Source organism: Cibotium barometz, chromosome 21 (genome assembly GCF_041138505.1).
Source record: "Cibotium barometz isolate CiBa-2024 chromosome 21, ASM4113850v1, whole genome shotgun sequence".
Lineage (NCBI taxonomy): Eukaryota > Viridiplantae > Streptophyta > Polypodiopsida > Cyatheales > Cibotiaceae > Cibotium > Cibotium barometz.
In genome coordinates this window covers 42,894,523-42,966,611 of record NC_141066.1, presented here as the reverse complement: position 1 = coordinate 42,966,611, position 72,089 = coordinate 42,894,523, and the positions used below count along the sequence as shown (strand labels likewise).

General features: G+C 43.8%; 2 protein-coding genes across 27 annotated transcripts; both read left to right on the top strand.

The window, feature by feature from the left end:
* The first annotated feature begins 15,509 nt into the window (after positions 1 to 15,509).
* On the top strand, positions 15,510 to 27,173 carry LOC147627199 (uncharacterized). Of its 10 annotated transcripts, none has more exons than XM_086815864.1 (7): positions 16,626 to 16,747; positions 16,888 to 17,367; positions 19,706 to 20,710; positions 20,846 to 22,063; positions 22,169 to 22,720; positions 22,837 to 26,746; positions 26,845 to 27,173. In XM_086815864.1, exons 4-6 carry the CDS (start codon positions 20,932 to 20,934, stop codon positions 26,541 to 26,543), a joined length of 5,391 nt encoding a protein of 1,796 aa, XP_086671990.1. In that variant the 5' UTR covers positions 16,626 to 16,747; positions 16,888 to 17,367; positions 19,706 to 20,710; positions 20,846 to 20,931; the 3' UTR covers positions 26,544 to 26,746; positions 26,845 to 27,173. The 10 variants fall into 10 exon arrangements, with proteins under 10 accessions (XP_086671984.1, XP_086671982.1, XP_086671980.1 ...); XM_086815860.1 differs by having other exon boundaries at positions 20,834 to 22,063; XM_086815855.1 differs by having other exon boundaries at positions 16,888 to 19,432; positions 20,834 to 22,063.
* Positions 27,174 to 30,464: 3,291 nt separating this feature from the next.
* On the top strand, positions 30,465 to 68,492 carry LOC147627198 (putative pentatricopeptide repeat-containing protein At1g69350, mitochondrial). 17 transcript variants are annotated; one of them, XM_086815842.1, is made up of 6 exons: positions 30,809 to 30,939; positions 31,175 to 31,360; positions 31,522 to 31,680; positions 31,793 to 34,242; positions 34,352 to 34,407; positions 63,899 to 65,890. In XM_086815842.1, the coding sequence occupies exon 4, from the start codon at positions 31,817 to 31,819 to the stop codon at positions 33,815 to 33,817; it is 2,001 nt and encodes a 666-aa protein (XP_086671968.1). In that variant the 5' UTR covers positions 30,809 to 30,939; positions 31,175 to 31,360; positions 31,522 to 31,680; positions 31,793 to 31,816; the 3' UTR covers positions 33,818 to 34,242; positions 34,352 to 34,407; positions 63,899 to 65,890. The 17 variants fall into 17 exon arrangements, with proteins under 17 accessions (XP_086671954.1, XP_086671968.1, XP_086671970.1 ...); XM_086815844.1 differs by lacking the exon at positions 63,899 to 65,890 and having other exon boundaries at positions 31,793 to 31,880; positions 32,109 to 34,242; positions 34,352 to 34,628; XM_086815832.1 differs by having other exon boundaries at positions 30,816 to 30,939; positions 31,522 to 34,242; positions 63,899 to 65,891.
* The last annotated feature ends 3,597 nt before the right edge of the window (positions 68,493 to 72,089 follow it).

Below are 72,089 nucleotides of genomic sequence, written 5' to 3'. Positions count from 1 at the left end.
GTGTATAACCCATGCATGATGACCAGCCAATGCTATCAAGCTCCTGACAGTAGTCATCCTAGAAGTGGGGGCAAAGGTTTCATCATAGTCAATGCCTTTCTGTTGTGCATGCCCTTTGGCCACAAGACGAGCCTTATATCTCTCCACTGAGCCATCTGCATGCCTCTTGATCTTATAGACCCACTTCACACCAATTGCTTTCTTGCCCACTGGTAAGTCTGTCAGAAACCATGTGCCATTCTTCATGATTACATCAAATTCTGATTTCATGGCTGCCATCCAATGCGGATCCTCTTCTGCCTCTTCTGCCTCTTCAAATGAGACAGGCTCTTCTTCATGACATGTGCTCTCCAATGCATACTCACTATAAAGACCTTGAGCTCTGCGTGCACCCAATCTCGTCCTGCTTGACAAAGGCATATCAAGAGGGCTGTCCTTTTAGTGTCTCGGTGAGCCACCTAGGTACCCTTCTGGAAGATTCAGGCACATCAACCTGTGGCACATCATGAGAAGTGCTAGTTGGCTATAAACCAACTACAATTTCCTGCTGATTTATGGGATGAGTTGTGGTTGTCAAAGGCTCCAACACAGGGCCCAACTGTGGGGCTGTGTTTCCTTCCTTCTAAGGCAAGAATAACTCAAAAATGTCATGTGTATAGACTGTGCGGCCGGGCTGCTGCCTAATGGACTGCAATGGTAGGACTGAATCCTCTACAAACATTACATCTCTGCTCACAATAATTTTCTGTGTACCTGGGTGATACAACCGGTAGCCCTTGCTTTCAGTGCTATATCCCACAAAAATGCATTTTGCAGCCTTATCATCAAGCTTTCCCCGCTTGTGCTCAGGGATAAGTGCATATGCCAGGCATCCAAATACTTTAAAATGCTGAACTGTAGGTTTCCTGCCTGTCCATGCCTCACAAGGTGTAATGTTTTGGAGAGCTTTGGTTGGACACCTATTTCAACACATAATTGGCGCAAATGATTGCTTCCAACCTAAAACTTGGGGGCAGGCCTTTAGCCTTAATCATGCACCGTGCCATTTCCATCATAGTACGGTTCTTTCGTTCCGCCTTCCCATTCTGTTGGGGAGTGTATGGCACTGTACATTGATGTATAATTCCCTTTTCTGCCAAAAGACCATGAAAGGCATCTGACATATACTCTCCACCTCTATCAGTACGCAATGTACTCACCCTTTCTGAGGTTTGATTTTCCTGCATGGCAAGAAACTCTTTGAACCTGATAAACACCTCTGACTTATGCCTCAAAGGATACACCCATGTAAAGCATGAAAAGTCATCTATGAAAGTGAGGAAATATGCATAACCACCAAGACTGTGTGTCCTCATGGGACCACATACATCACTGTGTATAAGCTGCAATTTGCAGACAGCTCTTACAGTGGCATCTTTCGGGAATGGAGCCCGATGCATTTTTCCCAATATACACCCCTCACAAACATGTCTTCCAGGGGCATGTATCTGTGGCATGTCTAACACCATCTCATGTGCATGGAGTCTCTGTAAGCTCTTAAAGTTTAAGTGACCAAACCGTGCATGCCATAATTCAGCATTGGCCCTCTCCTTTACCACTGCCATAGCATCATGTGTACTTGTTGCATAATGATCCAGCCTATACAATCCTTTGCGGAGTGTGCCTGAAGCCACTATGGTGCCTGCATCCTCAAGATCATGCACTGTGCATTTTGGTCCTGAGAATTTCACATCCAATCCTCCCAAGGCAACTGCAGGGACGGATATAAGATTCTTTCTAATACCTGGCACATACAACACGTGACTCAATGTGAAAGAGCCACCGTGGGCTGAATTCAACACAACCTTGCCAACTCCCTGCACTGGATAACTGGAGTTATTGGCGCATGTGACCATACCCCCTTGTGAGGTAGTCACAAAGTCTGAGAATAGCTCTATGTGTGCTGTAATGTGCTTGCTAGCACCACTGTCAAAGTACCATTCCTGAGTACTAGCCACAGAGAGACATACATCATCATGCATAGAAGGATCATAGCTGCAAACTACCGTAAATGCCCACTCCTCATCATAATCATCATCATGAGTAATGTGAGTGTAGTTTGCTACTTCCTTCTTCTCACTTGCATGGGTATCCGATACTGCAACATTTGCTTCTGGCTTTGTGCCCCTTTCTTTCTCCTTTGCAAGCCTCTTGCAACATTCAATGATGTGATGCCCTGGCTTCCTGCAATAATGACACTTGCCCTTCTTTTTGCCCTTTGCATCCTCTTTCTCCCCACTGGGAGAGGGCTGATTTGGTGCTGTTTTGCTTTTGTTTCCAGCCACTTTATTTGCAGCTTTCCCTTCTTTTTGCCCTTTGCATCCTCTTTCTCCCCACTGGGAGAGGGCTGATTTGGTGCTATTTTGCTTTTGTTTCCAGCCACTTTATTTGCAGCTTTCCCTCTCCCTTTCTGCCCTGCATAAAAGGCCTGATCCCCTTCCTTCATAATATTCCGATTCTCTCTTAATTGCTCTTCTTGCAACAACACCTGCACCAAGTCATCAAGCTTGAAAGAGTCTGGATTCCCTTTCATAATAAGACGCAATGTGGATGCAAGTGATTGATAAGAATCTGGAATACCATTTAGGATAATGGTGACCAATGAACCATCTGACATCTCCTCACCGAGAGAGATTAACTATTCACGCAAGTCCTTGAACTTGGTGAGAAAATCATCCATTGCATCTCCCTCATGCATAACAAGATGCTCCAGTTGCCTTTTAAGATAGGCAACTTTGGCTTCATTTCATACCTGGTACAAATTTGCCAAGCAGTCCCATGCATCTTTTGCCATCTGACAAGACCGTATGTGCGGTATGATACTAGTCTTTACAAACAATGCAATCATTGCATGTGCTTTTGCATCTTTTTCATCCCACTTTTGCTGAGCCTCAGTGAATGGCACTGGTGGTGAAGGAGGTGTTCTTCTACTATGTGTGACAGTAGAAGTAGTAGCAGAGTCATTATCAGGTGGTGTAACCTCAGTACCCTCAACAATCTTGCTAAGCCCGTTAGCCACAAGTATGTGCTTCATCATATAAGACCACAAAGGATAATTATTACTGCCATCAAGCTTGTTCTCGGCTGAAAGCAAATCAAGAACACCGTCTTTCCCCATGACAATATGTGTCACTGCACAAATCACCTGCAAAGAAATAGAAAATAGAAATCCCAAACAAATGATCTCTTCTGAGATAGGCACAATAGTTCTTCTTCACTCTTACTGCACAAGAGCAGTGTCAATGCATCCACTTGCTGTCCCAAAACTGTAAATCCCTTCTCAGTGTTCAAACTGAGAGCAAAGCATCCACTTTGTAGTTCCCAATACACCTTCTTACTGCTGAACTATATTAGGCATAAAATCCCCAATTTGTACACTCAATGCTTGAGTGAGAGAGCACTTTCCTTGCTGTACCAAGCATAAACAAGGCATACAACCACGAAAACGCAGAAAGCCCCTTGACTAGAAGGTAATTTCTTAACCAATAGAGTGCATACGTGCTGCCTACACAACAATTTCTGCTACAGCAGTTCACGGGAGTCGAAATCCCCAATTTCCAAGCCTGGAATGGACACTTGCAGGTACCCACAAGCTTCGGGAAGAGAGGAAACAGCCAAAAATTAATTTTTTTCTTACCCACGTGCTGTAGGGAACTATTGCGTAGCAATTTTTGACATTTATGACCCTGAACAGGGCTGGAACAGGTCGACAGCATGCTGGAATAGCTGCGCACCAGCTCTAGGAAGCTCCTGGGTGTTGATTTCGGTGAGACGAAAGTTAGAGAGAAAGCTCCCCAGTGCAGGAAAAAATGGCGACGACCTGAATTGCTGCTCTGCTGGCCGATTTCAGTATTTTGAGCTGTCTTCTAGAAGCCCACGTGCTGAGGGAAGTCTCCGGAAGTTCACGGGAGTGTGGAACCTGAAGGTCTCCGGAAGTTCACGGGAGTGTGGAACCTGAAGGTCTGATACCAAATGTTGGATATGGATGCAAGAGAATGAGTACACAAGTAGGAGAGAGCAAATACGACTGTAGTATTGCAGTAGTAGCAATGTGAAGTGAAGTACAAAGCAATGATATCACACAACCTAATAAATTAGGTCTGTGCCTACTAAGCACACCTCTAAGCACAATGTGCTACCTAGGCCTAAAACAGAGTGCCCCTAGCCTCAAAATGAGGTCACATGGGCTATTATTAGCCTGGGGGAAAAAACCTTCCATAAGGGAAGTAAAAAGTGCCCTGGCCCACCTACCAACCACCAGCACTCCCATGGACGGTACAATTATGAAGATAAAAACCCAACACTTGTACTTGTGAACATAAGAATGATGTCATGATATAACACAGGGTCTATATCCAACTCACTAGAAGATGGGCTAGATCTAGCAATTGCATAAGGAAATGTCATGGATCTCTGATTTGGTGGATTGTTTGCAATTCGTGGATCTTTAGGTTCACTGAAGAAATCATCTCCTATTAGTCAAGAAAAGAGTGTCTTGTCACATAGGAAGTTTGCACCTCTATATCCTCAACCCTTGCATCTAGAAGAGCTTTGGGTGGGTTCAAGGGCTCCTCAATTGGTAAATCAAGGGTCTCTTGTCCAATCCATTATGATGTTAAAGGTAGATTCACTTCTTGCACAAGCTTAGGATCATGGATCTCCTTAGTCTCTTGGGGTATAAGTGGCTCATACTCAGTCACTTGTTCAAGTAAAGCTTCCAATTGTTTGACCAAATGTTGTGCCAATTTGATATGCTCTTTTTTCTAAATTGGATTAGGTTATTCCAAGAGTTTTCTTGCAGGGTTGTGTATCTTTTTGGAGCTACAATTACAAGTTTTTTCTCTATTGGTAATAGTAGCTTGTTGATTTCCTCTTGAGAGGCAAATGAAGCTATATCTAAGTGGCTCATACTCAGTCACTTGTTCAAGTAAGGGTTAAATTTCTTCTTCCAATTGTTTGACCAAATGTTGTGCCAGTTTGATATGCTCTTTTTTAAAATTTGGATTGGGTTATTCTAAGAGTTTTCTTGCAGGGTTGTGTGTCTTTTTAAGCTACAGTTTACAGGTTTTTTCTCTGTTGGTAATAGTAGCTTGTTGATTTCCTCTTGAGAGGGAAATGAAATTGTATCTAAATCCTCAACCTGCTTCGTCTAGAAATAGCCTTTTTTTTCTTGCCTATCATTCTAGCAATTCTTGCTCTTCACGCTAGGGGAAGAAATCTTTTTTCTAGGCCCTTCATTTCCTAGAGGAACTTCTTCTTGAGCTAGGGGTTGAGATGTCTAGTTCTTTTTGTTTATAGCCCTTTGTTTTTCCTAGAGTTCATTTTAACAACATTCAATGAAATTTCTTGGATTACTCCATTGCTGACACTCAAAATTTTCAAACTCGTAGAGACAAGAGATTCAGTCATCATCAACGCAACAGTTGCCTTAGCGAGCAATCTTTATAAACATAAGAAGTGACTCCGCACTCATTTCATATAAGGCTCGTAGCATTTTGCAGCTGCGTAGGGGGTGGTACTGGGTTATTCGATAACCTAGGAGGTATGGGTAGACACTCAATAATACTGTGTGGACCTTGGCAAAAGTAACATTGTTTGGGCTGTCTCCGGATAGGGTTGTTCATGTTCATGGCCTTAGTTGAATTTCATGCTTGATAATAGGCTGGAATTGTCTCCAAGTTTCTATGTACTTGACTTCCTTAACCTCAGAAACCTCATATTTTAGATGCCTTTCAATAGCCACTTGCCTCATCGGTGTTACTCTTAGAATAGGTGGATGTGGAGGTAGGATAGACCATGGTAGAGGTGCATCAAGAAGACGGATTACTCCCCTTTGGTTAGCTACAAGCACTGGTTAGACAATGTTTACAGCTTGTGGCTACATAGCATTAGGAGTAGGTAGGGCTAATATCTATCTCTCTGAGGAGGGGTAGGCAATAGTCTTTGTCCATAATTTTACACTTGTGGGTTGCATTGACTATAGCATTAGGTGGTGTCATGATTGACATATCTTTGGCCTAGCCCTCAAATGGCACTCTATACTTGTGTGGTTTTGATGACATATAGCACAATAAACCAACTCACATCCGTTCTCTTTAGTTAAGAGGAAAAGAGACTAAGAAGTTGAATTTGTGTATAAAGATTGTGTTTTTGTTTGTTTTTTGAATTGATCCATTGGCTTTGCTTTGCATTTAGAGGCATTAGGAAGTGCATGTATAATGGAAAACAAAAAAATATGGTTGCATTTGAGTAGAATTAGTTCATGGTTATGCATGAAAGAGTAGAATTAGTTCATGGTTATGCATGAAAGAGTAGAAGAAAAAGAGAAGGATTGAATTGTGTTAATTGATTGTCTATAAGTGTGTATTTAGCATCCATATAGGAATTCTAATGGTTAGTTTGCATTAATTTCATGAATTTCTGCATTAGAAAGCAAATAAGTGATTTTTTAGCTTTCTTTGCATACATAAACATAGGGTAAAATTGCTTAATTTGTTCACTTTTGAATGGTTTTTTGTTGGTTGAGTGCATTACAATGTTAGTAATAGATTTAGGCACCTTGATTCAAATACAAAATACATAAAAACTATTAAAATCTGCTTAATTCTCACTAGGTAGAGTATTTGAAAAGTGATTAGTGAGAAAGAAAGTGACAAAAAAGAAACACAAATTGAGCTTTTTACGAATTAATTGGGTGTATTACATGTTGTTTGATTAATTTGTGATCAATGGAAGTGATATGAGGTATCATTGCATTCATTAAACCAAACATTTGATCGATTTCATGGGTTTGAGCTTCTTTAGCTCATTCCCATGTTACAAGAGGATCATAATTAAAAATACAATTAATCTCAAAGATTTGATTAACTATTGCAAATGGGGCTATAAATGATGTCGATTCCATGAGGAATTCAATGGTGTATTCAATTGTGTAAGATAATCTATCACTTAAAATCAGTGTGAGAGAGCCCAAAACATGCTTCAAAAGAGAAAAAATTTGTGAGAGGATTAATTTTTATTATTAATCCTTAATCACATTTTTCCACAATCCATTGGAGGCCAAGAGCATTGAACAAGGAATCCTAGCAAGGCCTCGTGTAAGAGAAAGGTGGACAACATCCAAGGGAAGGGAAAAGGGTTTGTCATAAGCCTTCAAGAGTAGACATTTTGACACATGCAATGGGTGAACCTCTTACCTAAGAATCTAATAAAATTACACCCCCCAATACTTTATGAATCAAATCTTCATTTTCCACCGCCCTGGATACTTTTTTACTTTTCAATAATAAACAATTAATAATAATAAAAGACCCCTTCCCTTCTTCTCAATTTTCTTATATTCCAAAAAAACAATGAATTACTTTTGAAACTCTTTAAACAAGAAGTGTTTTGTCTTTCTTTTTTATCATTTTCATTTTTTTGATTTAAAGCACACACACACACACATTCTCTTTCATCATCATAAAGAGATTCTTTCTCCCTCTCTTTTATCATTGAAAAGAAAAAGAGATTCTTTCTTTATTTTTCTATCTCTCTTTTTCATTTATAAAAAAAAAGCTTACTCGCACACTTCCTTGCTGTCTAGCCGCGCTGCCCACCACTGCTGCTATCCATTGTCGTTGTCCCAAGGTTTCACCTTTTGATGCTCCTAAGGTTAGGATGCATTATAGGGGATGAGATTGACCTAAAAGATTGACCCAAAAGATAGTGCTTCAAAAGGGGATGGGATTGACCTAAAAGATTGACCCAAAAGATAGTGCTTCAAATCACCTGGATCTTCATACCAATGGAGTGCAAGATTAGTACACTCTCAGGAAACACACCTGAGTTGTCACGTTATTCAAATGTAATCTAGTGCCACATGGGGAAACACAAGTAGGGATTTACAATGCACCAAGTGGTATCAGACCCTCACATTCACACAAAACAATCAATGTAGAAGAGGGGCTCCTAATAAATCACACAAAACAATCAATATAGAAGAATCACACACCCCAGTCTAGAGTTGTGCGGTTCACCCACGAACCTAAAACAATCATACTAAGAGAACCTTCATCAGTTCTTATCGATTCCTTTACAAGTAGAGTGGTCAAAGAGCTTGATTTGTATTATGAGAACGTTGAAGACCTCGAGGCCGGTGAATGGCATGCATGTCTAGACACTAAGCATAGAGCAAGAATGGCTAGATACAACTTTGAGGCTCCATTATCCCCCTCGTCTCTCGTAAATCAATATGCTGCTCCAACGCTACAAGAGATAAGAGAAAATTTGGAACTAAATCCTCAAGTAGGGGCATACGCACATTCTCACACACATGAACCTACTTCTTCTTCCACAACAAGGATACTATGATGGTAATCCCATCACATGGTTGCCAAAATCAAACAAAGTGAAGACAGCATCGCCCCCGACTTTAACCCTAATAGTTTCACCTAAAGTTTGACGAGAATGGAAACCCAAACAACACTAAAAGCAAGTCACTCAACCCCTCTCATGCATATAGCACCTACACAAGAGCTTGTGTGCTCAGTCAATCCCATTGGCAACCACCCACCAGAAGTCTTACCTACCGCCTCAACAACAATTGAGACACAAATTCAAGAAACAATACCTATGTCTACAACAACAGAGACTATCTGTGCATCAAAGATAAACTCACGATGCTCTTTTCACCCCTCTAGATGTGAAGCATAAGTGCACAAGAACCTATTGCTCGCAAGTCATACCCTAGCCGAGGCATAGAATCATGTCCAACAGAAACTAGGTTCTTTGTAATATTTGGAACATAAAGTACATCTGCCAAGTACTTCATTTTGCCATTCTACATAGACAATGGGACTTTACCAACATGCGCAATGGGATGCACAGTATCATCACCCATTTCTACATAACCTGGTTTTTCCAATTTATGCATATCTCTAAACCACTGAGCATGACTAGTCATGTGGTTAGAGGTGCTAGAATCCACATACCATGTATATTGAGATCTTGACACATCTCCTATTATGAAATTGAGCATGTGCTACATCACAAATAGCTGCTCACTTCTGTCACATCACCTCCCTGTTTACTAAATGATGCATAGTTGCCTTGCTGCAACTTTCCACTTTTAATATCATTTTGGAGAAGGCTTGTTTTGATGTGTTCTTGCTTTGTGAACAAGAGTCATCACCTAAATACTTTTCTTTGATGATCAACATCATAGACACTAAGTCCCGAAAGTTGGGAATATTCTCCCTGACTGTAATGGAGGTGTTGAATGGCTTGTACTCTTTGCCAAGCGCATTCAAAGAGACACTTACCAAGTTATCATATTCCACCGATACATTGATAGACCCAAGGGATTCAACAATGCCCTTTATCTTTTAAGCACACTCATTGATTGACATGCTTTTCTTTTCCACAGTATGCACCTCTTGCTTTAGTTGTAATTTCCTTGCCTTTGTGTTGGTCTGGAATATTTACACCATATTCTGCCACATAACTCCTGGAGTGTTGGCATCCTGTATATGTCCTATCATCATGTCTGCGACATTAATTGAAAGCCAATACATGACTTTCCTTGCACCTTGGTTCCAATCTTTGAATGCCTTTTTGTCTGCTAGAGAGTGGCATTCTATTCATACAACTCAAGAGGCTTCTCATTGTCTCCTTCAACAACATAGTTCCAAAATCCTTTACCCATAAGGAAATTGGTCATTATGAACTTCCAAGCATAGAAGTTGTTCTTGTCCAGCTTCTCACTGAGACAATCTGATTGATTCCGCCATCAGACATGTTTTCCTGCAACAATTTTATTAAAAAAATTTGCAATAGACAATTTCTGTATGCAACCTGTAACACAACAATATCTTCTATGACTACTGCAGCAGCAGCGATACTTCAGCACAACCTGTAGGTCACCATATCTAACCAAAGTACATGTACATACACCCAATGTCAACAATACATGTGCAAACTTTGTCTGCACTCCCAAAGTGCACTGCTGCATTGCAATAACCGGATTTTGACTAGAGACATTTCTCAACCAAAACTTTTTGAAACTGTCAAAAATACCTTGCAGTAATAGGTTGCAGTAATAACAGGACAAAGACTTAGACATGCTCGAAATGCAATTTTGGCCAAATTTTTTTACTACAAAGTACTATGTACCAACAAGCACCTCCAAGCATGCGAAGACAACTCCTCAATTGGAGATGTGTAGCTCCCGGAGCTACCGAGGGGTGTTGTACCTAAACAAAGAAAGGAAAGAGATGGTGATGCTCTTACCCGTGTACTGCTTCCTTGGTTGCTTGTTCTTGCCTCTTGCTTGCCTCCTTAGCTCTCACACAAACTGGAGCTTTGATACTATAAAGAGAATGTGGGAGAGAGAGAGAGAGCTTGAGTTTCTTGCAAGCAAAACACACACACACACACACACACAAAAGAGTGCAAGAGAGAGCTTGAGTTCCTTGCAAGCAAAACACACACACACATACACACACACGAAAGAGTGCAAGACACAAGAGAGACGGATGGCTGAATTTTCTTCTATCTTCTTGTCTTCTCTACAACCATATAACTAAAAGATAAAGAGTACATATATAAAGGGAAAGTACTCTCCTACAACATACAAAGTGGTCGGTCTATAGTGTGAACCTGACTATATGAGTTGGCGCTATAAGTATTCCATAACTCTCTAGTACTCCAAAATGGCTGTCACATAGCCTGCCATCCACTGGCGGCATATCGACCATAATCTCACCAACCGTGCTAGTGACATAAGTGTGGAAGTTATCACCCAGGTGGGTCATCAATGCCCGCCGTCGTCGCACTAGTGGAGCTCGATATCTCAACATTAACCTCCATAGCTTGTGGCTATGGGAATCAAAAATCAAAAAGCTAATTTCTTCTTCTTGTGCAAAAGAATCACCAAGGAGACTATAGGAGAGAGCAATACCAAAGCATGGGACTTTTCCTTGAAAGTGACTCCAAATGGAAAGCCTTTTTTTGCAAGCAGCTAGAAGCCACTTACCATTGTGCTTGTATGCCATTGGGTGTTGCCTAATGCCAAACTTGTAGTTCTACCCACACAAGAGCTTGCTTTGCTACTTCTCCCTCCAAGGTTGTCAAGCTTGGGGAGTCTCCATGGGTTGTTGAACCACTCACCACACCAAATTCTAAAGAAGAGGGGTTAATGAAGAGCCCTTCTCACACTCTCTACTCCTCTAATTTCTCACTTCCTCACATAAGCAAGTAAGTAAGCATGTGTAGAAGCAATTAATAAGAGGGTTTAGAATAAGCAATTCTCACACTCTCTACTCCTCTGATTCTCAATTCCTCACTTAAGCAAGTGAAGTAAGCATGTGTAGAAGCAATTAATAAGAGGGTTTAGAATAGGCATGCATAAGTTTAAGAAAAGTAACAGCTCAATAAACTAATGTAAGAGTGTGTTGTATTATGAGAGGAAATTGACTTATATACAAATTTGTTATGTCCACACTTAGAGTAAGTGTGTCTACCCTAGAGTACCCAAAAAAAAGATTCGAGCTCTACACTCTAGTAACTCTCCTCCTTGGACAATAAAGCACATAACGGGCAACCTTATAGATATGGTTCCATTTATAAACAATAAAAGATAGAAAACAATTGCATAAGTACCTGGCTATTATTAAAAAAAGATAACCAATACATTTATATTATATTTATAAGTGGAATTAAGGATAAAATGAATCAAAAAAATGTACTAAGCATTGGGCTTACACAATCTGTCTACAACAACTTAGCTAGAGCTCGCACATAGTTCTCTTGTCAATGGATCCCAGATGATTAAAATTGGGCTTGTGGCGTTCGGCTACAACTACTTGTTTGCTGGAGCTCGCACATAGTTTTCTCATCAATGGATCCTAGTACAAGCTCTAAGTGGTGAGCAGGTCGTGTAATTGTTTGTTGTATGACAGGTACACCGTTAGTTTCTGCAGCCATTAGTGCTAGCTCTCGGAGGTCCCATGATTCAATTATCTCTCAAAGGAGACTTGTACATAGGGGAGGTAGTGTTGCCGCGTGTGAGTGGACCAACAAACCCTAATTCTTCTCTCAATATTCGCATGATCTCCACACCAGTTCAACTTAATCGCTTGTTTTTTTAGTTTCTTAAAGGCCGCACTTTGAATTGATCCTTTGTTCACATAGGAAAAAGGTTTATGCACTCTTAGGTTGTATTCACAATACTTCATAAAATTATTAAATTGGCAACAACACAAGCTCTAGCAAGCTATGCTTCAATGGCATCTACATTGAGTTAAGTGTCATCAGATTCTTCAATGAAAACCACATCATATTGGGAAAATTTGATTTCTTCAATAAATATTTCCTTTACGAATATTGTAACCTTTGTAATTTGGGACGGCTAATTTGAGCTATTAGTGTGAAAGTTCAAATGCATGAACATTCAAATGGAGCTCTTCGAGAGGGTGAGAGCATGTGCATCTAGCTTTGGTGTAATTTGGCCTTTCTTTGGTGTAACATGAGCCCTATGATGTTACATGTGGTCAAGCAAGAGTCTATGACCTCTAGTCCATGTTTGTCACACTAAGGGGAGGTGGTGATATAGGTACTGAGAGACGATGGTGAGGGTCATGCGTGTTAAAAGTATTGGGTTTGTATGTGTGGGTGGCGGGAGTTCACTTGCGCATTTGGTATTTGTGATTTGAGATGATGTGTAAGTTCTCCCATTGTATGGTTTTTATGGGTTAAGGTTCATTTGTAAGAGTGATCTGTAAAAGAAAGAAGGTGGTGTAGTGTTGTAGTGGCATTTACGAGTCAGCATTTGTGAGTCACATGGGCTAGACACATATTGTGTGCTAGTGGCATGATTTATGTTTACAAAATTCGAGAAGCATTTTGGCTTTGCTAAGCAGCTATTAGGAATGTGCCCAAATTAAGCATAACTATTTTGTCAAATAATATCCCTCTTTATCATTAATGCATTATGGTGGCTACACTTAAGTGCAAGAAAGTCACCTAAACATGACAGGTTTATGCATATTGAGTTGAAGACTCTATTTTTAAATGAGGGGCCTTATGGGCTCATGTGTTCTTGGGCTATGTGTCAAGGGGGGTACTTTTTGCATGTGTTTTCATGGTTAAGTGATCAATCTAGAGGTTGTCTCCTTCATCTTCCAAGATTCTAATTCTATTCTTATGAAGCCATAAAACTCACAAATAAAGTTGAGTAGATGATTTTTATTGGCCTAATGTAAATAATGATGTTTATGACTTTAGAAGTGAGAGGGACATATATTGGGCTTGTGAATGAGATAAAAACACATGGAAGACTTTGGTTCTCATGCTAGTTAAGTAAAAAAGCATTAAGGGATCAATAAAGACATATTGTTGAAAGGGCTTAGAGGACACATAATGCCATGATCATAAAATGTATATGATTTTGGAGAAAGAATGTGAGGCACGTGTTAAACCAATAGGAATGGGCTAAGAGGTAATAAGCCTAATCTTGCTTGTAAATACATATTACATTGCACATACGATTTGTCTTACATTTGAACCACATAACACATGGTTGGAATTGGAAAAAACAAAGGGTGTAATGAGATCATACAGACTTCAAAGAGCTTGGAACATATAATGGGCCATCATAAAGGCATACAAAAATGGAAGCATTGAAACATGCTCATGAAAATTAAAGAAACACTAAAGAAGCAACTTGTGCAAGAGGGGCACACCATGTGGACTCGGGTCGAGGAACTCACTCAACCTAAAGAGCACCGAACATATACTAAGCTATCATAAAAGCATACAAATATGGAAGCATTAAAGCATGGCCATGGAAATTGAGGAAACTTAGATGAAGCAATGAACACACCATGGGAAGCATGATCATGAAAATTAGAGAAACAGTAAAGAAGCAACTTGTGCAAGAGAGGCACATCATGTGGATACAAATTGAGAACATACAATGGGCTATCATAAAAGCATACAAATATGGAAGCATTAAAGCATGGTCGAAATCAAGGAAACATAGAGGAAGCAATGAACACACCATGGGACTTGACTAAGGAACTAACTTAGCCTTAAAAATTTCACAATATGAGAAGTAGTAAGCATATGGTGCATGCTAGTTTTGATAGTTAACAACCATTAGGAATGGGGCTAAGTTTGACATACATGTAGAAGGGAGCCTTACTTCATACGATGATAATTTTCTACTAGATAGCTATGGCTTGCAAAAAGATGTTGTAAGATATTGCATCATATGAAGGGTAATTTTTAATAGAACCTTGAAGGTATGCTAAAGATATAAGATATAAGTGGCATCGATATCTTTAAGATAACCTCAATTGACCTTACACCAATTTTGTAAGTTGTTTGACTTTCCACCTAAAGAGAGCTATAATCCTCCCCACGCACGATTCTCTCCTTTTGAGAAAGGTTGTATATACTAGCATAACTAAAGTTGTTTAAAAACATAAAGGGCAAGGCAGATATCATGATAGTAGTTTGTTGTTCTTACATTCTTAATCATAAGCCTAAAATGGAACGGTTTATATGAATAATTTCATGCTTTCATCCATACAATATGAATAGCATACATAATACAAAGAGAGAGAAAATCTACGACAAACTTTTGGAGAAGATAAAACTAAAGTTGTTTAAAAACATAAAGGGCAAGGCAGATATCATGATAGTAGTTTGTTGTTCTTACATTCTTAATCATAAGCCTAAAATGGAACGGTTTATATGAATAATTTCATGCTTTCATCCATACAATATGAATAGCATACATAATACAAAGAGAGAGAAAATCTACGACAAACTTTTGGAGAAGATAAAACTAAGATGCTAACTCTTGATTGCATTAAACTATTGCCCAACCTAGCCCCTTGTACATTTGACTTGAAATTCACACTTTGAATGCAAATCATTCATAAGAAAACGACACATCACACGCTAAATGATGGTGAGTAAAAAGAAGCATGTATATAAAAGAAAAGCAAAAAAAACTTATTGTAATTATTATAACGATATTAGAATGAAGAAGACCATTTCATTTTTTTGCACTAATTGTGTAGTTTACATTGTCATGAGGAAACATGTGGGAGAGAATTGGGTTGTTTATGGTGGATACTTGCTTCATGTGATTGAAGTTGTTGAATGCCAAGAAAATTTAAAATGCTATCAGCCTTGGGGGAAACAAGCATGCTCATTGCTTAAACCCCTCATTCTTTGATACAAAGAGTATGATATAGCATACATAACTTACATTTTAAAAATTGGGAGTGTAGTTCCATCGACTAGTGAAGCTTAACATAATGGCCTTTACAAATAACAATGATGCTATAAAAAAGAAAGACTTGCACTCGTGTGTAGCTTCTCTGGAGTAGTACACAAACACATTGAAAATATTAATTGGAAGGGAATACCCAAGGCAAAGGATAATGAAATATAGTACATACTCCTTAGGAAAGGGGGTAAACAATGTTTGACAATGCTAGTCATTTTTTTCCATGAAACTTTTGCATTACAATTGTATTTGATACGGGACTCCATGTAGCTTTTTTTAATGAGATATGTTTTATTGATGCTCCCCATGTAACTCCCTCTATTTTTGTGTGTGAAGAAAATGTAAGATATTAGTGTTCCCCATGTAACTCCCTCTATTTTTTATGTGAAGAAAATGTATGTTAGTAAGAAGAAATTATAGTATTTATAGTCACGTGGTAGTCACGTTATCTATTGTTTTCATATAAGAACATGGGCGAAGATTTAGATTGTCAGTAGTAACCCCATGAATTTCTCCCATGTATGCGTCCATATAATTCACATCTTTTTGGGATGTCCAATTATTAGGCAGCTGTGGACACACTGTGGAGGGGACTAGCTTGTGGCTTAGGGAATGTTGGAGTGGAAGATGATACCATGCCCTATTGAAAGATGATTAATAGGACTGTGTATGGAGTGAGAAGCAACAATGAAAGAAGTGTCCCCCATTGAGATCTAGTAGTGATAGAATTGATTTAATTGCAATCGACAGGCGTGTAGTTGAGCTGGTATAACGGTCAGGTTCCACAACGAGGACCCGGGTTCGATGCGTAAGGGACACATAACATATATTCACCTTTCCAACAAAAAAAAAATTTGATTTGATTGCTCTCTAAGGTCTGCTAGTATAATAATGCAATAATGGGCAAACGAGGTGACGTGCTCTATAGAAACTCTTTAAACTGAAGGGTCGCACAGAAGTCTCGTGGGTCGTGAGGGATGGTGCGGTGCTCACTGGCAAAGATCTAAAGTTTTCAACTAAACGGTGCCATTGAATGCCACATGGTGTAGCGGTTTAACACGGCGGTTTTCTGGGGAACCGGACCGCAAAGGCGGATTCAGCGCCTTGAAAAAATGAATGGACGGTCATCATTCATGGGAATCCAGTGCCACGTATGGAAGTGCATACCATCATCTTTGTCATCATCGTCATCATCGTATGCGTAATGCCATGTATGTATGTGTAGGTGGGCCTACCGGATCAATCTTGCTACGCTCGAACCCGAGTTAATTTAAACCACGGTTTGACGTAGCCCTAACCAGGGTGAAGCGGGGTTATCGCTAACCAAAGGGGTTAATCTTAACTAGGGTTAGAGTACAGGTTCAGCCCGCAGTGAAGCAGGCTTTGGCAAAAAAAGAATCAACACAAAGTGTGTTCTGCGTGAACCGTGTACCACTGCTCTCCATTCACTAGCCACTCTGTTTGAGCTCTGTGTGTTGTCACCTGATCTGTTTCATATTTATTTTTACAATCGCTTGCCTCAACACAAATCTGCTGAACATCTCTGCATCTTTTTTTTCGTTTTGCAGAATCTGGCCATACATGCAAGGAGGCGATCCGCGGGACGCCGGAGTTCTTGCGCTTGGTTGATTGATTGCTGCGCAGTGCAGCCTTTACAATCATCTGGGGGTTTGGCAATTTGTATCACAATCCGAGGATTTTACTGAGGCGATCGATGGCTTGGACATATAAGGCATACATGGTGTACCTTGCGATTCAAGCCAGACGGAGCTTGGAGCTTGGAGCTTGGAGCTTGCACAGGGGTGTCTCATGATGGCTGCGATGGCAATTCTATGAGCAGGAGGGCATGCGTGAAGGACGAAGATGTGCGAAGCGTGCTTGAAGGGGCCAACGAGACGATTGTGTGCAGGAGCCATGAATTTCTGAGGGGGTTTGCAGGTTGAGACTTGGGAGATGGAGATCATGGAGTTAAACCCTCGCTAAGACGGGGATGATGATGATGCTATCACTAGAGAAACCTTAGTTAAGGTTGGATCATAACAGAAATGGTAAAATTCGTGTCAGGATTCTTCGGAAAATTGATATATTATGTGTGTAGTAGTTATATGCCAAATTATATTGTATTCAGCTTTAGAGAGAGAATCTAGGCTCTAGAGAGAGAGAGTGGAGGGCGGTTCTGATCGGCGCGGACGCGGAGATGACGGCGACGATGACGGCCCTCCTCGGCAATCTAACCGCAGCGTGACGGAGAACGAGAACCACGTCACACAAATATCGGTGGAAAAGCCACGTCATCTTGTTACGCCACCGCGGCGCCAAACATGCACGTACTGCTACGCTTGGCGAATGGGGTGCCACGCTGGCGAAGTTCACGCACGGGTTTGTTACGTGGACACAGGTACGCCTTTAAGTTAGTGCATGCTTCTGCCACCTCAGCTAGTGGGGGCAGTTGCCACGTTAGCATTGCCAGGTCAGCACTGAAAGTGTTTGCTACGATGGTGTGACCGATTGGATAAGGACCCCATGATAGGCGGGAGGGGGTGGCGACCCATGACCCACCAGAAATGTGCGTGCTCTCATTGAAAGAAAAAGATGGGCGGCATTCAGCAGTGGGTGCACTACATGTGACCAGAGTAAGAAACTAACTTATCCAGGGTTACATCGCAAGCCCTAGGTGAGGACGGGTTGCCGGCGGTAACCGACAAGTGGCGGTATCGGCCTCTTTGTCGTCGTCTTCTTTCATTCTCTCAACTTCATCATCTTCGTTCTTTGTGTCTGCTTTTTCCATGCGCGGGAAGAATTACTCTGTAGCCACACACTTTTTTTTCTCTCTGGATGTGGGAACTGGGCTATATTATAATACAGACTGCACTGTGTGTGGCGGGGTCGTCCTGCTCGCCGTCGTCTTTTACCCCTGTAGTTTATAAAATTTTGTGTTTTTTCTGTGCTTTTTTTTTGTGGGTGCTTACAAGTGCTGTTCCCCAGAAGGACGGGCACCGCGAGGAACCATCTCCACCCGGCCATACCCACGTTTTGTTCGTTCTCTTCCTCCGCTCCTGAACGTGACTCTGTGCGGAACACAGGAAGAAACCCTAATCAACACCATAAGCCGCCCACTTCCCCATTCTTCCTCCGATTTGAATTCTGATTTGACCAATCAGCCTGTTCATCGACTAATCTGGCAGATGTCTAGCAGGACGAAGCCCTAATCCAGCAGGAGGAAACCTTAATTGGATCAAGAAAAACACACGGGAGGAGTTCTGAGCAGATTTACTATTCTGGGCTTTATTTTGGTTATGGGCGAAAGCAGGATTTCTTCATTGAGAAGCAGCACCTAAAAATTGTTTCCATCATTTATTTTGGTGGACGCCCGCTAGCCCTTTTTGCTGTTTTTGCTGCCTGCTTGTAGTAAAAAAAAAGAGGCCTCCCCTTCCATAGTTCCACCGATCTGCTCTATCCACCCTTCTTCTCCGTTGATTCTTTGTGCTCTGTGTTGTGGGTTTTCCTTCATCTTTCCGCCTGTGGGTTCATCTCTCTGCCTCTGCTTCTCTTGCAGTGTGGCTGCGTCTGTTTCATCTTGCGGTTTCTGGTTTTTCTCCCAGCATCCCAGATTAGAAACGTTCCTATAGTCAACCCACCCCCTCGTCTCTTTCCCTTCATGGATTATCCCCCCTCTTTCCCCCCTTTCTTCTCTCGCCTCTCTTTTCCCCCTCTCTCCCCTGCTGACTAATTTTTCCTAAGAACAACCCTACCCTTATCCTGCACACCATGGTTACATCAGGAGTTCCTCTCGCTCATAGCCATGCCCGCTGCTCCATATTCGAAACCTGAGGTACAGGCAGATGTATAGCTCCGGCGGCGGGGATGCTCGATCCGCGGCCACACCAAGTGCTGGAGATTCTGCGTCTTCCATGCCTCCCGACCACCCCTCTGCTGTTGTGTGGGACAGGCAAGCTTTTGGCAGGGACAAGTTTGATCGAGCAGACAGGGATAGGTACTCTTCCACAAAGAAAGATTGGTCTGTGGACAACAGATCTTCTTCTCACAGATCCTCCAGCCCCCTCTTCTCGAACGGAAGCTTGCCAGGACCCCCTAGCAAGAGAAGGGCTCTAGGTGCTCTCCCTTTTGGCTCTATTTTTGTTTTGGTTTCTTTGTTTCTGTGTTGGGTTCTTGCCCTTCTTGGCGTTTTCAGCTGCAAAATCGACTTTTGTACCGTGGCTGTGGAGTGGACAGTTTCTTTTGCAGTTACCCGAGTGGGTGCTTCAACTGCCGCTTCAAAATTTTCTCATACAGACTGCGTTTTGTGAGGGTTGTGCGTTAGGGTTAGGGTTATGGAAGGTGGCTTTTCTTCTTATACTGCTTTTCTGTGGCTGTTGGGTTTTACAGGTAGGCATGGACCGGTTGTTGAAAATGGCAGATATGGAAGTGCAGTAGTCGGCCGCGTTTCTGAATCTTCCTCCTCCCTTCGGTCACCTTCAGAGAATGGCAAGGCTGAGAGAGATGCTTGCAGCTTGTCTAGTGGCCCCAGTCCAGGGTATAGCGGCAGCCCTAGCACAGAGAGACCCAAGAAAGACCTAGATAGACACCATTTCCGAGACTCTCATCTCTCCCCTGGTGATACCAGGCCTGCTTCCAGCCCCCAGGTTGACTCCTCCTCCCGGCCTAATGGAAACCAGAATGCTCTGGAAGGATGGGACCGTGAAAAATCAAAGTTTAGCAGCTCTCCCTATGCCTGGGTTACACCCCACAGAGACCGAGATTTCAGGGAGAGGGCTTGGAGCAGGTCTGACTACCACAGAAAAACATGCGGTCTTCCAAAGCTTGACTCTTCGAGAGAGTGGAGTCTTGGAGACCGAGAGCTTCTGGAGGGAAGAATAGACAGGTATGGCAGTGCCTCCAGCAGGGACCTGACTTTTTCAGATGTTTTGAGTGTCAACAACAAAGAGCTTACTCTTCATGAGCGGAGGAGTAGGGACAGGAGTCTGTACAGTGGGCTCTCTCCACGGACCCCTGCTTGCCCTCCCACTGCTAATTCTTACCTTGAAGATAATGGCACTGGTTCTGTCCGTCCTGAAGTGCTGGGGACTGTCTCACCTCACCAACTCTCCCCCCTACAAAGCTCTGGCTCACATGACTTTAACCGAGATGACATAGTTCTTTCCTCTTCCAAGAAAAGGCCACGCCTCACCTGGGGCCAGGGTCTTGCCAAGTATGAAAAGGAGAAGACTGAGGAAGATCCATCAACTGTCAAGAAGCCTGAGGAGGGGAGTCATCATGAAGGGATTCACACACATGCTGCTTTGGATTATCTAGAACATTCTTTAGAGAATGGCAATGTTCTTCCTTGTCAAGGCAGTTGCCACCCATGCGAAGAGCAGCTACGTAACTCAGGTTAGAATTTGCTTAATATTTCATACTGCCTAACCAGTTACTCTGCTTCAAGAGTCAGTCCTGTGGGCTTCTTGCATATGTCTCATGTTTGGTCAGGTTAGTAATTACTCTTTTTCTCAGTAGATTGTTCTTCAGGTGGTATACAGAGCAATGCCCAAGTGGAACCTTCTCAGACATCCTGTCAAGAATCAATTGCCTGCTCCAGTCTGGAGGCATGTACTATGGAAGTTTTATCAGATAAACATGCTAATGATTCCAAGAAGCTAGATAGCTTGCTGCCAGCTCTCTCTGAAAATGTGGTCCCAGTGACTTCAGCTTTACAGCCTTCAATTTTACACTGTGTGCAAGTGTTCTTGGAAAGCTATCAGAGAGAGACATCAGATGTGTCCAAGGATGTTCTCACACAGCATGTGGAGAAAGTGGAATTTGAGATCGATCTGGTGGAGAAGGAGATTGTGAAACTAGATAATGAGCACGGTGTTCGGGTGCTGTTGCCCAAGAGTGATGAGGTAGAGACACTACCAGATCAAGCTTTTAGTGTGCCTGTTACCTCTGGCTTGAATTCTCCTGTGGGTGTCTTTGAGCTTCCAGCATCTCCTTGTTCTGCTGTACAACTGCAGCCGTCCATGCAATGTATGGCTTCTCCAGCCCTCACTGGTTCTCCATCTGAAGGTGTTCTCACTCGGGACAAGAGTGTGGAAGGAGTGCCCATATGTCAGGTTGTAGCAGCGTATGGACAGGAATTATTGAACGAGCATGGAGCTATGGATGAGGTTATGCACGACACAAGTGTGCAAGGTGGGTGTCATACGATGGGGCAAAGTGTTGTGTCTGCTGCTGAAAGTGAAGTGTGTGCTGCTCAGCCTGTTGATGCTGGTTGCCATGGGGTGAAAGGGGACATTGAATGTGTTGAATCTGATCAGGGGAGAGCTAGTGCAAAAGAGAGTGGAGATTCGATTGCGTCTCTTTTAATTTCAAATCGAGAGACTGCTGAACAGTCTTCGAGTGCTCTATCTCACCTGAATGCTCCTGGCATGGAGACAATCCTGCAGGCTGGAAGGCTGTATGGCAGTCCTCAAGAAGCCCACATTTGGAAACTCAATGCAGAAAGCCATGAAAGGAAAAGAAGATTTCTGGTGTGTAAAGTTGCGGAAGAGAAAGGCAATGTGAGATTTGCAGAGGGAGTTCTAGCTGTCAAATACAGGGCTCAGCGAGAGTCATGGAAGCAAGAGCAGATTGGCAACTTTTATAAAAAAGATCGTGATAACATTCTTCGGCTCTTTGAGGCAGATCAAAGGAATGGCAGCGTCCCCCCAACCCAACGATCCTCTTTGAGGCTGTGTGTTGTAACAGGTAAGTCTTTCTTGCATGCAAATAATTACTGAATGTAGGCTAATATGTCCTCGTTTCCTGTGGCTTTACTTCATAGTGATCTTATGCTAGGATGTTTTCCTGTAGGTCCTACTGTGCCAGTTGCCAACAGTGAGGAGGTTCAAGTAGCTAGAAAGCTCATAAGCGAGCCTCCGATCGAGAATGAAAGAGAGTATTTGAGAATGCCATCTATGCTCTTGGGAAAGAAAGAGAGAGCTCTTCACAGGTTTGAGACAAAGAATGCTCTGGTTGAGGATCCGATTGCTGCGGAGCAAGAGCGGACAGCCATGAATCCATGGTCAGCAGAGGAGAAGAAGATCTTCCTGGATAAGTATTCCTTGCTTGGGAAGAACTTGAGCAGAATCGCATCTTTTCTTGAACATAAGACTGTAGCTGATTGTGTTCAGTTTTATTATCGGAATCAGAAGACCGAAGAGTTTGAGAAGGTGCGCCGCAGGCATCAGCTGAAGAAGCGGAGGGACTCTCGGTCTAGTGCCTTGTATCTTGCAACAACTACATCAGTCAGCAGCAGGCACCGAGAAGCAAATGCTGCCTGCGTGGAAGGCTTAACCTTGGTTGCTGCTGCTGCAGCTGCAATGTCGGAACCTAGAGATTTTTCAAGGGGGGTTAGGAATGCAGGTAAGAGACAATTGAACACTTTTCCTTTATGCTGAATAAATATTCTGTATAATCATTGAAGTGGGTAGAAAGAGCGTTATCACTGCTATTTTGACCTTTTTAGCTTTGTCATGCAGCTACAAATTCTTGTCCCATAAGTAGTACCAGCTCCAAGGCGTACCGGGAAAGACATCTGAACAAGCAAGCTTTTAACTCTTCTGCTCTGGCAGGGAAGGGTGGCAATGGAGAGCTGCTAGGGGGTAAGGGTGCCCGGAACATGCACAGCCGATTGCTTAAGGGATCTCATGAAGAAGCTGATTCACAATGGACTGACAGTGAAAGGGAGCTTTTCGTGAATGCTGTAGCCATGTTTGGGAAAGATTTTCACAGCATTTCTTTGTACATTGGTACAAAGAATCAGGGGCAGTGCAAGTCTTTCTTCAGTAAAGCTCGCAAGCGCCTGGGTTTGGATCAGCTTGTTGAGCATCACAAGGCAATCCTACAAGGTGCAATAGAACAGAATGAGAACACTGCTAAGCAGATGGACGTTATGAAAGTTGAACCTGCCATCAATTTGGAAGGTGGTCTGTCAGAACGGCAGTGCAGGATTGAGAGGTCTCCCCTCCATGTGGATATGTACGCTGCATGTTTGGCATCTGAGCAGTGTGAGATACCTCAGGAAAACCATGACCTTGAAGAGGTTTCTGCAATCAGTGCTTTGAAATCCTTGCAAGCAGCTGGTCATGCTGAGGGTGTATTGCCTGGCATGAGTGATGTCTGTAATCCTGTGCCAAGGGCCCTCGACAATCCTGTGAAGCAGGAGGGTTGCTCTTATATTGATAGTGGAGACAGAGTAACAGGAGTTTCCTGCAATCCTCAGTGGATTGACATCCCCCCTATAGATGTTCAAGGCTGCACTGCAGATGAAAGCTTGGTTTGTGGGGAGATTTTGCAATTGAAGGCAGAGTCCACTAGTGTGAAGATGGAACCTTTAGTTGCACCAAACCTTGCCAAGGGGGTTTGCAATGCAACACCCTCACTTGTCCATGTGATTGCTCCACCGAGGCTAGTGTCAGCTTTGCTACCTAATTCTCTCCCTGTAGCCCCTGTGTTGCAGTCTGCACAAGTAAAAGACAAGGGTCTGAAGGTAACGGAGACAAAGGCTAGAAGAGAACCCACGTCATGGACTCAAGAAGAGAAAGAAAAGTTTGTTGATATACTCAAAGCCCATGGTAAGAATTGGGACCGCCTCCGCGAGAGTCTACCGGCCAAATCTCTCACTCAGATCAAAACCTATTTTCAGAACTCGAAGGCAAAACTAGGTTTGGGGTCTGAAGGGACTCTTAATGGTAATGGAAGATCATGGAAGAGGAAGGCGGATGATTCAGATTCGAGTAGCAATGCAGGGTCTGGAGGGCAAACTGCACCACAGAAAGCACCTGTGCTTTCAGATGATGGAAGCTTGAAGGTCAGCCCAAGCATGGTGGTTCCTTCTGGAGGCTTAGGCAGCAATGTGGTTGCTGCTGAAGCTCTTGTCTATGCTAATCTCTTTGGTAGAAACTTGCTGGAGGATTCTATTAATGCACAGAAGGTTTTTCATACCATGGGGCTTGCTCCAAATTCTTCAACTCCAGGTATTCTTCCAATGTTTAATTCTGCTATTTTTCCCTCACCCAACATGCGCCCTGCCCAGCAGTCATATATCCACTCTGCTTCTATGAAGACACAGCAGATTGCAAATCATCAGCAGCCCCAGCAGTCTCTCTCACCCTTGGTGGCTGTCCAGCCAATTTCTTCTACAGGGATTCACCAAGTGCAGCAGCAGCAACAACCCATGGCCCGGACACATCAAGATCTTCCTATACCTGTACCTCAGCATTTTCACAAGCAACCTGCCCAGCAACAACCGCAATCAAACCAGCAGGCTTTACTCCAGCAGCAGCAGCAGCAAGTGGTGCAACAGTTGCAACAACAGGTGGCAGAAGCTGTGTTGCAGCAGCAATTGCAGCCTCAGCTTGGTCAGAGGCAACAACAACAACAGCAACAGCAACAGCAACAGCAACAGCAACAGCAACAGCAACAGCAACAGCAACAGCAACAGCAGCTTCAGCTCTCTGCTCAACAAGTTCCACATCTTCATCAACAGGTTCTAAGTCATCATCAGGCTCAGTCCAATCAGGTATTATCTCAAGCTGTTAATCAGCTGTCACAGGCTTCTAGTCAAGCTGTGGGCTTGCCGCTTGGGAATATTAGTCAATCTATAGCTACTGGTCAGCAGCAACAGCAGCAATCGGGGCTATTTCAATCTCAGCTTTATCAAATACATGCAAAGTCACAATCCCTCCTGCAGCAGCACCAGCAGACACCGCAGCTTCAGCAACTACAGCTTCTGCAGCTTCATCGGCAGCAGCAGCAGCAGCAGCAGCAGCAGCAGCAGCAGCAGTCGCAAATGCAGCAAGCCCAAGCTCAAGCTCAGCAGGTGCAGAATCTGACTCCTCAGTTGCATCAGCAGAGCTATACTCTTCTCAATGAGCAACAGCAGCAGCAACTGGCTATCCTTAGGGGGGTCATGCAAGTGTCAAGTGCCAGTGCTGAGGCCTCAAAGCAGAGTGATTCTGATTTTCAAACCTTTGCCAAGTCTCAGCAAGGTGCTTGTGATGACCTACATCAGCAACTTGTAGTTTCTCAAGCCAGTCAGGCACCAAGTAAATCCCAAGCTATTTCAGAAGTACAATTTCGTGCTGGTGATGTCAAGCTGTTTGGTCAGTCCCTTCTTTTGCAGCCGGCATCTGCCAATCAGCAACCAAGTGGGCAGATCTCTTCTGCATCATCCCCACAAGGAGATTTCTCTGCAGCCTCCACCAGCTTCATTGTAGGTAAAACCTCCACTGACTCACTTTCTAAAGTACCTGGAGATTCTTTCATGCGAGGGCAGGGATGGCATCAGATCGTGTGGCCGACTGCTGCTTTTGGTAATGGTGGTTCGAGCAGTACTGTAGCTAATATCCTACAAGGAAGCACCGCTGTTGGTATCGAAGGTGGTGATTTGGAGCATCACAGTGTTCAAGAAGCAGTTGCTCGAATGAATGAAAGGCTTATTAGAGAGGCAAGGGACATGGATGATGGTCAGGCCAGTGATATTACCTCCTTTCCTCATTTGGCTTGGGTGCAGGATGCTAGGGATTTCTCCAGTGTACTTACAAGCTTGGATCCTGGTTTGCTATCTGATCCAGCAAGCTCGCTGTGTGGACAATCTGGTGAAATTAAAAGACCTGAGAACAACGGGCGAAGGTCTGATCAGCTGGTGAACCTGGATCATGGGATAACAGTGAACAAAAGCAGAGGGCAAGAGTTTAGCCCACTCCCTGCAATTGCTGGAGGGCAGGTGGTGGCATCTCAAGGCCTACCTCGTGTTTTGGATGCGTTGGTTGCGTTAGCCGAATGGCGGTTACAGAATTCAAGTGGTGGCAGTGGGAGGCTAACAGACGAGTTTCTTAGTCAGTCCTGGGAAGCCCTTCAGAGAGATCCTGGCTCTTTAGTAGAGGCAGGGAAGGCTAGTGGATCTCTTGCACAGATGTATGCTGGAGGCCCAGATATGCTGCAGCACCTGAAAGAGCGCCTCCTTTACTCTCAGTCCCATCTCATGCATCTCCATCCAGGTGCTGGAGGCGGCGTGTGGGCCGGCTCGAGTGGTCAAGTGCATTTGAGTGACGCTCAGCATGCGCTTGCCCAGTCATCCTCTTCCTTCCGTGTACACAATGGGGTGCACAATCCTGCCAGGTCAGATGAGCTGGGAATGATTGAAGCACGAGATATGGATGGCAGTGGGGGTGCAGTTGGATAACATGCTTGTGTATTGGCTGACACGGCCAGGCTTGCAGATTTTCTGAGCTCGCAAATATGTTTACCCTCGCTATTTTGGCCCAAGCAATTCCGAGGGAAGCACAAGTGGGACCCTTGTCCAGCTCGGAAGATGTGGTGGCGCTTTCTTGCTTATCTGTTTCTTCAGTGTTGGGCGCCTCATTTGCAGGATGTGTAGATGCGCAGGTAATTGTCCGTTGTGGTCAGCCGCACTTGAATTTGAATTTTATGTATTCTTGTTCCCTTGCTTTTAGCTCTCAATAACAGTCATTTTAATGGAACAGGCCTCTGGTGTAAGTTTGTGCATCTACTTCCAGTGCAAGGGTGTACCATGCCTGTGAGAAGTGTTCAAGTTGAGGAAGTTTCTGGAGGGCTGCTTGGCTACTGCAACTAAGAGTCCGGACAAAAAATTCAGGTTACTAAAGTCAACTGGAATGAGTGCTTTTCCTTCTCATAGGAGGGAGAGTTCCGCAAGAAAAGAAAATTTCCCCACTGAGATGAGCACCAGTAAATAGGCTTTCATGCCCTTTGTAATATGCAGCAGCATGCAATGCATTCATGGGAGCTGTTTTCAAGCTCCAATGTTTTAAAAGGTGCCCAATATTTTTTTCAACATGTATATTGTTCTCTTAGGGCTTCTACTCATTCATCTGATTTCTTGGCCATGTTTAAGCTGTGCTCTGGTTGTTTTTCTCAATAGCCAAGTTCTGCGTATGAATCATGATTTTGTGATTAGTGGCTAGTCAAACACTTACTGGGGTGGATCAAGGATGTAGGTGTTTGAGGCTTTACCAGACATGTCTGGAGGGGGCGATCTCATCTGCCTGGCAGGGGAGATTTGTGAAGACCCTTAGAGTATATGAATGGGAGATCATAAGTCAACATCCCCAATTTTTTGTGGAGGTGTTTGAGGCTTTACAGACATGTGAAGAGGGAGGTCTCACCTGCCTGGGAGGGGAGATTTGTAACTACGCTTAAAATATATGAATGGGAGATCATGAGTCAACATGCCCAATTTTGTACAGTTTTTTACAGGAAAAACTTGTTGACGAAGTTCTTTGCATTACCTGTCAACAAGGCTGTTGTGGTTTGAATTTGCCATTTAAGTACAGATTCTTGTTCACACATGTTGCATTTGTGAACCCCCATTCAAAAGGCTGTTGCTCTCCTGGTTGTCCTTAAACAAAGGTATTAGACCGTACACCTTGTTTGTATGAAGTGGTGCAGGAAGTGGCCTCAGTTGAGATTCGTGCCATAGGATGCAGGCAATGTGGATGCTTTGCCATAACGGAAGATGATGAAAAGTTCTTAATTCGGGGGACAAAGACGTATCCTAATAGTTGGTAAAAGGCCTGGAAGTTTTTGAGACCAGAGGCCACTAGTGTTACAAACAGCCCAAGCCATTCCAAACAAGGTATTCATGCTTTGAAGCAGTTCTAGTAAACAATGGGCCTTGTGGCAATTGTCTTGCATTAGAACCGTCTCTTGCAGGTCAAAAATGGCATTCCACATTTAATCCAATGGATTGTGCGGTGGCTTGCAGGGTTCTCTTGTGTTACCCTCTAGCTAGTTTGCAATCAGACTCAGTGAAAGAATTTAAAAAGAAAGAAAGTTTGCTGGTTGCTCTGAAATGAATGCGTACAAAGCTACTCTCACTAAGAGTTGTTATCTAAAGGCTTCTCACAAAGCTATTGGACATTGCTCTTAGAACTCTTTTCTCAGGGGAACTGATGCTCCAAACTCTACTCAGAAAATCTAGAAGAAAAGGCCATTTATAATACCAGCTTTATTATCTTTTTGAGTGTGCAACCATTAGATACATTGACAGAAAACAAGCATTTGGAGGTGCGAGCGAAAGGCAAGGTCCATGGAGTGTTTCATATGAACTCCACTAACTAGCTGTGTACTTGTTGTTTGTGTATGCTTGATGACAATAATTGGCGTATGCTTGATGACAATAATTGGCAGAGCAAAAACGAGGAGGATAATTTTACATTGTACACAACACTTCAATGTCGTAAAGTTTAGTTACGTTTGCACTCCAAAGCCAACTCATGAACGAGGATTTTTAGGACAACGCATCACAATGGCCCATTGGCACGAGCTTATTTAGTGTCGCATGTTGTATCTTGTTCTTGCTTCTTTAACTTTTAAAATTATGTGCATGTTTACGTTTGTGAATAGGATGATCATGAGTATAGCAAGTTAAGTCCAAACATCTACCCATAAATATCAACCAATGAAACTAAGGTTTAGTTTTTTTTTCCCCCCAAAAACTTGCTCTCTCTCTCTCTCTCTCTCTCTCTCTCAATATTATATACAATCATCTTAGTATACACTTTCTCTTTGTGTTTGGGCTTGATTTCTTCATTTTGCTCCTGATAGGCGATCTTTCACCCACATGGGTATCTAAGTTCTTGTGGCTCCCTTGTAGTATCGTTGTGGTAACAGCATAGCCTCCTTTGGTACCCATCAAGTTTGGCTCTATTTCATTGGTTCACTTTTCCATTGTGGTTTGCCAGTGGTGTTGACCCCTCCGATTTTGAGCTAGGGACTTCTCCTTTTGCTTAGTTAACCAAATGTCTCTTCCCTTCATAATAATTTTGTACCTTTTACAATCTTATTGCTGTCCTTGAAGCTACCTCATTATGTTTGATTATATATTTTAACACTACTCAAATCTCCACTTTGAGTATACAATTAGTCTCTCCCCCCCTCTCCCTACACACACACACACACACACACACACACAAAGCGCACGTTGCGGGGGTTGCTTAGAAGTGCATGCCAATAACTTGGGGTTTTGCTTAGAAGAATGTATACCAATAACTTGGGTTTTTGGTCAATGTTCATAGAATGAAATCATCCATGAACTATAGATCTAATGCTTGCCCACACTTACCAAAGGTCATCTACAATATAGCAAATTATCCCATAAGTGATGTCTTTGACATCTTGTGCGCTCCACCACATTTGTATTCTACAAAAGCCATCCATAATGTATAAAATGAAAAGAGTTAAGAATTGCAAAGACCTCCCTCCAATTGAGCTTTTTTTCTCATGGATTGGAGAATTTAACATTTGTCTTTGCAAAATATTTTCAAAGCTTGCTCTCACAACGAGCCATTTTCTTTGATGTGCTAATAGTCAATGTATTTACTTTGCCTTACTATGCAATTATGCTACACAAGTGTCTCATGTAAACCTTATTAAGGTTACTGAAGGGTTATCTCTACTTAGCTTAATGTCAAAGGTATTTATCTTTTAATTTCTTTTGTAGTTATGGTGGTTTTTGAAGTATTAACCATGCTAGTCCAAGGTTAAGGTTTTTTGTATTAAATATATATATATATCTTAGCTTCAAAGCTATTTTCTCTCTTTTTACTATGATAGTGACAAAGATAAATGGTATGATACATGACTTACAAATGCCACACACTTGTGCTGTTCAAAAGGGGAATATCCCTAGAGCTTGGGCTTTTTTCTATGACAAACAAATGACTTGGAAACATGAGGCAAAGGCATGACAAGAAGGAAAGGACATGTTCTTGGACTTCAAAATTTGTTTGAGAGAAAGTGCATCAACTCTTACCCACATTACGATTTTTCGTTATTTTTTCATGACACAAACAAGTAACATTCGTATGGTCGAGAGACAACATGTTTTGTAAGATTTGTTTTGAGGGAAGGTAGGCCACTCGTGTGATATTTTTTTCATTTTGTGGAAAATCGACACATGGATCTTTCCTCCATGTCTTCTCTTAAGGCAATGAAATGATGACCCCCCCCCATATGCTTTCTATTTCCATGCACACCCATACCCTTTTTATTTAAGGTCTCACAATTCTCTATAAAGGCCATAAACGACTCATTTGAGGAGTAAAGGGAGGGAGAGAGAAGCTGTAGGGAATGGCTATTCTCGGGAGGAAAATGGGGAGCCAGTGCCAGTTGGGCGATCCATTTTCCCTTGGGAATGGCTGACCCATGGCCATTCCAGGCCGTCATAGGCAAGGGGGAGTGGGAGGTCTTTGGAGTGCTGATGATAGTGTGAGCATTCTAGTCGCTGAGTTGTTGAATGCATTGATTATTCTAGATGTTGATGTGGTAGCATCTTGTTGATTCTGCTGTATTCTAGAAATAAATGCTTGCTGAATGGACGGCTCAGATCTCTCCTATCACGACCCCCGACCATGACTGAGAGGGAGGGGGTGGCTCAAGGATATATTATATAAAGGGGCAAAAACAAATGATAAATGGGACTTAGAAAGGGGGTGGTTTAAGGATCATATATGGGGCTAAAACAAACGATATTTGGGGCATCATGGCCTTGCTCATACCCTCGCCAGATCTTTGAAGTAGATGCATCTGCGGGGAAGTGTGTAAGCCCCTTAAAAATAAATAAATAAATTCTAAGCACGTTAACTCATCAATTCTTTATAATTTATCGCCGTAATTAAATCTGTCTCAGGCTTAATGTGCTCAAGGGTTGATGTTTATGGTATAACCACGTGAAAAGCCAAACAAATGTGACATAATATTTTATGGGCTATGGTGGGGTAGCTCCTCCGGTTGATATCGATGACCTCTTCTTATCATGGGTAACGTTTATCGCAGGTCGATTTCGGATTACACAGAAGGATAATTATGCTGATTAGTGTAAAAAAAAAGCGATTTTACATCTTGTGGAAAGCTTAATTTTTTCCACCATTACACTGCAAGCCCAACCCCCCTGATGAAATGGGTGTTTTTCCTTTGCCATTCTGGATGGCTATTTTTTTTCTGTTTACCATGACAGTGAAGGTGAGGATCCCCTTCTGATGATGGTTTTTTTTTTGGGAATTTTTTTTGGTAGGTTAAAAGCCCCTTTTTATTGTGCTGGGTAAAAACCATATCAGTAAAGGTTCAGTCCCTCCCTTCTTGTAAGCAGGGAAGGTTACCTAATGTAATAAGATTTTGAACAGAATGTGTAGACTGGAGAGCCCACCTGAGACAATGGTGCAGGGAGGGTTGCCACTGTCAAGAGATGCCATTTACTCTCTTCTGCAGGTTTGCATCAAAGAGAAAGACCTGGCAGGTGGCAGACACGTACACTCTCTCATTGTTAGAGGTGACCTTGACAGGTTGGTAGTCCTGGGGGACCACCTTATCCGGCTATTTGCGGTCTGTGGTAGCTTGTTAGAGTCAAACCTTGTCTTTTGCATGGTCTCAAAGCCAAGTGTCTATACATGGCAGGCCATAATTTCAGCACATGCCACCATGGGTGAACATGAGAAGACTCTACAGTTGTACAACAACATGCAACAGGAGGGTGTTGAACCTGGTGAGTTCGTGTTTTCATCAATATTGAAAGCATGTGGTGGTATAGCATCCATAGAGCAAGGTAGATCCATACATGATCACATCATTGTAAATGGCTTAGAGTCTAATATAGTCCTCGGAAGCTCTCTGGTTGACATGTATGTGAAATGTGGGCACCTTGTGGAGGCACGGTTGGTATTCGACTCTATGCCAATTAAGAATATAGTGTCATGGGGTGCCATGATGGCAGGATATGTGCAGCATCAGTGTGGTTTCCCTGCTCTTGAGCTGTTTGAAGCCATGCAAGAGGAGGGCATACAGCCAGACAAAGTCACACTCCTATGCACCTTGCAGGCATGTGGCTGTATCGGAGCTGTTGTGATCGGTCGGGCGATGCATGAGGAGATCGTAAGGAATGGATTCGCACCTGATGCTGTCATCGGCAATGCCCTCGTAGATATGTATGCCAAGTGTGGGAGCCTAGAGGAGGCACTCAATGTGTTCAACAAACTCTTGGCTAAAACTGTGGTGTCATATGGTGCAATGATTGCTGGATACACCCAACATGGGCACAGCGTTGTTGCTATGGAACTTTTCAAGGACATGTTACGGGAAGGCATCGAGCCAAACAAGGTCTTATTTTTGTGTCTCGTGAAAGCATGTGGCAGCAGAGGAGCTATAGACGTTGGCAGACTGATCCATATCCAGATTATCGGAAGCGGACTTGAACCAGATGTAGTCATTGGGAGTGCCCTAATTGATATGTATGCCAAGTGCGGGAGCCTTAAGGAGGCTCACAATGTATTTTTGACATTGCCACGTCGGGATGTAGTTTCATGGGGAGTTATTATATCAGGGTATTCACAGCATGGCCATGGCGTCATTGCTCTCAAACTTTTCAAAGAAATGCAGGGAGAAGGTATAAAATCAGACGAAGTCACTTTGTTGGGCGTCTTGAAGGCATGTGGCAGAATGAATGCCATACAACAGGCCAGGTTGATACATGGGCAAATAGTAGAAAACGGATTGGAATTAAACACAGCTCTTGGGAATGCTCTTGTGGACATGTATCTTAGATGTGGGAGCATTGAAGAGGCTATGAAAGCTCTTGACAGATCACCGAATAGAAATGTGGTGACATGGAACACAGTGATTGCAGAATGTGCACATCATGGTCATGACCTTTCTGCCATTGAGATTTTCAAGAAGATGCAACAAGATAGAGTGAAACCGGATATATTCACGTTCTCAATTTTGTTGAAAACATGTGGCAGTGTTGGAGCCATTGAACAAGGCAAGCAGATACACGAGCTTATGCTGAGAAGTGAACATGAGTTGGATCTGGTCGTTGGAACCACTCTCGTTGACATGTATGCCAAATGTGGATATCTGAAGGATGCACATAAGATTCTCGATGGGATGCCACATCAAGATGTGGCGATTTGGAATGCATTGATTGCAGGATATACTCAGGATGGCAACTGCAGGCAGGCTGTGCAGTGTTTCAAGAACCTGCAAAAGCAAGGGTTAAAGCCAGATGCCCACACATATGCTAGCATTTTGGCTGCCTGCAGCCATGTTGGTGCACTAGAGGAAGCCCATCATTATTTCACATCCATGAGAGATAATGGAATAACACCAGGCATTGAACATTTAAATAGCATGACTGATCTACTTGGCCGTTTAGGATGCCTTAGTGAGGCGGAAAAGCTAGTTGGAACAATGCCTGGTGTGGCGAATATTGTCAGTTGGAGGTCCTTGCTCACCTCTTGTAGAACTTATGGCAACTCCAACTTAGGTAGACAATGCTTTGATCAAGCTGTTACATTGAGACCCAACAGTGCTGCTGGTTATGTGCTCATGTCTAACATCTATGCTGATGCTCAGATGTGGGATGATGTCGATGACATACAAGACATCTGCAGATTCAAGCAAGAAGCCCGGCAGGGCCTGGATTGAGGTGGACAACAAGGTACAAGAGTTTACTGTGGGCGACAAATCCGATATTGAAAGTGAAAGAATTTGTTTGCAGCTACAGAACATGAGGAGATGACTGAAGGAGAAAGGATATCTACCACAATCTGCTGAAGCTAAACAAAGCTTGAACAGATGCATTATGTGAATAGAAAGGCTTTCACATTCAGAAGTTGATATACAAGGCATAGATAGCTGGGCAATAGTAAGAGGCTCCCTTCTGCATGCTTGTCTCAGCAGACTTGACGTGTCGGCCTCCTGTAAAAATGAAGCTTTCAAGTTGCTTGCTTACAGGCAGAATGAATGGATGTGATCTGAGAATGAAAAGCCCAAGCAAGGCTGAGCTGTTTTATGATGTTTCAATGACATGGCTTCGAGCATATGCTGCTTGCAGATGGAAAAGACTCCAGGTATAATCAACAAGATTTGAGTAAGTAAGATTGTTCTCTGCTATGCTACTTTAGACATTACCATAGACTCTTTACTGTTCTAAATAATGATTGTTCTGATCATTTCCAGAAATATCATCTCAGCTTTGGAGCTGCTGGGCATGTGAGGGTGCCCAAAATCTTTAGGTAAATGTGTTAATTGCCTGTGTTTTCTTGGTGTCCACATATATGCACCCTCATGTGGCGATAGGTTTTGAAGAAAGGATTGGACTGAATATTTATGTTTTTAGGCTTTATGGATTTAGGTTGTCTAACGAAAGGGCATGACTCTTTGGATAACTCTAAAATTGTTATCTTTCGCTCTTGATTTAAGAGAGTGGACACACAACCACAACTCTGTTTTTTCCCGTGGAATCACACGACATCCCTGGTTTGCAAGCCCCCCCCCGCCCCTTTCCCCCTGTCACAAGTCGTTTTTTGTTTTGCAGCTTTTCTCGTTTTGCTACTTACAAACAACCGTCTCCCAACCACAATCGAACCGACGATTAGTCCGTCTCGCAAAGGCACAAGGAATCAACACCGTTTACTTAACTCAATACAAAGAGTATTCACACAGTGGCTGCAAACACATAAGCATAAGACTCATACACATAGGATGTAGCATACAGTAAAAACCCCTATGCCACCAAGTTATTACAATGCGTCAAGTATTCAAAAGCTTACTCTGAATGTCTTTGTCTTCAAAGGTTTGTGTTTGTCAAGCCAGTCCATGGGGGACCGGCAACCCATTTGCTTTCGGGACTCCAAGACGGCGTCTTCTTCTCCACAAGAGAGTGTACCACTATGGCTCCACCGTCCGGACCGCAAGCGGCGGGCCAGTGATGTTACCTTGGTCTCTCTGTTTTCTGCCGACTGTGTGAGGCCCAGCCCTCACGTCTTCTCTTGCCGACTTGAGTCCACGTTCCACCAACAATCCACCTTCAAGCCACGACACCGAAATGGGGACCAAAACGGCCAAGTACACAGCTCATTGTGGTTGGCTTCCTTCTTCACCAAGGTGCACCCCCTTGAGGAGCACCTAGTCCCCTTAGGTGGATTCAGGATTCGGGCAGGCACAACCCCAGAGCACCCGCGCCCCTAGATAGAAATTCCAGGGCAAATCCTGCTCTCGGCGCAAGAGGGGTTTTGCGCCCAAATCTGTTGTAACTTGTGCTCACGCGTGTACTCCATTGCATCCCCGCTGGCTGTAACTCCGTGAGCACCCGACTGTGTGCGCGCTTCCGTTGGCTGTTGCAGGTTCTCTTGCCCGTTTCACCTCCAACTGTGTTGTGTGCTACAATGAGGCATGAGGCGCCCCATGTAGGTTGGTGCCTCACCAACCATGCCCCTTGGTCCCATGTCTCTTCAAGTTCCACACTTGACGGCCAAGACCTCCAGCCGCCTAGTCCTTGAGACTAAGGTCTTTTACATTTTTATTACATAGGCTCACACCTTTGAGTTGAAGGTCTCCCTAGACCTCCAAGCCAACACAACAGCATCAATCCGTCGAGCTGTCACGAGACGAGCCATCCATCGCGCGTCTAGGTGTAGGTGGGACTCGGGATGTCGTCGTCACGACCTTGCTAGATGAGCGTCCTCATCACACTCCCCCCCCTCGATTCCAGACCTCCTTTCCTTCTTTGGTTGAACTGAGGGGTGAAGGGAGTTGTAGGCATTTACAATCTCTTCATACCTCCACAATGTGATTGCTTTCTGCCATGTATTTTCAGGTGAGTCCCTTCCTTTCCATTCACACAAATAGACCCGATTCGGGACTCGTTGGTTCCACCAATCCTTATGTTTCAAAATTTCCTAACTCAAACTCACTCCCCTTATCTACCACTAGGGCTAGCTCCCTATCAACCACTACCCTTTGTGGATCCTCATCTTTTGGTGCGGAGCGAAGCATTGCGATATGGAAGACTGGATGAACCTGAATATTTGGAGGAAGGTCCATCTATAGGCGAGATCACTCAGCTTCTCAACTATCTTAAATGGGCCGTCATACCTCCGTGCTAAGTAGTCCGTTATCTTGAAGGGAAGGTTAAATTTTCCTGGATCCATTTTCAAGTAAACCATTTCCCCTTTCGAGTAGATATCATGTCGTTGTTTCCAATTGGCATACTTCTTATACGTACTTTGGGCCTTCTCAATATTCTTCCTTGCCGCTTCAAGTCTCTCCTTCCATGCTTCCAAGAAAGCACCTCCCGCTGGCACCACTACGGTCACCGAGTGTGAGGCAAGTTTCCCTGGATAGAAAGGTTGATACCCACAACTCAACTCAAAAGGCGAGAAGCCCATGGAGCTATGCCGTTGAGCATTGTACGAATACGCGGCAATATCCAAGTACTTAGACCAATCCTTTTGGTCCAACTGCCTTAGATAGTCTTCCAAGATTTGATTTACACGCTCGGTCTGTCCATCCGTTTCCGGATGATAAGATCAACTGAACCAAAGTTAGTACCTGCGAGAGCAAACGAAGTCGACCAAAAATTGCGTGTAAAACGTGGATCCCTGTCACTTATGATTTCCCTAGGCAAACCATGGCACTTAAAGACATGTTTGAAAAAGTATCTCGCGGTATCCTTCGCCTCCCATGGGGACGTGATGGCATTGAAATGCGCATACTTGGTTAATCTATCTACCACAACAAAAATTCCAGAATTGCCTCCGGATGGAGGTAAGCACGTAATGGAGTCCATGGCATAGACTCCCATGGTCTGTCAGAGCTGCCAACGGGTCGGTTGTGGGCTCGAAGCCATGCAAGCCATTGAGCGAAGTACGCATGTGCGCTCCACAATGCGATGGGACTCCGACTGAGCACTCTATCCGCCATGTTTGAAAAAGTATCTCGCGGTATCCTCCGCCTCACATGGGGACGTGATGGCATTGAAATGCACATACTTGGTTAATCTATCTATCACAACAAAAATTCCAGAATTGCCTCCGGATGGAGGTAAGCACGTAATGAAGTCCATGGAGATAGACTCCCATGGTCTGTGAGAGCTGCCAACGGGTCGTTTGTGGGCTCGAAGCCATGCAGCCATTGAGCGAAGTATGCATGTGCGCTCCACAACGCGATGGGACTCCGACTGAGCACTCTATCCGCCATGGCGGTCAAGTCAAAATCCATGTGGATGTAGCCGTGGACAAGGAGCTGGATGTCGGAAACCCGCCCTTGCCTGCCTAACAAGGCAGCCTGCAGGAGATCTTGAATCTGACCCTCGCCCCGCGGGGGGGGGGGGTGATGGGGACGATCATCTAGCAAGGTCGTGACCACGACATCCCGAGTCCCACGTACACCTAGATGCGCGATGGACGGCTCGACGGTTGATGCCGTCGTGTTGGCTTGGAGATCTAGGGAGACCTTCAACTCAAAGGTGTGAGCCCATGTAATAAAAACGTAAAAGACCTTAGTCTCAAGGACTAGGCGGCTGGAGGGCTTGGCCGTCAAGTGTGGACCTTGAAGAGACATGGGCTGCATGATACCAAGGGGCATGGTTGGTGAGGCGCCAACCTTCATGGTGCGCCTCATGCCTCATTGTAGCACACAATACGGTTGGAGGTGAAACGGGCAAGAGAACCTACAGCAGCCAATGGAAGCGCGCGCACAGTCGGGGGTGCGTACGCCTCATAGCCGGGTGCTCACGGAGTTACACCCGACGCGGGTGCAAGGGAGTGCGCACTCGCGTGAGCATAGCAGATTCGAGCGCAAAACCCCTATTGTGCCGAGAGCGGGGTTTATGTTGGGATTTCTATCCAGGGGCACGGGTGCTCTGGGGGTGTGCCTACTCCAATCCTGAATCCGCCTCTTTAAGGGGACTAGGTGCTCCTGAAGGGGGCGTGCCTTGGTGAAGAAGGGAGCCGACCACAGTGAGCCGGGCTCACATGTGCGCTTGGCCGTTTTGGTCCCCATTTTGGTGTGAGTCACATCGTGGCTTGAAGGTGGATCGTTGGTGGAACGTGGACTCAAGTCGGCAAGAGAAGACGTGAGCGCTGGGCCTCACACACAGTCTGCAGAAAACAGAGAGACCAAGGTAACGTCACCGGCCCGCCGCTTGCGGTCCGGACGGTGGAGCCATAGTCGTGCACTCTCTCGTGGAGAAGAAGATGCCGTCTTGGAGTCCCGAAAGCAAATGGGTTGCCGGTTCCCCGTGGACCGGCTTGACACACACAAACCTTTGAAGATTCAGACATTCAGAGTAAGCTTTTGAATACTTGATGCATTGTAATAACTTGGTGGCATAGGGATTTTTACTGTATGCTACATCCTATGTGTATGAGTCTTATGCTTATGTGTTTGCAGCCACTGTGTGAATACTCTTTGTATTGAGTTATCTTGTGTATGCTAAGTGAAAGGAACACAACCCCGCAACACACATCTAGTAGACACGTGTTGAGTGTGTGATGCTTTATCTCTTATGCTAAAAGGAGTGGTGTGAGTGAATAAAGACATCGCGTGCGTGTGCATACGTGTGTGCCACAATATCATAAATGTCAGACTCTCATATTTGGATTGCTTAAGTAAACGGTGTTGATTCCTTGTGCCTTTGCGAGACGGACTAATCGTCGGTTCGATTGTGGTTGGGAGACGGTTGTTTGTGTGTAGGGAAACGAGAAAAGCTCAAAACGAAAAATGACTTGTGATAGTGGTATCATGTGCTAGCCCATAAAAGGTCCGCATGTCATGAACTGTAAGTGGGGTTGGCCATTACACTATGGCCTTTACCTTGTTCTCATCGGGCATAAGCTTTCAGTCGCTTACTTTGAAACCCAAGAAGTACACTGTCACAAACGGGCACGTGTATACAGAACCAATTCACTACCAAAACAGCATACATACATCAACCATTCCTGGCATATACATGATTACCGTCATTGTGAAACATTACATGAGCATATACATCCTGCAAACATAAACCAACTTGCACATGACACAGCACTAGGGGCTGAAGTTGGCCCCCGCCCCCCCCCCCCCTCCCCCCCCCCTCCCCCGAGGTATCTTTATTACCAACAGAAGGATTTATATGTACAAGATGCGGGTGCCCGGAGATGTACACACTCATCCAGCCGACACCAGATTTATCCAACCGTGAAAACATAGGTAAACACATTACCCGTGTAATATGCGGAAGCTTGGAGAAGGATCGGTACTTCAAAACTCAGAAATGAGCACTCTTTTCGCGACGGAATTAACGTACAAACTGAAAGGAGATGTGCAGAAAAATAGAGAGAGAAGGGGAAGATGGAGAGGACACAGTATTGGGTCCCAATTACCCTCTGTAGGGCCCCCACCACGGATGGTGTATTTGCTTTATTAGAATGATGTAAATCTGAAAACAAATACAGAAAATTGACCTTTTCTTGGCTGGAAAATCTTGCCCTTGACCTTCAAAAGTCCACCGCTTTGCTTGGCAATCTCCTTGGCTTGACTGGCCCTTGATTGGCTTGAGCACTTGGTGAAAACTGAGATGAATTATGGGATTGTGGCTTCCTCTATTTATACTTCCCATCATGAGCAGTCGGCCAGCTGATAAACAGGCAGCCAGCATCATATTCCCACGACTGAGTAAATTCAGCAATAAATGCTGAATTAAATCCCCAAAAATGCTGGAAAAATCCCATAATGTCTGTGCATCTCTTCCTGGCTGGCTGGACATCAGGCGCCTGCTTCTGAAGGGCTGGACACATCTTTTGTCCACAATCCCAGGGCTGGGCAGCCTGTATGGGCTGCCCCATACATGCCCTACAGCCATATAAAGGCTGTAATCTCCTGGAGATTGCCTGATCTGTGCCCTAGGGCTGTCCTACAGCCCCTCCATGGCTGGTGGGTTCAGCCTGGGCCTTCCTGGCCCTCATGGGGGTGGTTCTACACCATTCCCGTGCCCACACTCAGATCCGGGGTAGCCCTATGGGCTGGCCCCTTGTCCTAAACCTAATCTACTCAGTGATCTGGCATCCGGTACCAAACCAGATACACAGAACCACTGACATCATTCTAGAGGGAGACTCACAGCGCGGACTGGCACTGTTTCATGTGCAGGACAGTGCACACCTGGCCTTGGACTCATGTGCAGGACAATGCACACTTGACCTCGGACGACTGAGATGGATCCCTGGCTGACTCGTCCCGGACTGGGCTCACATGGGACCAGTTCACCATCCCAGGTCCTGCACCTTCTGTACAGAAATGTCTACGTGGCATCCAAGTGCGGGATGCATGTGACAACCTGCAACTCCTCGGTCACCAACCAAGGTTGAGTGGTCACCAACCACTCCTGTTGTAACACCCTCGGTCACCAACCAAGGTTGAGCGAACACCAACTGCTCCTGTAGAAATACCCTCGGTTACCAACCAGGGTAGAGTGATCACCAACCACTCCTATACTTTGATAGAGCGGTCACCAACCCTCTAACAAAGTGCTGTCCCAAACCTGCAAAACAGTAACCAGCCATGGTTTTGGCTCACTGGCCACCCACAGGTTCCACCAGATCACATCCCCAGGCGTGATACTTGTCCAGGGACATGTTTGCTCAAGTTTCGTCGTTAGAAACCTCCTGCAAACCTGTAAAAACAGCCAATAACGGCCCTTACAGCAGTCAGCCAGCTCCTTTGAGGCTCTGCTCACTCCGTCCAAGCCCTGTTCTCAGCAGAGTAGCACAAAAACAGTCCCAACAGCCATGCGCCAGCTTCTGGAAACAAATCTAACAGCCTGCAGCCCTGTAGATGCAGTCGGCCAGCCCTGGAGAGAGAGAGAGAGAGAGAGAGAGAGAGAGAGAGAAATAGCAGCCAGCCCTGGGACTCTTGCTCTTGGCATGTACTCCACCTGTAGCTCATGCAAATGAGTAAACTTGCTGTTTTTCCTGTCCAAACAGCTCCTAACAGTCCACGTTTTTCAGATGAGTGCTCTACAAGTCAGGGCTTGCCCACTTTGGCCCTCCCACACCTAGAATAGCAACTCGTGGAGCTATTTGGGAGTGCCCGGGTGCCCGGGTGCCCATCTCTCATAATTGGCCTTGGTTCATTAAAAATAGTCCAGCCTGATGTAAACTCACTTATAAAATTATAAGTGTGTCCGCCCACACTTTAAGTGAATGTGAACCCTGCACCCAATAAACCTTAGTAACATGAAATAATGAATAAATTGGGTTAAGTGTGCACACTTACCACTTGCAAAACACATAAGGAAACCATATGAGTCCCAAACAGGTGTGCACACACGTATCCACGGGTTGTTCAGGTGTCCCCGGTGCCCGTGGACATTTGCAGGCAAAATACCAAGCAATGTGGTCACAGGCGTCGTCCACACAGGACCAAAAAGTACTCACCAAGGTAACCCACCCTTCCATGAGTCTAGAGTCACTCCAGAGTTTCCACCCTTCCATGAGTTCATAAGTCATTCCAGGAACTCACACCAGGATACCAATCCTTCCATGGAGCCCTTCCACATGTATTCAATCATGACATCATTCCATACGTCTGCCAGAGAAGTGGTGACATCCCCCCCCCGGCTTCCAATCGCAACTGAAAAGCTTCCAAATAGGCTGCAAGAAGATCTGGATAATCTTTAAAATATGCCTTGTCCATCCACTTCGCATCAAGTGTTGGATAGTTCCTGAACTTCACAAGGTACTTACGAACAAGCCTGCCTCTAGTAGCTTTCCGTTCCGTGTGAAAAACAATTTGCTCAGGTTGCAATACCTCTTCTAGCTCATCAACCTCGGGTTGATCTTCCATAACCGGCTCCATCGGCTCAGGACCAATATATCTCTTCAAGAGACTGACATGGAAAGCATTATGAATCTGCCAACAATCTGGCAAGACCAGCCTGTAAGCTACCTCATCGATCTTTTGCAAGATCTGAAATGGTCCATAATACCTGCAAGATAGCTTCGGATAGTTACCATCTTTCCGAGTCTGCTTGCGAAGGTGAGCCTTTTGGAATTTTAATAAAACCCAATCTCCATCTTTCAAATCCAATTGCTTTCTATGCTTATCTGCAGCTTTCTTATGCTTATCCTGGAATCTCTGTATGGCTGTCCGGACTTGTGCAAAGGCCGTATCCAAATCCCTTACATACTCATCTGCTGCAAATATCTCATCCTTCGTGCAAAGGATAGGTGGCAAAATAATCTTGCCATAAACAATCTCAAAGGGCGCACCATAACCACGCAAAAAGTCTATGCGCTCTCGGGTTAGATGATCTACATTTACATTCTCATGTTCAGATTGTTCTCGTACAAAAACCAAGTAAGAACAAGCTGACCTCTTCATTATTTTGGAAACTTGAACATGACTTACAATAGGTATGGTACTACCTGGAGTACCAGCTTCTATAACAAGCTCTTTACCTCTATGAACAAAGCTGATTTTCTTGGACTTATAGTCCTTCTTGGGCTCCATACGAGCATGCCAAGGCATCCCTAACAAAACATCACATCCTGTGAGAGGAGCAACTAAGAAACTCTCATGATCAAGATATCCCTGTATATGAATTCGGAGTTTGCCAATGATCGGCGTTACATCAACTCCTTTATCCTTAAAAGCGGCATCTGCATTCATTTGAGTCCCAAAATCTGATACATCCAAGCCTATGGCAGCAGCCATCTGTACCGAAATGAAATTATCTGTGGATGCATCATCAAACAAAAAGAGTGCGGGCTGATTCCTCAACTGTCCCCATGCTTTACATATTGTTCTATGATCTCGGGATTGCCCTGTGTTTCCCTGCACATTGGGCACAACATTCACATGAGGCTTTTCTGCATTAGAGTATGCATTCTTGGGATTCTGCGGGCATTTGGTAAATATGTGATCCTTACTGCCACAACCAAAACATTTCCCATCGCGTACATAATCAAGCCTCTGCTGTTTTGACAGCCCAAAATAATTGCGTTTACCCCCCGGCTTCTTAGACGAGTTTCCCTTTGTATCTGAGGCATCTTTCTGCTCACTTTTATAGGGCTTTCCACCCTTTTTCTGGTCATAACCAGCTTGTCTCTTGCCCTTAAATGAATCTGAATTTGACTTGTTTTTAACCCACCTCATATGCAAATTTTCAGCTATGAGTGCCGAGTTTATCAACTGCTGAAGAGTCTGATTTGGGTACACTTGTAAGCTCTCTTGAATGATGGGGTGCAAACCTGATTCAAACTTCCGTTTCTTCTTGTCACCATTTGGCCACCCAATTGGTCCACCTGTGCTTTCTTATCATGTATGTACATTGGACTGGTGTCCATGGCAGTTGTATATGCAGGGGATTGATGCCACTTGTGTTACTGTGGACTTGGGTTTCCGTTGGGACTTGTGCCTCCGTGTACACGCCCGGGAATGCTTGGTGGATTGGTGTTCCATTGGGTCTGGTACCTCGTGTACTTGCCTGGAGTACGTCTATTTTGGTATAGTCTCATGAACGGGGATTGTCCATACCAAGCTGCATTGCATAGCATCTTTATGTGCTTGCTTGCAATTGAAATTGCATGCTGTTTTCATGCTTGCTTGACCAATGTGTAGTTCCGGGTAAGGGGACGGCCGCCCGCGAACCGTGTGTGTGAAACTGTCTGCTGACATGGTTATGTGGCATGTGACAGGTGGTAAGTATTGGTCATAAACCTAGCCTTAGGAGTTAGCACTAATTTTTAAGTGAGTGTGTGCACACTTCATTAAGTTTTGGGCGACCAAAACTCATTTATAAATTATGACCAGCCCGGTGTTCACACACATTGATGTTCCGAGGTGGACATAACTCAATGTCCACTGCCCAGACCTTATCCCCTTTGTACAAAGGGAGTAACCAGCCATGTGTCCACTCTAGCATGCTCCACAAAGCACCTGCTTGCCACCTACACTGGACAACTCACCACATCTCTCCTCCTCCTCTCTCTAGAGATTGGCGCCTCCTTCACGAGGGCTGTTGGGCTGCATTTTCTGCACATTCTCCTTCCCAACTCCATTTCCAAGCTTGCTAAGGTGATTTTCAAGCTTCCAAGAGTGATTCTGGATGCTAATCACTCTCCTACACACTCCCAATGACTGAAATTCAGCAAAACAACTCTCTTTATTGCTGTAATTTCTGGTCTTTTTGCTGAAAATCCTAATTTCAGCCCTCTTTTCTCAAGCTGAACCATAGGGGAAGCTCTCCCAAGGTTCCCTTCATCCTCTTGAAGACTTTTGTCATGAAGAAAGGGGACAAATCGAAGATCTCAACACTCCAAGGACTTCCATCGCGAAGACTTCCGCTGTCATCGACTCTACTTGCTATTGGTAAGCTTTTACGCTTAAATATGGAAGCAAGTAGCAGGAGGGAGGAACCGGATTACAAGATCACATACCCTGTGTAGTGTTCTCTTGTCCTACGTGCTCTCTTGCAGATTGTTGCTGCCATGTGTTGGTGGAACAATAGAGAGCAGATGGTAGGGAACATGGGCACTTGAGAGGGTAGTGTGGATTGCAAGTCTATAATGACAACCACTTGTTTGTAATACTGTATTTATATGCATTGGTATGGGAATCTGGTCAGAAATGTCCATGACACTATGTACGTGATTCTCCCAAGATCAATATACTTTATTTGAGGGAGGGGTCGGCCGTTCCGGCTCATTGTGTGTCTCTTGTCAATTCAGTAATTTACTTCTTGTATTTGAGCAAGTGTCCATCAAATCTTAGTGTATTTAAGTGTATTGATTAGCATTGTGTTCAACCAAGTTACATTGGTATCAGAGCATACGGTTCTCTTTCACTTCTATCGTGAGAGACGATCACTGTGAACACTAGCTATCTCTACACTTAGAACATTATGGATAGCCATACAATGAATGTTGGAGATGCTAACACAAGAGGCAGGGACAATGAAATGCATGCTTCCAATGCTTTACAGGATGAGCAAACTCATATGGTGCACAATAGGGAACATGAATATGTGGGATAGCCGTCCCGTGGCAAAGAGAAGATGCAGGAAGAAGAGTCCATAGTCTTGAGGGTTGAACTTACTCGTATGCTTCTCCATGCACAACAAGAAGAATTGAACCTCTACCGCCGCGAGGATCCATTGGTACATAACCGTTTGAAGGCCAAGAAAGCTGAATCTTAGATGGATCATGCAATGGCAATGATTGCTCAAGAGTTGCACATGCAACTGAGGGATGCAGCCCGTGTATACTTGGCTCGTACCGAGGATGCCTATGCAGAAAAGGCTACCATCCCACATGTCTTGGATGTGTGGGAGAAACATGAATTAGGGTTTAGAGATCGTGTGGGAGACATACACAGAGAAACTAGGGAGAGAGAGAGAGAGTTGTGGGGATAAGTCAACTCATGAGGCATGAGTGTGTGACTTCCCTATCACACATGTATATTGCACTAGTACACATAGTGCACTTAGTACATTAAATGTACTAAGTGTACTATGTACTATAACTTATGGGCTTGTACACACTATAAGGGTGGGCATAACGCCTTTATCCCAACAACCTCCCACTTAAAGGCAAAGTACCCTTAAGTAAAGGAAAAGAAAAATCAGCATGTACATGATAATATACAAGGCCATATCAAGGCTGAAAATGGCCTCATCCAATGCCCATCAAGTGTTTGCAATGAGCAAACCGCTCCGGAGGCAAACTCTTTGTCAACAGATCAGTCGGGTTGTCATCCGTATGAATCTTAACAAGCTGAATTTGCTTGTTCTCTATCACCTCTCTGATGAAGTGATACTTCACATCCACATGCTTCGTCTTTGCATGAAAGACAGGGTTCTTTGCCAACTGGATGGCACTCTGACTGTCACAATGCAACAATGGAATATCCCCTGTATAACCCAAATCAACCACTAACCGAGATATCCATAATGCCTCCTTGCAAGCCTCTGTGGCTGCAATATACTCGGCCTCTGTAGTAGTGAAACCGATCCCGTCAAGTGGGAAAGACTCCGTTGGACACCCACACGCTTTAATAGCACAACTTTAAAACCACAAATTTGAAATGGACAACTTTAAAACAACTTGAATTTAAATGAACAGAAATGGAAAGATGGACACCAGTACTGGGGCCGGAACGGGCCGACCCCCCCCTCAATATATGATATATTTATTGGGAGTATTTAATGAATACAATGCTCCATGGGTTCTGAGAACCAGATAATGTCCATGTACATATGAAAACAGTACCAAACAAATAGGCTCGGATTTCGATGAAGAATACTCGGAGCAGTACGGCCACTAATGTGGTCCAATCACTACGGTCCTGTGCTTTCACTGGACTCCGCGGAGAGCGCCTCACTGGTGTTCCGAGACCACGCACAATCAGGCGCTCTCGTACTAACGCCTGGCTCTCCCGATCTCAGCACCTTTGGACCGAGGTTCGCCAAAATAGCTTGGACAACCCGGCACCGAACGGGTGTGGCCGTAGAGGGATGAATCCCTTATCAGATTTAAACATTTAATACTTTACTCAAATCTGAAAATCACTTACTTGTATATGGTTGATAGAAAACCAAAACTTGTGGTGTTTGTGTAGACTATGAAGCCACCCTTGTCGAAGAAAGAGTTGCCTCAAGTAGTAGCATCAAGACAAGCATCACCACGAAGGGTACAGCCGCCTGCTGTGAGAGAAAAAGTATCCACTTGCAGGAAGGATAGAGACCTGGCTGCTGTGTGGAGGAGCAACCTGCTATGAAGAAAGATGCCGCCTGGCTACAACAAGTGCAGCCACCTTATAGAAGGTACAGCCTCCTGTATGGAGAAGGGATCGCCTGCTTGGGAAGAGGAGTAGGCGCCTGTAGGAGAAGAGGAGTAACCCACTGAAGTTGGTCACACAGTTGCCTGCGGAAAGAAGGCAGCGTAGCCTTGTAATGAGGGGCAGTCGTTTGCTGGAAATGGGTACACATCCACCTGTAAGGGGCAGCGCAGCCTGGCTGGAGATGAAACACACAGCCTGTAGAGTAGGCAGCCGCCCGTCAGTCTTATGGTGCAATCTCCTGTATGGAGGATGAAGCGCAGCCTCAAGAGAAAGGCCGCCTGTTGCTGCTGATGGACACGGCCTGCTGGCTGTATGCAGAAACGCAGCCTTGCTGGTGGTGGTATGCGCAGCTTGTGAGAAGCCAAAGCGCTGGTCGCCGGTTGTTTACATAAGAGGGAAACGATGGGTGATGAAAAATCAACGCCAAGAAGATGCGATGGATTTAACGCTTGAAGGGGGCCCTTTTTTTAATAAAATTGAAAGTGGAGTTAACCTTGGTCATACCCACGTTTGCATGTGGGGGATTAGTGGGGGTAGGTGACCATGCCCACCCCCACACTCACTTAAAAGTGAGGCTCCCCACCTTGGCCCCAAAGTGGGTGCCCAAAGGGGGTGCCCACTTTTAAATAAGTGTGAACCCCTAACCTTATAAATCAAAGGGTTAGAATTTAAAACATTAAAACAACAAGTGTGACATACTTACCACCTGTTCACATGCACTGAAACTTGTCAGAATACAGGGCAGACTTCACGACTCACTGGCAGGCGTCCCCGCTCAGTAAGTAACACGTCAGGCAGGCAAACACACAAATACATGTCATGCGAAAACAGTTTCAAACATGCAAAATATGTGTGCATGTGCAAATAGTAACATGGACATATCTCCCGTTCATGGAACATGTACAAAATATTTGTCGGCACAAAACTGGCACGACATTTATTACATAAAAACTTGGTCTTCCTATGGAGTGACAGTCCCATAGGTAAGACACAGTTCCAGGCACGAGTTTCCCTAGGTGTGACAGTCCCATAGGCAAAACACGGCACGAATACTGGCTCTCCCATGGCGTGACAGTCCCATGGATCGAACACAGTCCAGGTCATACACGGGTGGCACTGATCTGGCTCCCGTCCATACGACACCATCCTGCTAACACACGGGTGGCACCAGTCTGGCTCCCGTCCATGTCAGCAAAATACTGGCCTCTTCACATGAGACACCGGCCTGGCCTCAAGTGAACGAGACGCAAAAGCTAGGAATGGACCAAATGGTTGGCCAATTGGTGACATCTCCCCGGGCTTCTAAAGAGTTGACCTCAACTTAAAAGCCTCAAGATATGCCTGCAACAATTGCGGATAATCTGCAAAATAATCTTCATTTACCCATTTGGCATCAATAGGCAAATAATTCTTAAACTTCACAAGGTATCTCCTGGAAAGCTTTCGTGCAGGTAGCTTTCTCTCCTTGTGAAAAACAATCTGTTCTGGCTGGAGGATCTCCTCAAGCTCTTCAATTTCTGGCGGATCTTCTGTGACAGGCTCATCAGGATCTGGCCCCACATATTTCCGAAATAGACTCACATGAAAAGCATTGTGAATCTTCCAATGACTAGGTAAAGCAAGCCTGTGGGACACTTCATTGATCTTCTGAATCACCTTGAAGGGTCCATAATAGCGAGGAGAGAGCTTAGGATATGATCCTTCTCGTCTTGGCCTCTTCCGAAGCCTAGCCTTCTCAAATTTCAGCAATACCCAATCACCTTTTTTGACTTCCATGTCCCTTCTATGCTTGTCAGCAGCCTTTTTATGCTTATCCTGAGATCTTGCAATGGCTGTCTGCACCTGACCAAAGGCAACATCCAAGTCACGAACATATTCATCAGCTGCAAAAATCTCATCCTTGGTACGAAGGATGGGTGGCAAGACCACTCTGCCATAAATAATTTCAAACAGAGCCTTTCCTGTGGAAGCATGGATTGTATTGTTGTAGGCGAACTCAACAAGTGGAAGATACTTCTCCAATGCACTCTTTTGATCTGCCACATAACACTTCAACAAATGCAACACAGCTGAATTTGCAGCTTCACTTTGGCCATCCGTTTGGGGATGATAAGCTGATGAAAACTCAAGCTTGGTATCCATATTATCAAACAAAGCCTTCCAAAATAGGCTTGTAGTCCTGGGATCTCTATCCCCAACAATGGATTTAGGCATACCATGATGCTTGAAAATATTAGCAAGAAAAAGCTTTACCATATGATCAGCTTTAATGGTTTTCTTGACGGGCAAGAAGTGAGCTTGCTTGCTAAACCTGTCCACAATAGTCGAAATAGCATCATTCCCATGCTAGGATCTAGGCAAATCCATAATAAAATCCATCGTGATACTTTCCCAAGGTTGCGAGGGAATAGGCAAGGGCTGAAGCAAACCTGGAGGCTTTTGCCTGTCAAATTTCACTTTTTGGCAAGTAATACATGCACGCACATAAGCCTCAATGTCTTTACGCATGCTTGGCCAAAAGAAGTACCTCTGAATCATGCGAGTAGTAGGCATAATACCTCTATGACCAGCATAAGGTGGAGCATGACATTCGTCCATAACCTTTGGACGCAAATCCTTCACCACACATAGGCAATTATCCTTCATGAGATAACCCTCATTGATAACATAAGAGGCATGTGAATGACCAGCCATCAAATCAGTCCATATATGGCAAAAATCAGCATCCAAATGATACAAATCTCTCATAGCAGATAGATCTCCATGAGAGGCCACTGAGACTGCAGCAATATAAGGCCTCCTAGATAGTGCATCGGCCACTACATTTTTCTTTCTTGGAGTATGCACAATCTGAAAATGAAACATGGAAAATGAAACATGGAGTATGCACAATCTGAAAATGAAACATGGAAAGAAAATTTGCCATTCTCATTTGCTTCTCTGAAAGCTTGGTTTGAGATAGAAAGTATCTCAAGCTTTGATGATCTGTCTTGACTACAAATTCAGCCCCAAGAAGGTAGTGTTTCCAAATCTTTAAGGCGTGAATTACAGCCAAGAGCTCTTTCTCATAGATATCCATATGAAGCTCAGCATCATGCAAACGACAGCTCTCGTATGCAACTGCATGCCCTTCTTGATTTAAGACAGCTCCTATGCAATCACCACAAGCATCACATTCAACCACGAATGACTTGTGCAAGTCAGGAACAATCAATACTGGACCACATATGATCGCATGCTTGAGCTGCAAGAAAGCATCCTGTTCCTTTGAAGTCCATTTGAAAGCAGTTTTCTTCTTCGAGAGATCATGTAGAGGAGTGGCAATCATAGCAAAATGCCTTATGAAACGCCTATAATACGAACATAATCCCAGAAAACTACGTACTTGATGTACGTTTTGCAATTCGGGCCAATTCCGAATAGTCTCTATCTTTGCAGGATCCATTGTAACTCCATCCTTGGATACAATATGTCCCAGATAATGAATCTCTGAAAGGAAAAACTCACTTTTCTTGGCATTGACGAAAAGTTTATGCTTCCGCAACTCTTCGAACACTGTGACCAAATGAGTTCTGTGTTCCTGCTCATTCTTGGAGAAAACCAAGATATCATCAAAAAAGACTCCTGTAAACTTGCGATGGGATCGGAATATCCTATCCATCATTCGATTAAAAGTAGCAGGAGCATTGGTGAGACCAAAAGGCATTACCAAGAATTCATATAGTCCGAAAGCTGTCCTGAATGCAGTCTTATGGACATCTTGTGGCACCACTCGGATCTGGTGATAACCACTCTTCAAATCAAGTCTGCTAAAGCAAGCTGAGCCATCAAGCTTATCCAAGATATCATCAATACGTGGAATTGGGAATCTGTTCTTGATGGTAAGCTTGTTCAAAGCTCTATAGTCTACACACATACGGAATGATCCGTCCTTCTTTTGAACAAGAAGCACAGGAGAGCAGTAAGGTGAGGAACTGGGCTGAACCAAACCTTTCTCTAAAAGCTCGTTGACCTGCTTCATAATTTCTTCTTGTTGTGCAGCACTTACTCGGTATGCGGGTTTGTTAGGTGGAGAACTACCTGGCATAAGATCTATGCGGTGATCTTCGGGCCTTTGGGGAGGTAATTCACCTGGCAATGAGTCAGCAAAACAGTCGTGGAATGCATTAAGAAAATTCAGCCTATCATTAGACATAGCATCCATATTTTGATGATTTGGCACAAGACTATCACGCACAAAAACCAAGTACGCAGAAAGACTCTTTTTCATTGCTTTATTAATTTGGATGTGTGATACAACTGGGATGGAATCCCCTTCTTTGCCAGCATCAATAAAGTGCATGCGGCCTTTATGCATAAAAGAAATCATATTGGACTTGTAGTCTTTGCGGGGTTCAAGCCTATGATGCCACGGCTTGCCCAACAATACATCACATCCATTCAGAGGAGCAACTAGGAAATGCTCATTATTAAGATAGCCCTGTATATGGATACGCAACTTCCCAATCAAAGGGGTAACCTGCACCTCTTTACCAATAAATGCAGCTTCGGCTTCAATCTGAGGTCCCATGTTTTCAACCTCAATACCCAATGCAGCTGCCATTTGCATAGAGATGAAATTGTCAGTTGCACAGTCATCAAACATAAATAATGCGGGCTGATCCTTGATTTGCCCCCAAGCCTTGCAAACCATACGCTCTTTTGCATCATGACCTGTATTACCTTGCACATCAGGAACTGCATGAACATTTGCTTTGGTGTGCTTGTCCTCGTGCTTTGGTTTGCGATCTGGGCATTGCCGAAACATGTGGTCTTTGCTACCACAAGAAAAGCATTTTCCATCCTTAGCATATTGCTCTCTTTGCTCCGGGGTTAAGCCAAATTTGTTCTTCCTTGGGCCCTGTTCTTTAGATGGGTTATTTTCAGCTTTACCACCCTTGTAAGGCTCCCGGAAGTTCTTTTTAGGTGGCTGTCCACCCTTTTGCTGATTTGGGACAGCCTTGTCCTTCCCCTTGGAACCTCCTTGATCCTGCTTTATCTTGAGCACCAATTGCTCCATAGCAAGGGCAGAAGCTGTGAGTTGTTGCAATGTATGTTTTGGGTGCAATTCAATACCCGATCTATAAGCAGGTTGCAATCCAGAACGAAACTTCCTCTTTCTTTCATCCTCTGAGATTAGCATGAAGGGAGTCACTTCCAGCAACACTTTCCAGAATTTGTTAACATACTGTTGCACACTCTCATTATCTTTTTGTTCCAGCCTGTCCCACTTTTGAGTGAGAGTTTGCTCCGCATTGGGTGGCAAGAACTGAGCATAAAATCTATCTTTGAATTCCTTCCAAGTAGAGATGGGATCCTTGGTGATCTTTTCAGTGATCCACCAATGGGCAGCAGTGCCTTTCAGAAACATGCTAGCATGGCGCACCTTTGACTTTTCTGTAAAGTCCTCATCGCTAAAAGCAATGTCGAACTGTGCCACAAACGCTAACACCTTAGAAGCATCATGTTCACCATGAAAGACATCAAATTTGACAGATTTATCACCTGCTTTGAACTCCTTGAGCTTCCTGGCATGAGGCTCATGGTCCTCTCTTTTTCTTTTCCCCTTATCCAACGGGGTAGCCCTGTCTGCATGGGCTCCATGGGCCGTCATAGAAGCTTCAGGGGGCACGGTGACATGTGCTCCACGAACTCGAAGCTCTGATGCATGTGACTTGCCTGCATGTGGCATGGTCTCTCCATGAGACAACTCAGAAGGCAAAATTTTTCTGGAAGTAGACCTGTCACCATGAGATACATATCTTGCATGCATGTGACTTTCGTGCCCTCCATGAGCACTGGCATACATAAATCTATCAGGCTTTGTGCCTTGGGGAGAGGATGCATGTAGAGAGGTGACAGTCACCTCTTCCTTTTGCATATAAGATTTCAGCCTCTGGGATGCAGGATCTCCATGCTTTAAACGAGGTGGATTTCTGAATTTTAGCTCTCCGTCATCCCCCTCTTTGATATCACCTTTGCGAAGGAGATAGGCAAGTGCCAACTCCCTTGGTTTCTTGCCCACTTCACGAGCCATAGATTCAAAGGTTACATCAACCATAGCATCAGCCTTCCTGGCTTCAATAGCACTTTGCAGATGAGGATCTTCATGCAAAAACTTCAATTCTTGCTCTTGAGCCTGCAAAAGTTTTCTCATATGTTCCATTTCAGCTCTCATAGCATCAGGGTCTTGTTCAAGCATAACTGTCTTTCCTGGAGACAGTTGACCTTTGGATTCACTATCAAGAACCCTTTCAAGAGGCTTGTGTCTACCTCGCAGGGCATCGGACCCACGAGAAGCACTAGAGGGACCCCTCGAATTTGGCACTTCCAAAGGGTTGCCTTGGCTGTCCATTGTGTTCAAAGTTTGCTAAAAGCGGGATGTCCAGTACACAGGTTCGTTTCCCCACTAGGAAGAGGGAAACAACCGTGCTCTGATACCAATGAAACCGATCCCGTCAAGTGGGAAAGACTCCGTTGGACACCCACACGCTTAATAGCACAACTTTAAAACCACAAATTTGAAATGGACAACTTTAAAACAACTTGAATTTAAATGAACAGAAATGGAAAGATGGACACCAGCACTGGGGCTGGAACGGGCCGACCCCCCCCTCAATATATGATATATTTATTGGGAGTATTTAATGAATACAATGCTCCATGGGTTCTGAGAACCAGATAATGTCCATGTACATATGAAAACAGTACCAAACAAATAGGCTCGGATTTCGATGAAGAATACTCGGAGCAGTACGGCCACTAATGTGGTCCAATCACTACGGTCCTGTGCTTTCACTGGACTCCGCGGAGAGCGCCTCACTGGTGTTCCGAGACCACGCACAAACAGGCGCTCTCGTACTAACGCCTGGCTCTCCCGATCTCAGCACCTTTGGACCGAGGTTCGCCAAAATAGCTTGGACAACCCGGCACCGAACGGGTGTGGCCGTAGAGGGATGAATCCCTTATCAGATTTAAACATTTAATACTTTACTCAAATCTGAAAATCACTTACTTGTATATGGTTGATAGAAAACCAAAACTTGTGGTGTTTGTGTAGACTATGAAGCCACCCTTGTCGAAGAAAGAGTTGCCTCAAGTAGTAGCATCAAGACAAGCATCACCACGAAGGGTACAGCCGCCTGCTGTGAGAGAAAAAGTATCCACTTGCAGGAAGGATAGAGACCTGGCTGCTGTGTGGAGGAGCAACCTGCTGAAGAAAGATGCCGCCTGGCTACAACAAGTGCAGCCACCTTATAGAAGGCACAGCCTCCTGTATGGAGAAGGGATCGCCTGCTTGGGAAGAGGAGTAGGCGCCTGTAGGAGAAGAGGAGTAACCCACTGAAGTTGGTCACACAGTCGCCTGCGGAAAGAAGGCAGCGTAGCCTTGTAATGAGGGGCAGTCGTTTGCTGGAAATGGGTACACATCCACCTGTAAGGGGCAGCGCAGCCTGGCTGGAGATGAAACACACAGCCTGTAGAGTAGGCAGCCGTCAGTCTTATGGTGCAATCTCCTGTATGGAGGATGAAGCGCAGCCTCAAGAGAAAGGCCCCCTGTTGCTGCTGATGGACACGGCCTGCTGGCTGTATGCAGAAACGCAGCCTTGCTGGTGGTGGTATGCGCAGCTTGTGAGAAGCCCAAGCGTTGGTCGCCGGTTGTTTACGTAAGAGGGAAACGATGGGTGATGAAAAATCAACGCCAAGAAGATGCGATGGATTTAACGCTTGAAGGGGGCCCTTTTTTTAATAAAATTGAAAGTGGAGTTAACCTTGGTCATACCCACGTTTGCATGTGGGGGATTAGTGGGGGTAGGTGACCATGCCCACCCCCACACTCACTTAAAAGTGAGGCTCCCCACCTTGGCCCCAAAGTGGGTGCCCAAAGGGGGTGCCCACTTTTAAATAAGTGTGAACCCCTAACCTTATAAATCAAAGGGTTAGAATTTAAAACATTAAAACAACAAGTGTGACATACTTACCACCTGTTCACATGCACTGAAACTTGTCAGAATACAGGGCAGACTTCACGACTCACTGGCAGGCGTCCCCGCTCAGTAAGTAACACGTCAGGCAGGCAAACACACAAATACATGTCATGCGAAAACAGTTTCAAACATGCAAAATATGTGTGCATGTGCAAATAGTAACATGGACATATCTCCCGTTCATGGAACATGTACAAAATATTTGTCGGCACAAAACTGGCACGACATTTATTACATAAAAACCTGGTCTTCCTATGGAGTGACAGTCCCATAGGTAAGACACAGTTCCAGGCACGAGTTTCCCTAGGTGTGACAGTCCCATAGGCAAAACACGGCACGAATACTGGCTCTCCCATGGCGTGACAGTCCCATGGATCGAACACAGTCCAGGTCATACACGGGTGGCACTGATCTGGCTCCCGTCCATACGACACCATCCTGCTAACACACGGGTGGCACCAGTCTGGCTCCCGTCCATGTCAGCAAAATACTGGCCTCTTCACATGAGGCACCGGCCTGGCCTCAAGTGAACGAGACGCAAAAGCTAGGAATGGACCAAATGGTTGGCCAATTGGTGACAAGTAGATAAGGCAGTGCACTTCTGCATCCTGGATATCCATGACACAGCACCTCCTGTGAATGTAAACACATAACCGGTAGTAGACTTCCTGGATGACCGGCATAATCCGAATCCGTGTAACCATGCACTAATGCATCCTGTTTGCCAAAGCAAATGCACAAATCCTGTGTGCCCTTCAGGTATCTCATGACACCTTTCACTGCTTCCCAATGCTTCTTGCCAAGGTTGGCCATGTATCTAGAAACCACTCCCACTGCAAATGCAATGTCCGGCCTAGTAGCAACCATGGCATACATGAGACTGCCACAAGCTGAAGCATACGAAATCTTGGCCATATCAGCCCTGTCTCTATCTGACTGTGGGCTGTCCATAGCACTGAGTTTCACATATGGAGGCAAAGGAGTACTAGTCTTCTTCCCCCCGTCCATATTGAACCTCTGCAAGACTTTGCCAATGTATTCCTTCTGAGACAAATACAACACATGCTGATTTATGTCCCGAAGTATCCGCATACCCAAGATGTGATTTGCATCACCCAAATCCTTCATATCAAAGGTTTGATGCAGCCTCTGCTTCAAGGCATCCATCTCCTTACGAGATTTCCCGGCAATCAACATATCATCAACATACAAGATGAGGATCAATAGACTGCCATCCAAAGCTTTCTTGGTGTACAAGCAGTGATCTATGTCACTTCTCCTGAATTTCTGAGATTTCATGAATGTATCAAATTTATGATACCATTCTCTTGGTGCCTGTTTGAGCCCATAAAGACTCTTTTTCAGCTTGCATGCAAGCTTCTCCTTTGCACTCACTGCATAACCCTCTGGCTGCTGCATATATATCTCCTCATGGAGATCACCGTGAAGAAAAGCAGTCTTCACATCCATCTGAATCAAGTCCAGATCATCATGAGCAACCAAAGCCAATACAGCTCTAAGTGTGGTCATTTTGACCACTGGAGAGAAGATCTCATCAAAGTCCACACCATATTCCTGCTTGAAGCCCTTAGCCACTGACCTGGCTTTGTATCTTGGCTTTGCATCTGGTGCAACTTTGAGCCTGTAAACCCACTTGCATGGCAAAACCTTCTTGCCTGCAGGCAAAGGCACCAACTTCCAAGTTCCATTTTTTTGCAGAGAATCCATCTCTGACTTCATGGCACGCTCCCAAAGAGCCTTGTCTGCCCTCTGTAAAGCCTCTTTATAACATGAGGGCTCCCCACAGTCAGTGAGCATCAAGTAGTCAACCCCTGGAACAAACCTGTCAGGGGCTCTGGAGGGTCTAGTGGACCTCCGTACCCAATGACCATCATTTGCAGGTTGCTGTCCAGCTTGCATATCACCCATTGGTGGCTCCTGTTCCATGCCATAAGGTTGAAAAATCATGCCCGGTATCTCCTCTAACTGTGGTATATCCATAGGGATATCTTCTGCCATCTCTGGCTGTCCATTTGGACCATTTTCAGCACCATTTTTCCTGCTGTAATGGCTGATTTACAGCCCTTTGTTGTTGTCCATGATGTCCATCATCATCAAAGATGACTCTACCAGGCTCCTGTTGCCTTGCAGGCTCCTTATACATGCATGTTTCATCAAAAATGACATCATTGCTGCGTATGATCTTTCTATTCATGGGATCCCAAAGTCTATACCCCATTTCACCTCTGTCACCATATCCTAGGAATATGCATTTGTGAGACTTAGGATCAAGTTTGGTGCGCATTTCCCTGCGTATGTGCACGTATGCAACGCAACCAAACACTCTCAAGTGCTTGTATGACGGAGGCTTCCCCGTCCATACTTCCTCTGGCACTTTCCCACCAAGCCTCGTGTTAGGTGACCTATTTATAAGGTGAACGGCTGTCATAACAGCTTCAGCCCAAAAACCATGAGGTAACGCAGCATGTGACAACATAGAACGGACCTTCTCCTGTATGGTCCTGTTCATCCTCTCTGCTGTCCCGTTTTGTGGAGGATCATAAGGAGTAGAGAGCTCCCTCTTGATGCCTTTAGCATCACAAAAGTCCTGAAACTGTTTGGACATATACTCTCCACCATTGTCGGAACGCAAAGCCTTCAGTGTTTTGCCAGTTTGATTCTCAACAAGAGCAACAAACTTCTCAAACACTGAGAATGTATCACTCTTCAAACAAAGAGGATAAACCCACACCTTGCGTGTGGCATCATCAATAAAAGACACAAAATATTTTGCCCCTCCCAAAGAAAGCTGAGGCATCTCACATACATCTGTATGCACAAGCTCTAACTGAGCATCTTTCCGTCCAAGAGCTTTCTTGTGGGGGCACTGTAGTTGCCTACCATATATACAATGCTCACAAAACTGAAAACTTGAAAACTTTAGAGAAGGCAAGTAACCCAAACGAGACAATTGCTCCGTTCCCTTGACACTCATGTGTCCCAACCGGCTATGCCACATAGAAATTTCCGGCAGCTCGGTTGCATTTACATTAGCATGGTGACAAACACCTGCATGCATGAAATAAAGAGTGTCCACCTTAGAGCCTCTGGCAACAACCAGTGAGCCCTTACTAATTTTCCACTTTCCACTGCCAAATGTGGTAACATAATCAGCATCATCAAGCTGTCCAGTAGAAAGCAGATTCTTCTTGATCTCAGGCACATGCCTGACATCATGGAGCATAAGCTGTGAGCCATCTGAAAACACAAGCCTCACATCACCTCTGCCAAGAATCTTGCATGCATGGTTATCACCCAAATAAACCACTCCTTCATTGCCAGCAGTATACCTGACAAACAAGTCTCTGCAACCTGTGACATGAAAGGAGGCACCTGAATCAATGATCCATGAGTGCATACCATGACCACCTGTAAGAAGTGAATGGGCATCAAGTGAAGACGTAAAGAGGACCTCATCCTCACTGCCACCTGCATGTGACACATTGATTTCTTCAATCTTGACTCCACTTTTGCCCTTTGGCTTTACATCTTTGGCTTCATCTTTCTCTTTGTCTTTGCCTTTTCCCTTTTCTTTTTGATCATTTTTCCATTTGTAGCATTGCTTTTTAATGTGTCCCTTCTTGCCACAATAATGGCATTCCAAATCCTTTTTGGAGCGAGACTTGCTCCTTCCCCTTTCTTGGCTTTTTCCCCTTTGCTGGGATCTCCCACGTGCATTCATTGCATTGGACTTTCCAACAGAGTTGTTTTTCCTGTTCATCTCTTCTTGAAGAAGAGCACCCTCAACATCTACATATGACAGCATAGCATGCGAATTGCTAGTGGCTGTCCTGAATGTGTCCCAACTCTCTGGCAAAGTGCATAACAGAAAAGTGGCTTTGAACTCATCGTCCATTGCCAACTTTTGATTAATGACCTGGCTGACAATACCATTAAACTCATTTAGATGGGCTGTCATAGACGCCCCTTCCTTCATCTGAAGACCTATGAGTTTCTTCAACCAATACACTTTGCTTGAGGCACTTTGCTGGGCATACAAGTCCTGCAATCTCTGCCACATTCCCCAAGCTGTCTTCTCTTCACGAATGCTGAAAAGTAAAGAGTCTGACACAGATAACATGATAGTAGATCTTGCCAGCTCATCCATATCTTCCCACTCTTCAGCAGTAAGAGAAGCGGGCATTACACCCCTTTCTTTGATAGGCTTGTGCTGCTTTTTCTGGAGCAACACATTATAGCACTGGGTTTGCCAAATATCATAATTATGCGAGCCTTCAAGCTTCTTGATGTGAAGCAATGAAGAGCTCTCACCTGGGGTTGCCATAGCAATATGCAACCTGTCAATGCCTGACTCCCTGCAAAATGTGCAGACACTGCACCAAAAGCACACAAAGTGCTCACAGTTGTTCTCCCAAGCTTTATCTCCCACTGCGGAAGCAAGAATGCAACTTTTCTCCCACTTTATGTGATGAAATCACCAAAATCTGGTTGCTGCAGATTTTGGACAGCACCTTAAATGTGCTCTGTTGCCCTTCCAAGTACTGTACAGCAGTACCAAGTGCTCACCAATGATGTACCAAACCTGTACCGGCAAGTACAGCAGCTGAAATTGAACCTTTTGGTCACTCAAAACAGTGTACAGCCATGCCAAAAACTTGCACAAAGCTGTGCCAAATCTGTACCAGCAGGTACAATAGCAATAAATGCTCTCCTGGCTGTTCAAATGAGTGAAAATCAGACTTTTATAGTCCTGCACACTGCATACAACAGTTCCGAACAGAAATTGGGCAAAAGCCCCTTGACTGCAAGCTGATTTTTGAGGATTCAAGGCATAAATGTCTTGCCTGCTGCTTTGCCAAGCTCAACAAGCATACAAACTTGAAAAGCCCCTTGATTTAAGATCAATTTCTGATCATACATGGTACATTGATGCACATGAAGGCATCCAGAGTGTTCACGATGCTTCCCCTTGGCCACATATACATCAAATACATGAAACCCCTTTGATTTACAGGCACATTGAGTGCTTGTAAGGGATCAACACATTATCCACAGCAAAACCTGCGAGTGCCTGCATGCAAATCAACCAAATCGGCACAAAAGCCCCTTGATTTGCACTGCAATTTGCTGCAATTTTGCCCAAATGTGCGATTTCTCACATCATACAGCATGTATGAGTGCTTAATTGCACAATTACATCAAAAGCCCCAAATTTCGACATCCAATTTTCTGCAAATTGATCTTGATTGTGACCAATGTCCTGCAAATTGATCCTGATTGTGACCAATGTCACCCAATTTTGCCAATTTTGCTCAGAATTGAGCAATTCGACACCTGTATCTGCTCAATTGTTGATGTACTTGCTCAATTGCAAATCCCAAAAAAAAATTGAGGAAAATACCTTGTAATTTTTTGATTTTTCTCTGATTTACAGGCGGGTTTTGTTGTTGCAGGAGAAAAAGGGGGGGGGGGGCACATCTGATGCTGCTGATGTGCAGGTGGGCAATTGAAGGAGCTGCTTCAGTCTCCTTGTTACGGTGACTTAGCGTACGATGCTGGCTGCCTGTAGCAAGAATCGGCCGCTTCACTCGTGGGAGATCCAGAAGGTGATGGCGGGCAAGACCAGGAGGAGTCGTTCAGACAACAGCAGCGCAGCGCCTCCACATCCACTTCGCCTGTATTAGATTTAGGTTATGCTCGTTGGGGCCTTGAAAGCTGCAAATGAGCGGGTGGTGCCTTGGCGAGCGGCGAAGCTTGCAGAATTTGGACGTGAGACTGCTGGCAGCATCAGCGGATACCTGTCGCCTCCCCCACCGATAAGACCCCCTCGTTCACTGAACGTTCCTTGTGTCGTCATTTCAATTGGTTACACAGAACGACGATCACTCCCATTGATATAATTGCGATTGAGATGAGATACATATCCTTTTCGCAATTTCAGCAGCCACACAAACCCAGGCCTACCGGTATTGTTTTTGGCCGGGCTTTCTTTGCTCGATCAAACAGAGAGGACTGGCCTGCTCCAGCTTCAGCTTCAGCTACGCGTTTCTGAAGAAACTCAGCGTCAACCCCTAGTCGACCTGCAGGCTCTGATACCAGTTGTGTGGGAGAAACAGGAATTAGGGTTCAGAGATCGTGTGGGAGACATACACAGAGAAACTAGGGAGAGAGAGAGAGAGTTGTGGGGATAAGTCAACTCATGAGGCATGAGTGTGTGACTCCCCTATCACACATGTATATTGCACTAGTACACATAGTGCACTTAGTACATTAAAAGTACTAAGTGTACTATGTACTATAACTTATGGGCTTGTACACACTATAAGGGTGGGCATAACGCCTTTACCCCAACATTGGAATCCTCACAGGTGTCCGAACAAGAACTTACGTCGTAGAGGATGAATCTCCATGTTATGGGAGAGGAACAATCAGTGACTTCACGCCATGCAGGAATACCTCATGTAGCCCGTGAAGGATACAATGTTTATGGCAGTGGTCAAAATGTATGTCAAATGCCATTGCGGGTTGAAAATGTGCATGCACAACACATGCATCATGGGCTGCAATTTTCTGTTGGTGTAAGTATTCCGCGTATCTTTCATGCCACTCATGCCTTCGAGTGTGCTCGTGAGGGAGAAGCTATGGCTGAAAATGTATCAATGCATGTTGAGGGGCCAGCCATGCCTCATGCTTACAGGGCACATGTATCTATGCCTTGTGCATCACCTTTTGGTCCTAAATGATGCCACTCACAGGGGCTGTCCCAATGGACAAACATGGGGGAAAGCATGTTGAGATGCAGGCACATGCATCAAAGTCTCGTGACTTCAAAGCCGGAGACAAATCTGTGAAGTTTGACACATATCATGGGGAATATGATGTATCAAAGGCACTTGCTTTTATTGCCCAGTTTGATATTGCTTTCAGTGACGAGGATTTCACTCAGAAATCCATGATCCGGCATGTAAGCATGTTTATGAAAGGCACTGCTGGCTCACGGAGAAGCTCTCACCGAATCCTGTTAGATCATGGGAAGAGTTCAAGGAGAGGTTCTATGCTCAATTCTTGCCTCCCAATGCATTGAATGAGATAACAATGAAGTGGGATTGGGTGAAGCAAAATGAGGGGGAATCGGTAAATGCATATGTACAAAAGTTTTCATTTAAGTCTATGGGGATCATGAGGATTGTCTTGTGGCGCCTTTGAATGGGTGTGATGTATTACTTGGAAAGCCTTGGCATACACGTATTGATCCGTGCAAGGCTTACAAGACCAACAGGATCACCTTCATGGGGATCATGAGGATTGTCTTGTGGCGCCTTTGAATGGGTGTGATGTATTACTTGGAAAGCCTTGGCATACACGTATTGATCCGTGCAAGGCTTACAAGACCAACAGGATCACCTTCATGCATAAAGGCCGAGAGCATGTAATTGATGTTGGTGAAGAGGGTGATACCATTTCCCTTGGTGTATAAATTAAGAAAGTAATGAAAAAGAGTGTTTTTGCGTACTTGATTTTTGTACAAGATCATATAGAGGAAAATAATGTACATGTAAACACTCTTAGTAATGATAGGCTGAAGATTTTGCAAGAGCACAATGATTGTTTTGCTGATGAGTTGCCACCCGTATGACCGGAAGATCATCGCATTGATCTTGTGCCGGGTAGCGCACCACCGCCTAATAGGTTAGCCTATCGTGTAAGTGCATCCCAAAAAGAGGAGATCATGAAGCAGGTGAATGAGCGATGGTACCCAACTCTCCTTTATGAGGGGGCTAAATAATGATGTTCTTGGCCATCGTGGGCATAGAAATGGTAATACCATTTTGCGACAAAGAGGATCTAACATCAAAGGATTTATATGATGTTGCTAATCGTAGCTACAAGCCTCCTCCCATAAAGCGCCTCACTTTTTTTAAAACCATTTTTTCAAAAGTATGGTCATGACTATACACATGGAATTTAGAACCTCCTAACTTAATGATTCTTTTATGTTTCTTTTTCTTAGATGTTTACCCTCATCTTATGAGGAATGTCAATCTATTGAAAGTATCATAGGAGTCATTAACATCTACCATGCTACCAGAGAACAACAATACAGTGGAAGGTTGCATAGGTAGCTAGCTGAGTGTGGTATTTTATTTTATGATCATTTTTTCCATGTACACTCAAATACGCCTTCAGGCTACTTAGAAAAGGTACCAGTACCAAGTTTCAAAAGCATAGATTGGCCACTTCCTAGCTCCAACATTAGTGAGGCCTTTAGATGCAAACTCTTTCATGAGGTGTAGAAAGGCCTTAAACCCAATGTTACAAGCAAGCTTGTTAAAATGGTGGTGTGTAGGCCTTATTGTAGATTTCTTTGCTAATTTTCCTATCTCGCCCAAGAACACAATGCTAGTTTGCAAAAACCTAGATTCAGATACAATATTAGAGTTTCTATATAGAGGCTAGGACTTCAAGGTTGCAAATGGAATTGAATGGAAAGTGGACCTTAGAAGTGTCAACGCCAAATATATGATTAAAAGTCAAAACTTTATCTTATCATTGTATTATCAAAGATTTCACAGGGTTAATGGAGAACTCCATCAGAACCTTAGTAATGTGGACAATAATCCAATAATTGACATTGATGTGTGGATGAATGATGAGCTTCAAACAACTGTCATTGGGATGTGAATGCACAAAATTCACCAACTTAGAAGATATGGGCTTGATCAATGAAGATAAAGTCGAACTGCATGCCAATTTTTCATTTCGAGTGAATGGAGAGCAGGTGAACACATTTTAAAAATAGAAACATCTCAATTAATTATAAATGAAATACTCAATACAATCTTGTTGGTTCATTTTGCAGGTATCAAAAAGAATAGAAAAATTCATTAAATGTAAAGATATTCATCATTCCATCAAGAGCGCCATTTTGCAGGTACCCTTCTTCATTGTTTTCTCTCATTTTGTCCTCCATCTCTTTGTCTTGAAGCGGTGCTTGTGCTATCTATCAACTCTATCTTGTACAGAAGCAAATCTTCCTCGATTTAATCTTTCAAGTTTATTTGTAATAAATCAAAAGTTGCCTTTATGTGTTTCGAGTTGTTCTCATGTTCATGCTAATTTTAATTTACTGTTTAGTGGATTGAAAGCTTACATATTTTGTGCTTGTTTCATAGTATATATCCAAAAAAAATATTGGGCATGGTACATCACTGGTCACCCACATGTTTGGCTATATCATTTTGCAGGGGTACCTTTGTAATTAAAGAATTTTAAGTGAGGACATATAAAAACAAGTTATAAGTGAATAAATTTCCACCTAAATACTATCAAAGATAGCACTTATAGCAAATCTTCCACCAACATTAGCAAATTTTTCAATGGCTATTCTTCATAGGCCTTTTATCAAAGCAAATGTCTATTTAGTATTTTAAAAGGTAGTTATCCCCTCACACTCTTATTTTAAAATAATATTTACACTCTTATTGCAGAATGAGTTTAGGATAGGAAGTTGACAAGGTAAACCTTCCTCAAATTTACATCTATAACCACCAGGCTCCAATGGACCCTGAAACAAGAAACAACGAAGAAGTAAAATATGCTTTTATGCTTGGATTTTATTTATAGTTTCAGAGCATATGCTACCTTACATAATAAGGTAGAATGATAAGTCTAACTTGAGTATCACAATAGGTAAACCCCTCAAGCAACTCTTGGACACTTTTTCGTTGCTCTAGGGGCACACATATATGGCTTTCCAAGATAAACACTTCATGTTGCTTATCTTTTGGTATTTGAGATTTTATCAAGCTAAAAGCAATCAAACAAAAGATAATTCCATAAGCAAAGGGCTGAAAGCAATCAAACAAAAGATAACTCCATAAGCAAAGAGCTACAATTCAATATTAGAGATTTATGACTACATATCAGTGGCTTTATTTTAAATACCTTGGTGCGCCAAACAATATTGTATCGGACACATCTTCCTTGTAGGTTTTTAGAACCTTTATGTTATCTTTCCTAAGGGATACATAATTCCATGTTCCTTCTTGAAGAAATTCAAACTCCATGTCATAACTGACCAGCTCTAGGGGTTTATTATCAACTCTTGTCTTCTTGCTAGTTCTTCCAACTTGCTCTGCCTTGAACCTTCAATTCTTTTCCTTGATTCCTCTTTCTTAGTTTGCCCTTTAGCCTTATGCTCCAAAAACTCTTTTTTTTGCAAGTTGGCCCATGTGCCTCATTCATGGATATCATTTTCAGTGACCTTTGTTACAGCCACATTCGTTTATTTCCAAAAAGGGGTAATAAGTAAAATGTCTTTCATCTTTTGATCTTTAAAATCAACTAGATGCAATACCTTATCCAAATGGTACCTAGGCATAGAGAGTGTGTGCACGTCCTTCTCCATTTGTCACTCAATGATAAGCACGAGCAGCTAAGATAAAGGGGTCTACAAAGTACTCAATAAGATAGTCTTCTGTTGCATCTTGCAAAGCATCAAGGCTTGTGGCATACCATCTAAGGTTTTCTTTACAAGCGTCACTTATTACTCTTACAAGCCTTCTAAATGGTGCCTTTCGGATGCAAAGGTTGCCTTCTGTGTCTTTTTCATCTCCCTTAGTGCTGATATGTTTTGGGACACACGCCTTATCCTCCTTTGAAAAGCATGCACACGCTTTCCTTTTCTGGGAACCTTTTTGGGCTCTGCTGTGCAGCTTTTGTTGCGATCCCCTTTCCTCTACCTTGTCTCCTTGCCATCTGCTTTTTCCTTGCCATCAATCCTAGAAATCATAAAGCTACAAAATAAATTATAGTCTAGTAAGGATAGATGTCCTGTGATGTTTAGGTATGTGCTCTTGTGATGCACATTTCTGAGGTGCTTCTCTCTCTCTCTCTCTCTCTCTCTCTCTCTCTCTCTCTCACACACACACACACACACACACACACACACACACACACAAGAATATCCCAAAAATGCGCATAGCTTATATTGTAGGAAGGATCGATATTCTGTTGCACGTTTATTAGGTATGTTGGTATACTTAGTCAGTCCTTCTTCCCAAAGTCCTCCAATACTTCTAAAATGCACATCATTTGCTCGAGAAAAACAAGCAAGAGTTTTGTGCATTTTAAAGAGATCATAACGTACAAACATTGGGATGGTTTGCACATTAGATCATTTTTTCCTTTGTTTACTATGTGAAAAAGATGAGAATGACCTCCAAAACATGCACATAGGTTTTTTCAAGAGCAAGAGCGTTTTTTTCATGTTTTTGTGCTATTTCAATCCAACGTGCAGAGAAGCTTTTGGTCACTTTTGCTTGGGAAAGTTTAGAATGCATTATGCACGTTTTAGAGGTATCATTTAGTATGCTCACTTATAATATTACAACATTTTATGAGTGTCTTGCCCCCCCCCATCCCCTTCTCTCTCTCTCTCTCTCTCTCTCTCTCTCCTTTTCTGTGCACGCTTTGGAGGTATTCTTATGACAGCAATAAAATGCTAAAGAGTACCTATATGCCTTTGAAGCTTTGAGTGCACAAATCGCTTTCAAAGACAATTTGCTTAGAAGTGATGAACACACTCTTAGAGAGAGAGAGAGAGAGAGAGAGAGAGAGAGAGAGAGAGAGAGAGTACAATAAAGAGGTAAGTTTTGGTGAAAATTTCACATTGGTAATTCATCACACAATGTACTTTTATGAAAAATGAGAGCAAATAATTGTGATGAAAAGCTCATCATGAAACTAGAAAGGTGAGAAAACATGATGAGAGATAAAGTGAGAAGTGACATTCCAAATATATATAGAAAGAGAGAGATTACATAAGAGGGTACAATCTATACGGTGTAGTAAATAAAGAGAATGTAAATTTGGGGGTAGTACTTCGGTGCTTGTTTCCTCACCTAATTAGAGAGATTAAGAAAGAGAAAGTGATATAGAGAGAGGAAGAGCTCGTTGTGGTACATCAGTATTTATGAGAGAGAGAGAACCGTTGAGGGGGCAATACTTTGGTTCTTGTTTCCTTACCTCATTAGAGAGAGAAGGAAAGAGAAAGAGGGATAGAGAAAAATAGAGAGAGAGGGGAAGAGAAGATGTTGCAGCCATTCTTTGAGAGAGAGAGAGAGAGAGAGAGAAAGAAAGATATAGAGAGAACCTTTGGCAAAACCAAGCACAACTGGTGATCATCGCTTAAAGGCCATGGAATGGATCACACATACATGACACATCGCATTTGCATCAAGATATTTTCTATCAAAAAATACCTCCAAAACACACATACAACATCTATCTTTTCAATAAATAACTTATGTGTGTTGTCAAGGTATGTAAGCTAAAATGGGTGCGATCCTGAAAGTTATAAAACTAGATGCTGTTAAAAGGTGCACTTAGTATTTTAACTTGAAAGGGTTGATCATGTGCATTGTAGAGGTATGGAAGACGGGGAGAAAGAGTGACAGAAGAAGATAATATGTTGAATTGTTTTGCACACATCTTTTGATTTTTTGACCCCTTCATTGTAGAATACCTTCAAAATGTGCATCCTGAATTCTACCAAGAGCAAGAGGCTCTTTATGCGCATTTGGAGGTATTTAGATAAAACCTTTGTAGGGCCAATGAGAGAGAGAGAGAGAGAGAGAGAGAGAGAGAGAGAGAGAGAGAGAGAGAGAGAGAGAGAGAGCTACCTCTCAAATTGTGTGCATCTTTTGCAAAGCCTAGTTTTAGATAGAGAAAGAGAGATAGAGAGAGAAGAACCATATAAAAGTTTATATAAAAAGTATTCACATACCTCTGAAAAGCACAGTAGCAAGATAAGTATTTTTCCCTTTTAACCTCGCATACCTCCAAAATGTGCATAATGATTCCGCCCAAGTGCAAGAGGCTTTGTGCATTATGGAGGTATGCACATTTTTGTGTGTGTGTGTGTGTGTGTGTGTGAGAGAGAGAGAGAGAGAGAGAGAGAGAGAGAGAGAGAGAGAGAGATTTCACTCATCTTTTATATCTTTTATTAGTGTATATCATTCTTCCACAGCTTGAAAGTTGCTTTTTACCCAAAAAATAGACATGACTTCCATTGATGCCATGGTGACCTCTACCAAAACTCAGCTTGCAAACTCTAAGGATCTCGTGAAGGCAGCAACAAGACAGGATGTGGAAGAAGCAAGTTGCAATCCGAGGGGCATCAACATTGATGGAACAAATTCCAATGATTGAAGAGAAGATAGCAAGCATGTCACAAGCCGAAGGGCCATCAGACGCTACAAAAGGCCAGAGATTGACAACCCCATGTGCATGTTGAGATCCCTTCGCCAAATTCCAATGATTGAAGAGAAGATAGCAAGTATGTCACAAGCAGAAGGGCCATCAGTCGCTACAAAAGACAAGAGATTGACAACCCCATGTGCATGTTGAGATCCCTTCGCCAAATTTGTATATAAGTCAATTTTCTCTCATAATACAACACACTCTCTCATTTCTTTTCTTAAGCTTATGCATGCCTATTCTAAACCCTCTTATTAGTTGCTTCTACACATACATACTTGCTTGCTTATGTGAGGCAGTGAGAATTAGAGGAATAGAGAGTGTGAGAAGGGCTCTTCACCAACCTCTCTTCCTCCAAATTTGGTGCAGTGTGAGCGGCTCACAACAACTCATGGAAACTCCCCAAGCTTGAAAACCTTGGAGGGAGAAGTAGCAAATCAAGCTCTTAGGTGCAACTACAAGTTTGGCATTGGGCGATACCCAATGACATATAAGCGGCTTCTAACTGCTTGCAATTAGGCTTTCCACCCAAATTCTCTATTGATGCTGCCCCCTCATCCAAGAAGACATTTCACTAAGATTGACCTTCCCATGGACCACATTTGCTTAGAGTTCAAGCTAGTGAATGTGGTGCTTTGTTGTACTTCTTCATGGGGAGAGTCCCCACAAATGATGAGTTCAAGAGATGGTTCATAGCAACATTCCAAACGTTCCATTTTGTCATTAAGGGCTTCTAACAAGTTGTGATGGCCAGCGAAGCCCAGCGTGACCTCCAACTCCTCCTTATAAACCACGGTGGCTTGCTATATGTCATGCCCTAGCTCTCCTCTTTTGAGCATGAGCAAATTGTGCAAAACAAATGCCCGATATGGGTTCACTTTGTGGATCTTCCTTACTTCCTATGTGTTTCCATCTTGTATGCATGCATGGTGGGCTCCCTAGCCAACAAATCAAAACATCAAAAGCTGTTTTAATTGGATGTAAAGTACACGTTGGTAATATCCTAATTAAAGTACACATTGGTAAAGTCAACATGGTAGATGCGACAATAGCACACGATGTAGATATAACCTAAGCCAATCAACCTTGCCAACACTTAATTAATCTTACCCATGTCCATATCCAAATAGCCTTAGGACATTAAAGAAATCAATGATGCTCTCTATCCCTCCTATCTCTCCTATCTCTTTTGTCTCATGGAACATTCAGGGCTTTGAGTGCTTTCAGAGACGAGGCGTCCTTAGAGGAGAGTTGCATTCGAGCTATGGTGGGGGGATCTATCGACATTCTTTTCCTTCAAGAGCACCATCTTGCTAAGGGGCGTACCTATTGCTGCTGCGAGAAGATTCTACTAGCCAGGAGTCATACTTTTTAGTCTCCATCCTTCGGCTCTTCAGGGACGCAGAGAGGAGTGTCTCTCTCTGTCAGTGTGAGCAGCTTCTACCATTTGTGACAAGATCAAGAGTCATAGTTCCAAGATGTGCTCAGTAGGTTACCATTCTGATTGGAGAGGATAGCGTTGGCTTCCTCAACATTTATGCCCCAAATGCGGTTGCAGGTAGAGCTATCTTTTGGAGCAGTATTTGACAGACCCTGCCCTAGCAGGCTCATTTTTGGTGCATGGGCGGTGACTTCAACATGATAGAGGCAGCAGAGGACAGACTTGGAGGTGGCACGACCACTGTCTCAGGGGTGGAGTACTCTGCATGGGAGGAGATGATTCCGATTCTTAGGAGACAATGTTAAAATTACAGCAATATGATGAGCTATGGTGGATCAAATGCTAGAATCAACATCATTAAACAAAGAGATTAGACGATAATTAAGATGTGATTAGTGAGTAATTAATTGATAGCTTAATGTAAGCATGGATAATTAAGATGTGATTAGTGAGCAATTAATTGATAGTTTAATGTAGGCATGGATAATAAAAAACCAGCAAATTCTCATTAGGTCAATGCCTCAATTTATAGGGTTTACATCCAAGCATCTAATCCCACTGATTTCTCCTTGATTCACTCTACCTCTTTTGCTCGATTCTCTCCACCTCTCCCAAAATATCTCCACACCTCCTAAATCTCCTCATGCTACCCTTTATTCTCTCCCAGTATATTCTTCTCACCTTTTCATAGGTTCTCTCACATTTACAGATTCTCTTTTATAGCCTCTAGCCAAGGGCTTGTTCCCGCACACACCCTATTCACTTGTATATTTCAACACCTCCCCTCCTCAAGTGAATAATCCTAGCACACCTGGTCCCTATACTAAGTTTCCCTCTTACTTGATAGTCCGCGACCAGTGCCTCAAGTCCCTAAACTCATAGTCCTTGACACACTCTCTCTCTCTATGTGTCCAAGGCTACTACAAGTGCCCGTGACCTTGACTAAAGTGCTCACACATATATCTACCACATGGCCTACATCATCGGTGGCTCAGAGATGGTTTTACTTTGTTGGGACAGGTTACATTGGGTTGTGGGGTTTCTCTCTCTCACTCTCTCATAAAAGATGATGTGAGCCTCCATGAAGTTTGCCGATGTCGTTCCTTCTCCACTGGGTTTGCTGTAGCAGTCTCTTGCTATGTGTCCTGGCTTTCCACAGTTGTGGCAAGTGAAGGTCCTTCCTCCTACTCTGCCTCTTCCTCGTCCTCATCCTCGAGAGAATCCTCCTCGGGTGAAAAATGCTTTTTCTTCTCCTGCTGTTGAGTCAAGCCATTTCTTCTCTTTGCCTCTGTTCTCTTGCTCTAGTAGAGCTCCTTCTATCTCATGTAGCTTCAATTCAGGTACATTCTTAAGTGTTGCTACAATGTTTTCATATTCACCTTTGTCCACACTCTTCAGAAGCACTGCTAGTGCCTCATCATCTTTTACCTTTTTGCCAATGGTGGCCAGTTGTTGCTTAATGCTTTTATATTTGTTCAAGTGTGTGATTAAAGGTTCATTTTCCTTCATATCCAATTTGTAGAATTGCATCAACTGATTTATCTTTGAATTTTTAGCTTGTGTGCCAAATAATTTATTGAGTTCATCCCATGTATCTTTTGCCCATTGTATCCCTATGATGTGATGAATGATTTCATCATTTAAACTGAGTGCGATAAGTCCCAATTCTTTTTCATTCCTGCTCTTCCACTCATTTTTCCCTCTCACCTCTGGGCATTCATCTCTTCCCTCAACTAGCCCCCACAGATTTTTCCTCATGAGCAGATACAGGGTTTTTGTCTGCCATGTGTAAAACTACTCCCCGTTAAATTTGGCTATTTCTTGTGCTGTACTCATGATAATGTGAAGGGAGTCTTACCTCTTGATCCAATTTCAAGATTCAAGGGCAGTGTCTACCCTTTTACAACCTAATCTGGTGTTTAGGAGATGATTACAAGATTTATCAGCATAAACTCACCAAAAATTACATTAAATCAAGGGTAACCAATTTGTACGGAATGATTGGAGTATCAAACCATCTCCGAATTGCAATCTGAAGTTATAGGGATCTATATCAGATACCTAATGGTTAATTTGAACCCTCAATTGCACCAAAAAATAGTGATTAGTATTGATTAATCATTGATTAGTAAATTAATCCTTTGTTTTGTGTGTAGATAACAGAGTATGCGAGGAGCCCAAATCTGAGGCCTTAGAGTTCAAATGAGCTCAAATGCTTTCAAGGCCATCAATAGTAATTAGTCTAGTAGAGGATTAAGCCAAGAAACATAAGATTTGACCAAACATTGAATGCTTAATCTCTGTTTTACCAAAGTCACCTGCAGATTTGATGAAGAGCTTGGATCTCACT

Bases quoted from the DNA above. Each gene is read 5' to 3' on its own strand.
- LOC147627199 (XM_086815854.1), top strand. From the start codon at position 19,162: ATGTATAGCTCCGGCGGCGGGGATGCTCGATCCGCGGCCACACCAAGT. The intron at 19,433-19,705 runs GTGCTCTCCCTT...TGGGTTTTACAG, and splicing joins TAGCAAGAGAAGGGCTCTAG to GTAGGCATGGACCGGTTGTT. The intron at 20,711-20,833 runs GTTAGAATTTGC...TTTTCTCAGTAG, and splicing joins AGAGCAGCTACGTAACTCAG to ATTGTTCTTCAGGTGGTATA.
- LOC147627198 (XM_086815826.1), top strand. From the start codon at position 31,523: ATGTGTAGACTGGAGAGCCCACCTGAGACAATGGTGCAGGGAGGGTTG.